Source organism: Physcomitrium patens, chromosome 4, assembly GCF_059467195.1.
Source record: "Physcomitrium patens ecotype Gransden chromosome 4, ASM5946719v1, whole genome shotgun sequence".
Lineage (NCBI taxonomy): Eukaryota > Viridiplantae > Streptophyta > Bryopsida > Funariales > Funariaceae > Physcomitrium > Physcomitrium patens.
In genome coordinates this window covers 12092718-12164806 of record NC_143413.1, presented here as the reverse complement: position 1 = coordinate 12164806, position 72089 = coordinate 12092718, and the positions used below count along the sequence as shown (strand labels likewise).

Below are 72089 nucleotides of genomic sequence, written 5' to 3'. Positions count from 1 at the left end.
GTTTTCAGAAATAGGTGCAGCATAAATAGCAAAAGTTGATCCTTCTTTTGCTGCGTGTATAAATGCTTTTGTACCTATCAGTACGGGTTTTACTATACTAGACTTATAATTTTTTACTTGGTTGGTAGAACTATTAATAACGCTCTAGAAAAAGTCAAGTTTACGCAAATTCCAATCTATTCGAGGGTTATATTTTTCTAGCCAGGATAAACCTAAAATAACTGGATTGGACGGGGATTTAATTATGTTAAAAGCTATGTAGCTATCATGACCGTCTATTGTTACTTTTATAGGATGAGTTTCATGAGAGACATCTCTAGAAGATAAGGGACGACCATCTATGACTTCTACATGTACTGGTTTGGATTTCTGTACAAAGGGTATTTTACGACTTTTAACAAATTGTTCATCTAAAAAACATGCTGAGGCTCCCGAATCTAATAAAGCAGAGGCTTTGTAATTCTTAGGTCTTAAATATAAGTCTATTATAAAACAAGGAGAGGGTTCTGAGGAGAGGATAGGACCATCATTAGGAATTGTACAAGGTTCCAGCTGCACGGTCCCTATTGTAGCTGGACGAATCCGTTTTCCGACATGTTGTCTTCTTTGACCGTCGTACCCCTCATTTTATAGTTGCGTCGTTTCTTTGGACAATGTTGAGCAGTGTGCTTAGGTTCTCTGCAATATAAACATAATCTTTCTTGACGACAACGAATCTTTTCTTGCTCAGTTAGGGGTTTAAAACGTACCGCGTCAATTTGCATGTCTTCTACTTTTGAATGTACGTTTGGCAAAGATGTTGATGTTGCCATTGAGTAATAATGTTGAGGTTCCCATGAATGATTCTCGGATCAAAATTCGAAAAGTTGATTATCACATTTTACCGCAAAATCGATTGCTTGACTCAAAGTTTGACGATCAGATAAGTTGAGCATCAATTTCTTTACTTCGTATTGCAATCCATAAAGAAATTGATTGATGAGTGCAGCATCATCCCACTTGATGTCAATTGCAAGTTGTCGAAATTGTGAAGCATACACTGTTACTGAGCGATTTCCTTGTCACAGAATTTGGATCTTATTTGTTACAACACGAGTTGCATCGTGTTCACCATACATAGATCGAAACTCTGCCAAAAAAGCTTCCAAATTGTCCAATATTAGATTTCGTTGTTCAAGAAAAGACGAAAATCACGATAATGCAGAACCAGAAAGTAGAGTGCCAATAAACCTGACTTGTGATCCTGGAGTTGGATAGCTTTGCAGTTGAAGTTCAATTGCCAATTGTACTTGATTGATGAACCCTCGAAACTTTGATCTCGTACCATCAAATTTCTCGGGTAAGGTAATTCTTGGTTCTCTAGTGCTTACAGGGTGTTGTACAATTGGAGAAGGAACGTGATTTGTTGTAGATGTTGAAGCAGCTCCGATCATCTCTATATTTCCACTTTCTGCTATTCTTGTTCTTTCCTGTGTTGGTGAATTGAGTTGATGCATCGCAAGCATCAACTCCCTAATTTGCTCTTGCATTTGTGCCATTGCACTCTTTATTTCAACAAGCTCTGCGATAATGACACTAAGAAGAAAGATTTGTTTGATACTACTCAAGACAAAAGAAAAGAAAGAATTGATAACAAAGAAGATACTAAGAACAATATCAGTTTAAAAGTGGGTAATCCGCAAACTTCTAATATGCTTATGTCTTGTCAAGAGAAAGGGGTAATCCACTCTCACTCAAGAAAAACAAAGCTCTGATATTGTAAGTGTACACTTGTCAATCTGTCAAGGACAAAGACTCGATGAGGGAAAATATACACAAAAAAGCTATCTCGATATAATAAGTCAAAATATAAACAAGTAGGTATATTAAAAGGAAACTGGAATGGCTATTGCGACAAGACAAGAAACTAAAGACTCTTGAACCTGGACTAGAAGAAAGAAAGGAGTTGACAAGAGTGAAGAAGCCTTCACTCTTGTCTCTATATATACTATCTAACTAGGGGCTACGTGGCGACGTTCTATAGGACCTCCAATATGTGTTGACTTTGTAGGACACATGCCTTGACTTACAAGGCAAGTTTTTCTACGTGTGGGCCACATAGTTAGCTTGATCTTCAAGCTAACAACATGTGTGGCACATGGCCAACTTGTTGACCACGTTTTTAATCCAAAAAGTCAATTAAAGACACCTATGAAGTCAAAGCAGCGTCTAGAAAGTTTCTAAGAAGCTTCTATATTAAATATTATAGAATTAACTTAATTTTATCTATTTTTACTTACTTCTACCTATTTTTATATGTAATTATTAGCTTACATGATTATGGCCGTGACAGATACTTATCTAGATTGTGCCTACCACTTTAGGACATTTTAGAAGGTCCATTGTAGTATGATAAGGTATAAATTGGACTGGCAAGGATCTTTTGGAACAACTGGTCAAGTATGGCTTTGGACCATTTTTTTTTCACTAAAATTTGATTTTGTATTTTTTTTGTTCAGTTTAGTTCTATTTCTATTGTCATATTGTGTGATTTACTATCTAAAAATATACTAGGTATCTAACTATAGAGAGTTTAGTTTAAACCTTTATATGAATCTTGTCTTAGCTTCCAAAAATTCTTTAATTTGCATAAAACTCAAATTATAACAAAATCCCTTCAAACTATATTTTCCCCGCAAAGGATTTTCTCTTCTTAAACTTTAAAAATTCATAACTTTTGATCTAATCATTCAATTTGTCTCTAATTTATAAAGTAGGTAGAATTCATCCTTAAATTTTATCACAAAAGAAAACCAACTATAAATTCACTCCCAATCTTTTGCCATCTAGGAAACCCTTGTAGATGCTCTAAACCCTAATTTACAAGCACCTGAGGACTATTTTCTTAATAGCTCAAGAATCCAATATTCAAATATCATCTAACTTATGTATAAAGTTTATTAACATGAATTTACACATTTCTTGAAATTTTGAGCCAAAACCTTGTCAAATTGCTCAAGTTATAGCTCAAAACACAACTACTAGAAATTTGGGTCACTTACAACTCCTTAGATTTTAAATAATGACTTCAACTTCCAATAACTCCTTTACTTCAACTTAGAATCCAATAAGCAGTATACAAAAAGTGTAGCTGTAATAGTGCTCTCTCCAATCACAGTCACCGATCCTCAATTGCCCTCCGTACACGGGCGTTGTGACAAAAATAGTGACAGTAGCTCCCAAATCAACACCTTAACTTAAAGTACATATATCTCTTTCATATAAACTCTAAATCATATAAGATTTGTACCAAAACCATATCCAAAAATCTAAACTTACTGATTCTATCCTTCAAATCTCAAATGAATCCAATAAACTAATCCTAATCTCTAATATGGCCTTGGGCAGCCTCCCCGAAGCCCATTGGTCATGATTTTTGACCAATAGGAATGGAGATTTTCATCACCCATCTCCATTCATCTATATGGATGCCCTAAACTTTATTTTTATTACCAAAATTCCTCTCCAACTCTTTTTTTTATAAGATTTATTCAATATATGCCTTAAACACCAAATTAAAGAACCAAAATAAGACTTCAAGGGTCATTAATGTCTGATAAAGGTGACTCTAAATATTTAAAGTTACTACCAACAAAATCAATCTCAAAAGCCACTATCAAAAGAAAATAAAGTTATAAAAATTCTAATAGTAATCCTTTTAAACAATCTCTTTTTAAAATAGTAATTTAACCACATTCTACAACCAACTAAAATCTAGTAACATGGCTCTCACCATGTTATTAAGTAAATCATACATTAAATACATAATCACATTATTTTCACATGGTAGCCGAACCACAACATGACACCATTTGCTTAGTTTATCTTTCATATCCTATTCTATTTAATTCCATTCAATTCTATTTTGATTTGTTTTGTCCTATTTTGTGATGAGATTTTATGTTGTTGTAGAATAGAAGGATCTTAGGTTTTTGAGATAGCATGATCATATTTTATTTCTATCAAAGTGAATGTTAGATTATTTACTTTTGGTAGCATTTCAATAGTCATTATTTAGTCCAAGATTAGTTGTTGTAGTCATATTAGGTACTGTGTTGAGGCTACCACAAGCTACTCTTAAAAAATCAAACGGAAGATGAAAAGATATTAGAATAGTGGAGTTTAGTAAAGAAATTATAGTATAGGAGATGTAGTAGAGTAATCTTAGATAGAGGATCAAATACAACATTTTTTAGGTCAGATAATTACTTTGCAAGGGCATATAAAAGCTTCGAGGACAAGCAAGTTGATAACTACTAAGTTGAAATTAAATAAGCCTTGTACATACATTGAAACTTCAAAACAAGGAGATGTATGTCAATGGCTCTTCAATATATGATAATACTTTTAACTATGTGAAGCAAATACCACTGAAGGAATTATATGTGCAGCTAGCTATTTGAAGGATGTGATAGCTATTTGGTGGCAATATCGAATTCAAAATTATAGAGTTTAAGGTGGATTTTGTGATTGGGAGGAATTTGTGACCGAATTTTGGAATCAATTTCAGCCCATCAATGCAGAAAAGATAGCATGCAATCAATTGATAAATCTTATACAAGCTAGGTTAGTACAAGATTATGTCTCTTGATTCAAGTTCCTATATCTCCAAATTTGCAATGTTTTACAAGCAGAGATGATAGATCGATTCCTACGAGGTTTGAAACTTGGAGTCCAATGAGAGGTAGAACTAAAGAATCTACAAACATTCCAAGAAATAATTTGGATAGCAAAGAAAGTTGATACTATAGATTTCAAAAATCATAGAGCATGACCTATAGTACAAAGTCCTATGTTACTATTTAATGTTACAATACAACAACCAACACTAATAGAAATTGATGTCTTACAAGGATCATTGACATTACAAAGAAAAAAAATATTGATACAAAAAAAATTATATTTCTATTGTTAGGAACTAAGCCATTAAATTAGAGGTTGTTCAAAACGACAAAGTACAAGTACTAGCAAGATAAGACTAATTTACACTCTTGAAACTCACCAAGCGGATAATGAGTCAGAGCAAGAAAATAAGACTTCCATGTAAAGGCGCTAAAGGCCAAGACTAGAGGCAATTATTATCTCTCAAAGACAAATGGCATAGCCTTGGATAATTATAAAAAGAATCAATTGGTGCATCTAATGGGACTACTAAGAAGACAACAATGTCAAGTGCTTATAGATTGTCGCTCTACAGAAAACTACATAACAACTAAAATTGTCAATCGGCTTAGAATTAAAATCAAGAAATTTAAGGGACAAAGTATATACTTTGCAGATGATCATGAGAACGTAGTGAGTGAGATGTGTGAAAAAAAAATCTTGAGATTGACAAATACCTATGTCTTAAGAGAGAGATTCAGGTTGACAAATCTAAGATATGATATTATCCTTGATATGCCATGGATAGAGATAGAAAATAAGAAAGTTGATTTGATAACAAGAAAATTTTCTTTTAAAGATAGAGGATGTAAGGTGACTGTTCGCACATCTATATCAAGTAAAGAAAAAAGACAACATACAACCAAAGGCTTATTTGTAGAGATGATCTTTATGAAGAAGCAACTATACCATAAGCAATCGATACATATGGTAATTCCAAATCTCACGAGAGTGGTAGAAAAGGCAAATAAAGAGATAGAGCGGGTAGAGCCACTCATACAAAAATATTAGGATGTTTTATCAATTGACTTACATAATGGCGTATCTCTTGATCGAGGTGCCTCCTTTCAAATAGAACTATTGTATGGAATCAAATGAGCAAGTCAATCAATTTATTGCCTAGCACTAAAAGAATTTAAAGAGCTACGGAGGACATTGGATAAACTCTTAGAGAAAGGTCTCATTCAAGAAAGCACATCACCATGAAGAGCACTTGTACTCTTTGCACCTAAGAAAGATGGTGGATTTTTCTTTTGAATTGACTATCAAGGTCTCAATAAGCAAACTGTTAAAAATGCATATCCACTTCTACACGTGGATGATCTTCTTGACCAATTTTGAGGTGTGACCATCTTTAGTAAATTGGATCTTTGAAGCGGCTATTAACAATCACTTATCTCAAAAAAAGATGTAGAAAAGACAACATTTTGTATGCGCTATGAATATTTTGAATCGTTGGTTTTACTCTTTAGCTTCAGCAATGTTCCAACTTCTTTCATGGGTCACATAAACATATTGTTTCAAGACCTTTTGGAAAAATATGTAGTCATCTTCATTAATGATATTCTTGTATATAGTAAAATCTTTAAAGAATACGAGAAATACCTATGAGAAGTATTATGCCGGTTGTAAGATAGTCGCTTCTATTACAAGTAATTAAAATATAAACTTTGGAAGTCAAAAATCACCTTTTTGAGGCATGTGGTGTCCTCTAAAGATGTGTATATGGAGTAAGATATGGTAAAAGTAGTGGAAGATTGGCCAAATTTCAAGAATGCTTCTAAAATTTATTTGTTTTTAGGCCTTGCAAGATACAATCGCCATTTTGTTCAATGATTTTTTCACATTGTTGCCTCATTAATAAACATATTGGAAAAAAGTGCTCCATTTGAATGGAAATTTGAGCATCAAAACATCTATGATAAGTTGAAGGAAGAATTCATTATTGCTTCAATATTACAACTGTATGATCAAAAATTTTCTTGTACGCTTGATATTGATGCTTTCAACTTTGCTATTGGAGTAGTCCTTCAACAAGACTTTTGTAGGGGCCTTCAACTTGTAGCATATAAATCTCACAAGCTCAAAAGGGCAAAGCACAATTACTTTGTATGTACTTGAGAGCAATTAGCAATTGTATATACAACAAAGGGGTGGCAATACTATCTATTGGAGAAGCTAGTGGTTGTTTGGACTAACCATTGGCCCTTGCTACATCATTTGCATCTAAAAAATATGAAATCATAGCATTATCAATGAAAAGAACAGTTGTAGCTTTTGATATCCAGCTTAAGTACAAGTACGGGCAACAACATATTGTGCCAGATAGTTTATGACAATGTCGTGTTGTAGTTTGGCTACCATGTGAAAATAATATCATTATGTATTTAATGTATAATTTACTTAGTAACATGGAGAGAGCCATGTTACTAGATTTTAGTTGGTTGTAGAGTGTTGTTGAATTACTACTTTAAAAGGAGTACTATTAGAATTTGTATAACTTTATTTTCTTTTGATAGTAGCTTTTGAGATTGATTTTGTTGGTAGTAACTTTAAATATTTAGAATCACCTTTATTAGACATTGGTGATCCTTGAAGTCTTATTTTGGTTCTTTAATTTGATGTTTAGGGCATATATTGAATAAATCTTATAAAGAAAAGAATTGGAGAGGAATTTTGGTAGCAAAAAGAGAATTTAGGGCATCCATATAAATGAATAGAGATGGATGATTGTTGTTCTCATTGCGTTCAAGCTTCAGTAGATCAAAGCAAATGAACTAATAGAGGTGGGTTCGAACACGGGGAAAGACTAGTTATATGAATTAGGTCTGTTAGTGTCACAATTGACTGTATTCTGGCTATCTGAAATCAAGTATCAAACTACAAAATACCAAGGCTTACTACTTCCATCTTAATTCAACCCATAATCTATTCTACAATTATCAATTCAACAATACTTCTCTCAATCACCATTCTTCATAAGCAAATAATAAAGAAAACAAAGAGGTAGCACCAAGCTTAACCCGACTTACGACTCTTAGTCTGGCTCTCGATCTCTCTTTCCTCAATCCATTTATCCTACCAAAAAGATGATCCATCAGCCAGCGGATTCCAAAGGTTATGACCCTTTGAATTCTTAACCATTTATTTTATTAACAACCTACTGTTACCAGCTAAACTGCCTAACTATCAGTCTAATTCTCAAGGTTGTTAATAAGTAACCAGTAACTTACCACAAAGTTTATTTACCTATTCTACATAGCCCCACTCCTAATTGTGCAGCGTCCTCGTAAATATTATTTAGCCTCAACTTATAAAGATGTAGTAGCGTTGGCTTCTTCAGTTAATGGCGTTGGCTTACCACCCTTTGAATTGGTGACCTTCTCCTCTTTACATCTTTGTCGTCTACCTCGGTGTTCGATGGTTTTCTATCCAAACATGTCGTCAGATCTTCATTCAACAAACCCAATTCCTGTACCTGAGACTCACGTTGGGCAATTTGGTTGTCACGCTCCTCTAACATCTTCTGCCATTCTTTTGTTGGTTTAAAAGGTATCTCCAAAGGTATTATTGCTGAAACTGGCGTATTGGCCCATATTAATTTATTGGCTTCCTTCATTAATAGTGCTAATTGAGTTTGTAACATCGCAACCTCTACCTGCAACCGTTCTTGCTGTTCCTTCCAATCGATTGCCATCCTTACTGTCTCAGATATTATGTTCGCCATCTTCTCCTTAACCACAAAAGAAAATACGATGCTTGTCAAGAACCCGCCTCCTACTTCTTACTATGATCCAATCAATTGGGTCGACTCCCCTTTTTGTAACAAAAAATCCATCTCGAGTTTATATATAGTAAAGTTTAAGCCAATTACCATTGATCTGTATCATAAATTTAGTATCCATAAAATCTTCCAATTGTACTTAACCATTTAGAAATCCGTCAATAACTCGATATGGCCCATGCTATTGAATTTGAAAATTTTTTGAAATTTTTTTAAATAGACTATTGTAAAGAAGTACCAAATCATTTGGCATAAAAGCCTTTTATCTAAGCTTATTATCATAATAAGTCTTCCTTCGTTTTTGGATAGTTTCCATTATCATTAATGCATTGGCTCTAGTTTCATCCAATTTTTCCAATTCTTCTAAATGGTGCCATAATGAATCTTGATCTCCCAATCTATTATCTATAGCAATTTGTAAACTTTGGACTTCCAATTCAATAGGTAAGATTGCTTCATGACCATAAACCAATTGAAAAGGGATAGCATTGATAGTAACTTTACATGCAGTACGGTATGTCCATAAAGCTACGAACAACTTAGTGTCCCAATCTGTTCTTGTTCTTGAAACTATTTTTGTTAAGATTTTATATAAAATTCTATTAGTCTTTTTCGTTTGTCCATTGGCTCTAGGGTAATATGGTGTACTCTTTTGATGTTTTATCTCATATTTAGCCGTCAGTGCTTCGATTGTACTATTGATAAAATGAGTTCCTCAATCATTAATCAATTCTTGTGGACAACCGAACCATGTAATAATATTTTCATACAAAAAGGTTGCTACTGTACTTGCACTATCGATTTTCGTAGCTACTACTTCAGCCTATTATATTATGTAATCCGTTGCTACCAGTATATACCATTTTTGTCCATTTTTCGAGGCTGGTGCAATTGATCCCACAAAATCAATTCTCCATTTTTCAAAAGGTGCTTGAGCCAGAATTGGTACCAATGACATTGCTGAAGTTCCAGTAGGTTGACCCATTCTCTGACATGGGTCACAATGACGGATGAATTGGTGGGCATCTACAAACATTGTTGGCCACCAATAACTAGCTTGTAAAGCTTTACGAGCCGTGCTGTCCCTCGCAAAATGTCCATTACAACTATCTAAGTGGCAACCTTCCAATATAGTATGCACTTCAGTCTGATATATATAGCATCGTAAAATTCCATCTTTGCCTTGTTTATATAAAGCTTCACCAATCATCGTATAAGGTGCACATTTTAATATTAAGCGTTGTTTAAGCTTTTCATTGAAATTGAGTGGGAAGGTTTGAAATGTCAAGTATTGAATTATTTCACTATACTCCAGAGTAATTACATCTACCACAAATAGTTCCGCATTGGATAGTGCATCATTAATGGGTTTATTACGCAATATATTGGATAACCGAGATAAATAGTACGCATTGGAATGTGATTTTTCTAGTCTTACTTGAATTGTAAAGTCAAATTTTTGTAAGAATAAAATCTATCGTGCAATATGACCACTCTATTGAGGCTTATTAATCATATATTTTAAAGCATCATGGTCGACATGGAAAACAAATTTATAACTAAGAAAATAATGTTGAAACTTTTGTATGGAATAAATCATTCCCAATGCTTCTCTTTTGGTTGTTGTATAATTTCTTTCAGCTGTTACTAATTGACGACTTGCATAATAAATAGGGTGATCAAAACCCCAATCATCTTTCTGGCTTAGCATAGAACCAATCGCAACATTAGATGCATCGACATAAATTTGGAATGGTTTTGTCCAATAAGGTGCCACCAATATTGGTGGTGAAACCAATTTTTGTTTCAATGTTTCGAATCCAATTGTACATTCCTTTGTCTTAATTGGACTAGTTTCATTGATTGGTGGTTTCTTCAAGAGATTTGTCAAGAAAAGGTATATAACTGTGAATAGATAGATAAATCCCCGATAATAATTGACATAGTCGACAAATGTTTGAACACCCGTAACAGTATTTGGTTGCTTTAATTCTACTATAATCTTTATTTTATCCGGATCTGTAGCAATGCCTACCATCAAAACTATATGACCTAACAGTTTACCAAAAGGTACACTAAATTGATACTTTTTTAAATTAAAAGAAATTCTACATTTAGTACATTAATTCAAATATTGATCTAGATATTTTAAATGCCTGGCTCTCATACTAAATGTACAAAAATCATCTAGAAATATTTCCATTGAAATTTGTAGGTAATCTTGGAATGCTTGCATCATTATCCTTTGAAATGTAGCTGGTGCATTACAAAGCCCAAACGGCATAGCCTTATAGACAAAGGTCCTCCAATCCATAGTAAAAGTAGTTTTTAATTGGTCTTCTTTTGTTATCTTAATTTGATTATTACCGAAGAATCCATCAAGAAATGAATAACATTCATGTCCATCAAGAGCATCTAATATACTTTCCGTGAATGGTAAAGGAAAATAATCCTTCTTAATAGTCGCATTTAATTTTCAAAAATCTTGACAGATGCGACTTTTTCCATTCTTTTTTGGTACCATAATAATTGGTGAAACCCATTCACTGAAAGGAACTGGATAGATAAATCCAACCTCCAAGAGTTTATTTAGTTCTTTGTTTACCATAAGTGAGTATTTTGGATTAAGTTGATGTTGTCTTTTACGTACTAGTATAGCGTTCTCCTCCAATATAATTCGATGCTCACAAACTTCAGTTGGAATTCCTTTCAAATCCACATACGACCATGCGAAAGCAGTTTTATGCATTAAAAAGTAATCCACCTAAATTTCTTTTTTCTTACTTTTTATACCATCATAAATCTGAATGATTTGGAGAGCCTCCCTCGTACCTAAATTAATTAGTTGACATCATGGAATTTTAGGAGTCCCTGGACTAATGTTTTGCTCAATTCTAAAATCTTTCATAAAATCTGACATATGAGAACTTTCCAACTCCAATTCCATAGCACTAACGTGATTAACATCCCATCTATTCATCCAATATGCAATCATATGATCATAATCGTCAATAACATCTAGAGGAACTAAGTACTCTTTCGGTCCCCCGCACTAGTAGTTTATTCTAGTGTACTCGACAACTTGCCTTGTATCAGCATAAATTGAAGCAGGTGCATGAATTTCTTCTTCTATAGACTCATCTTCACAATCCGACATGAATACTGAACTGGCCACTTGAGTTTCTCCACGATATTCGACATGGTACATTTGAAGCACAATTTTATCATTACCTTTTTCAATTATCAATGTACCACAACCCCAATCATTTTGAGCTTTGTCTTGATACAACCACGGTCGCCCCAATAAAATTGGATATGATAATATAGAGCTTTACAATCAAAAAATAATATAATCAATTTTGTAAGTAATTCCCACAATTATTGTATCAATACTTCGTAAAATATCCATAGATTTAACTCGACTGGAGTCAGCCATTCTCAAAACCATTGTAGTAGGCAATAAGTGATCCAAACCGAGTTCCTCCATTGTAGCGGTATTCATAAGATTTACATGAGATTCTCCGTCTACTTGCACTCCCAATAATAATACTCCATCAATTGACACATGAATCGTAGATGCACCCGGATCGGGATTCAAACTTACTTCTTGGATTTCTTTTTTTCCAGATCTAAAACAAATTAATGAGGAATTCAAGATAGTTTGGCACTTAGGTGCTATCGTCAATAGTTGCTTCATGGAGATCATAGGCTATATGGTGCCCAAATCTTTTAAAATATCATATGGTTCTCTATTAGTGATAATTCCCAATGTCCGTTTCTTCTTCCCAGTCCTAGACACCGACACAAATAAATTGGTTTTTTCTATATTAGGAATTGATAAAGCTCCTAGAACTGAATTTGATAGAGCTTATAGAATTAGTTCTTTCAATAGATAAGATTGTTCTCCCAATTAGACTGATATTGGTTCTTTGGAATTCACGCCTCTTAGAGGTTCTTTCAATGGAAAGGACGTTTTCTGAAACTGTATAAAAAATAAAACAGCTCGACACGGAACCGAAGCCTCTGTAATTGGTACCTAATTGGGATGCGCAATCGATTCAGGTCTTATATTGAGTAAAAGGCCCATGTCAGGACTTAGATTGGATGTCCCCGTAATTGGGTCCAATTGGTCCTTCGCTTCAAGATCACCCAAATGTTGAATTGGTCTTTTCTCTTTTTGCTGACTTCTTGTAAGGACAGCTTGGACTACTTCTATCCAATGAATTGCTGAATCTTGAGGATCTTGATTTATCTCTTCTATTTTTCCTTGACTTTGGATCTGCTGATCTCGATTATTGAAATTAAACGGAGCATTACATCGCTGATAAGTATGTCTCAACTGCTTGCAATTCGCACATACTGGCGCATAATCATCAGTGGCTCTGGGATTGGGACATTCACATGCATAATGACCAATATGTCTGCAACAGAAACAACAAAGTAGTCTTCTTATACCTCCATTTGGCATATTGGGTGTCTCCACCAATATATACCTACTAGGCTTATTCCATGTAGGGTTAGAAAATGATCCTGGTTGTCCCGTTGGTACGAAAGGTACTTGATTCGATGACGTCGGTGGAGCATATTGCTAATACCTCTGCTGCTCCTTCCCATAGTTCTGAGGGTTTGATGCAAACCTCTGATTAAAATTGGAACTTTGAAAATTATTGAATGTTTGATTTTGTCAATTAGATCGATTTCCATTCCATCCATATGTATTTTTTGTTTGAACTTGATTGACTTTCCACTGAGTCAGTGGGATCATGATCTAATTACTGAATTATTGTTGCCTTTGTAAATACTAGCAGTTTTGGGTAGGGTGCTTTCCTTCGCAAAATATATATTGAACACCTGTTTATCTGAATAATAGACATTCCGTATCAAAATGACCTTGTCCCTTATAATTATTACACTATACATTAGGTCTCGTATTAGAAGGCTTATGTCCTTTTTTCTTATCTTTAGCCAAATTCACGGCCAATTGTTCTATTTTCTTTATTAGATTTAATAACAAGGCTTCATTTGGATCTTTAAGAGTCGCATTTGTGAACAACTCCGGTTGTTGATAGGTTGGCGATGTAAAATAAGGTGTCATCATTATTGGCACTATTGTTGGGAGTGGTGTAGCATTAATTGGTTGTTGCAACATAAAATTCTTCACATTGGAGGCACCCATTTGTGGATAATTATCCATCGATACATTTCTCGGTTGTATTTGTTGGCTTCCTGAACTTGGAATCATCGTGGCCCCCATTGTTAACAATTGGTCATAATGACATTCTTTCCACACCTTTGCTCATGCCAACGATGCCTCTACCGTAGCTGGTCGAGCCTCTTTTACAAACATTTTCAATTCTAGTGGATGCAAACCGTTAATTAATATTGACAATATAAACGCATGTGGCATTTGATTATTTGACCATTTACAAAGTATATCTATGATCCGGCCATAATAAGGCTCTACGGATTCCCTCGCAAACATCTTGCTATTCAAAAAACTTTCTCAAAGCCAATCTTCAAATCCAATTGGTCAAAAATGGATTAGGAAGGCATTCCTCAAAGCCTTTCAATTGAGAAATCTATCCACTCGTTGTTGATTATACCATTCAAAAGCTATATCTTTTAAAATTGCTGGCAATCATCTCAACCAAATGTCTTTAATTCTACCATTATTAGCCACATACGCTGTCAAGAATTGAGATATATGGTGATCGAGATCAGACCCTGACTAACCACTAAAAGTAGGTAATGGTGCCACACTTGTAGTTTGATCTCATACTGCTTCCATTTGTACTACAATTGGTACTTCTGGCACTCCCGCGGCCATTGGTGTTATCACTAGTCTTCTTACTATTTGAATCTGAATTTTTCTTCCTTTGGTTTTTTTAAGACCTGCAATTCCTTTTTGTCGTTTCCGTAGGAGATTTCTTATGCATAATCGCTCCTCTCTTTCTTTTGCTTGTCAATTATATCTTTGATAATCCTCCCTCCCTTCTCGTAATTATTACTCATAATCTTTCATTCTTCTTTACAAAATCAATACTGCCTTGAATTATAACTCACATATTTGTAATCCTAAAACTGGTTCTTCTCACGTTCTTATTCAACATATAATTTTATCTTCCATATAATCAATTTCTAATATTTCATATTGTTATCATTTTCCCAGCAATGGCACGAAAATGTTGTTCTCGTTGCGTTCAAGCTTCAGTAGACCAAAGCAATTGAACTAATAGAGGTAGGTTCGAACATAGGGAAAGACTAATTATATGAATTGGGTCTGTTAGTGTCACAATTGACTATATTCTGGCTATCTAAAATCAAGTATCAAACTACAAAACATCGAGGCTTACTACTTCCATCTTAATTCAACCCATAATCCATTCTACGATTATCAATTCAACAATACTTCTCTCAATCACTATTCTTCGTAAGCAAATAATAAAGAAAACAAAGAGGTAGCGCCAAGCTTACCGCGGCTTATGACTCTCAGTCTGGCTCTCGGCTTACAACTCTCAATCAGGTTCTCGATCTCTCTTTCCTCAACCTATTTATCATACCAAAAAGATGATTCGTCGGCCAGCGGATTCCAAAGATCATGACCCTTTGAATTCTTAACCATTTATTCTACTAACAACCAATTGTTACTAGCTAGACTGCCTAACCATCAGTCTAATTCTCAAGGTTTTCAATAACCAACTAGTAACTTACCACAAAGTTTATTTACCTATTCTACAATGATAAAAAAATTTATTCCTATTGATCAAAAATCATGACCAATGGGCTTTAAGGAGGCTACTTGAGGCCATATTAGAGATTAGGATTAGTTTTTTTGAAGGGATTTGAGCTTTGGTGGTAGAATTAATAAATTTAGATTTTTGGCTATGGTTTTGGTGAAAATCTTGAGTCATTTGGAGTTTATATGAAAAAAATATGGATGCTCAAAGTTAGGGTATTGATTTTGTATCTACTGTCACTCTTTTGGATATAACGTACATGTACAGAAAGCAATAGAGGATCGGTCATCAAGGTTGGAGAGAGCACTTTTTTGGCTATACTTAATGCATACTGCTTGATGAATTTTGAGCTAAAATGAAGGAGTTATTGGAATTTGAAGTCAATATTTGGAATCTAAAGAGTTGTAAGTGACCCAAATTGCTAGTAGTTGTGTTTTGAGCTATATCTTGTGCAATTTGACAAGATTTTGGCTAAGAATTTTTTAAAATGTGTATTTTTATATAACCAAATTTTATACATAAGTTTTGTGATATTTGAGTTTTGGATTTGTGAGATATAAAGAAAATAGTACTTAGGTGCTTGTGAATAAGGTTTTTAAAGCACCTGCTAGGATTTTTAAGATGCCAAACGATTAATAGTGAATTTATACTTGAATTTTTGTGAGATGAAGGTTAAGGATAAATTATATAATATCCGTGAATTTAGAAAAATTAGAACAGTTGAATCAAGAGATATGAATTTCTAAAATTTGAGAAGAAGAAATCCTTTGCGGGAATATTATATTTTGAAGGAATTTTATTATAACTTGAGCATTTTATACAAAGTAATGGAGTATTTTCGAAGCCAAGACTTTATATATATCTTGAAAATAGATATATGGAGCTATGGTTGAATTTTTGTATAAAGATAAGCTTTTGAGAGGAGATTGTGGATTTCCTTTGAAGTTATTAAAAACCTAATCTACTAGCAAATGGTTGGCTATGATTTGGTATAGCCAAGAATGATAGAAAATTTTTAGGTATTTTAGAAAGCCTTATGTATAAATTTTCTTAAATTTAAAAGGATTTATTAGTACAATATCTTTTTGATATTGTAGTATTTATTTGATTCTACTTTTAAGGTTAAATAACTTATTGGAACTTGGCCAATAAGTTGAAACTAAGTTTTCTACAGCTAGGTATTTAATATATTCCTACATAGAAAACCATGCAATATAATAACAAAGATTGGACTTGAAAGACGAATCAAAGAACAAGGTAGAAGTCACTACCATTAGTAGTATCATTTCCAATCTGGCTAAAGAGGTAGAATGAAAAGAAGCTATGCAATGAGATGCTTATCTTAAGATAGTTAGTGATTGGCTAAAGGTCGGCAATATATAATATGAGGATTTTACTCTTAATAATGGCTTATTCTATTTTAAGAAGTAAATTTGTATACTTGACAATGCTAAATTCCAAACATGCATACTTTTGGAGGGACATGACATCCCAATATCTGGACATGTAGGATGAGAGAATACCTTAGAACGGATCTCAAAGACGTGATTTTGGATTGGTTTGGATCATAATATTTGAGCCTTTTTATGCTCCTTCGAGTCATGTCAATGTAACAAAGTATGCATCACAGTGACTCTTAGACTATTGCAGCCAATTCCATTACCTACAGCATGTTGGAAGCAGATGACTATAGATCTTATTACATGTTTGCCATAGACGCCTCATAATCATATCATGGGAACTGTCTTTATGAATCGACTCTCAAAGCAACTTCACTTGGTCGCAATGCAGTCAAATATTAATACTTCAATATTTGAACGAGTCTTCTTTGATATTGTCTTTTATTACTATAAATTACCTCGGGTCATCATTTCAAATCAGGATCCACGCTTCACGGGAAGTTTTTGGAAAGTCTTATTCAAGCTACTAGGCATACAACTTGCCTTGTCTATAGCCTTCTATCTCCAAAGAGATGAGCAAATTGAATGTACAAATCAGACCTTGGAGGATATGCTATAGGTATTTGTGGAGATTCATCATAAGGATTGAGATGAATACTTGACGTCCTTAGAATTTACTTATAATGATAGTATTCAAGCAAGTTAAGATCATTCACCATTCTTTTTGAATAACAATCAGCATCCAATTATCCCAACAACTCTTCATCATTCCATCGACACTAACAACCTGACAACGGAGTAATTTATACAACAGCTTACAACGGCCTTATAAGAGACACAACATCGCTTCTTTACAACACAAAATCAACAGAAGCAATATATAATTAACTATTGATACCACAAGAATTTTTAAGAAAGTAATCAAGTGTTATTCTCAAATGTCAACTTACTACTTACTACATCAACCTAAATTTGTAAACTAGCATCTCAATGGCTTGGACCTTTTTGCATTTCTATAATGATTTTTGATGTCACATACTACTTCGAGCTTTTGCCATATATTTGGATCCATCATGTCTTCTAGATTTTATAACTAAACAAATTTTATATTGAGCCAAAACGCTTTCCAAATAGACATCAACCTCTACCACTATTAGTTGAAGTTGGTAACTAATAACAATATGAAGTAGATTGCATTTTGGAGCATTGCTACCTTTGTCATGGTAGTGGATGTCCACAACTTCAGTACAAAGTTCTTTAAAAAGATTATCCCATTGAAAATCCAACATGGAAACATACACAAAACCCCAGTCATTACCAAGAGACAATTCGGAGATATCATCAGGAGCAAAACGAGGATGTTCTACATTAGTGGAAGAAGATTAACTGTAATAAGGTATAGATAAGATAATTATATAGATAATTAGAACCATTGAAGTTTTTAGAATTGGAGTTAGGATAGTAGACTAGATAAGACCCACCGTGGAACATTCTAAAAAGGATTTAGAATCGTTATTTAGGTAGGATCCAACATGTAACCTTCTAAAAAGGAATTTAAGATAGTTATCAAAATAGAGCCCACTACCAAGGAACATTCTAGAAGATCCAAGGTAGTAGGATAAGATATAAATAGGACTGGCCAGGGCCTTTTAGATAGTTGGTCTGGTATGACTTCGGACCTTTTTTTTTAGTAAAATTTGATTTTATATTTTTCTATTTAATTCAGTTCATTTCTATTCTATTCTATTTCCATTTGCTCAATTTGTCTTTTATGTCATATTTTATTTAGATCCATTCAGTTCTGTTCTAATCTGTTTTGTTCTATTTTATAATGAGGTTTTATGTAATTGCATAATAGAAGAATCTTAGATTTTTGAGATAGTCTGATCTTGTTTCATTCCATCTAACTTCTATACAATGCATATGTAATACAAATATCATATTAGATGTACATCATACAAAATATAATACAATAAAATATTATATGTGTTTTATCATATATTATTATAGATACAATATTATGTAGGCCTATCAATGAAGTATTAGACATGCAGATTTTGACATCAAGTATAAGAAAGACTTCTACTGTTGCAATGAAGCTATTGTAATAGGAGTCCAACTTAGACATCTGAATTTTCTTTCTACTTATTTTTTTTGTTGTGCAACTGAAGAGCTTTGCATTAGGCAAACCTTTATATTATTCTATATTGGGTGCATGGTAGTAGTAGTTGATACGACAACTTTTTTTTTTCTTCTTTTTCTTTTTTTTTCATTAGACTTGCTACCATGACAATTTGTTGTAGATTTACGTACCAAAGAGTGATTCTTTATCTTTTGTTAGTAGCTCGGCTATAAAGGAATGAATTTGGTAGATAGAAATTAGGTAGTTGTGCTGACTCTACACTATTATTGTATGAAGTGACAACAATCCTAGTCTTTCGATTTAATCCCTCAATAACTATAGGATGGTGGTTTATTTTAGCATTGAGTAATTGATTGTGTAAAAATGTGATTGATGTTGGTTGATGTTTGATGGTTGTATCAGCTTTGCATAAGATGGTAGTCGTAGCATTTTAGATGACATTGATATTGGCAATCTAGCATCTCTCTTTGAAGCACTAAACTTTCACTCATATTTGTTGATTATTTATAAATCAACTTTTAGAGATTACTTAGACTATTAGAATTTAAGAATAACTCTAGCTTCAATCATATACAAGTCTAGATTTTTTTAGTTGTAGTTGTATATGATAATTATTGCTAGTGAAAGAACTAAATGAGGTTGGATATGCTATTATATAGTAACACAAGTATATGGTGAAAGAAAAAAGAAAAGATTATATAATAGAGGAGATTAAATAAAAATATTTTAATAAATTATCTTAAAAATATAAATAATAGATAAAGAAGTAGTAAAAATTAATAAATGCTAATGCTTCTTTTTTGAAGAAGAGACTTCTACTTACTTTGTAGAAGCATATGTAAGCCAAATCAAAAATAATGAGATAATTACTTCATAAATACATATTTAAGAAAGAATTAAGAATAGGTTTTAGAAAAAATCACATCAAATTATAAAGAAATTATGCCCATAGAGGACTAGTTGCAAACCAAGGTCGAAATCAGACCCCAAGGCACATAACTCTACATCTATGGCAACTCTAAGGTTCTTTGGTTGATCAAACAAGGAGAATTGAGAGAAAACTAAAGAAAAGATTTTTAAAAGTTAATTTCATGTAATTTAAAGGTATATTGAGTTTTTGAGGGCTTTTCAAAGTGATAAATATATTTAGTAGATTTGGATTTTGAGAATAAAAAGAAATTCACAAATTTGAAGGTCATATGAGTGTTATAGCATATTTATAAGTAAAAATTTATGAGTATGTTACCATACTTCTTTTGAATGTGTGTAAAAAATTTCATATCAATCGAGTTATTAGATCAAAGGTTATGTGAGTATTTGTAGATTATAGTCTAAGATAATTGAAATTTAGGATTAGAAAAAGTATTTGTGATTTTATAACATTTGCTAGTTTAATTAAAGAAAAAATTAGTAAAAGCCATTTAGTCTTAGAAATCTACATATCAATCAAATGTTGAAATAATTGAATAATTCAACAAATACAAATTACTATTAGAAGATCAACATTCAAGTTGGAAAAATAGGGCAGCCAACATCTAAGCGATTTTGGGAGCTTTGCTTTCAATTGGTGAGTTTGATTCTTCTCAAATTTTGTATGCTTGTTAATTATATGTTGATTGAAATCTAAATGAATTTATAGTCAAGATCAATAGTTCAATTAATATTTATTAAAGTTTTAAAATAGCTATTTTAATTGATTAATATTTATTTAGTATTTTCTTAGAATTATTTAAGATTTGGTTAGAATTTCATTAGAATTTAATTAAGATTTAGTTAGGATTTTATTGGAATTTATTTAAGATTGTTAGAATTTTATTAAGATTTAATTAAAACTACATCAAGATTTAGTTAGGATTTATCAATAATTTATTTAATATTTATTTAATATTTCTATTTTATTATTTTGAAAAAATCATTATTATTTTTTAAACATTTTTACTTTTAGTATTTTTTAAAGATTATTATTTTTTCTTTGAGGATTTTATTTTTGTATTTTTTTAGGATTTCTTTATTATTTTGCTTTGAAATTAATTTATGACTTCTTTATGTTTCTTTTATGATTTCTTTTTTAAAAAAAATTAGATTGGTTAAAATTTGATTAAGGTTATTAAGGATTACTTAGAGTTTATTTAAGCTTCTATTAGACTTGGTAGAATCTTGTTGTTGCATTTTCTATTTATCTTGCACAATTAGGTACTTGGTGCATTCTCAAGCAAGAACTCATATTATACAACAATACTAATTATAATGTACATGTTGGAAAGTGGATCTTGAAAGGTTGAAAAACTTGGCTTTGCAAAATGTTGGACTTGAATCATGACAGGGCTCACACATACTTTCCAAGGAATTTTATAAGTACATTGATTTGCACATCAAGGTTAAGAAATTTATTGCATCACATAGAAAGATTCAATAGAAGGTGGATGCATGTATGCGTCAAAACCAGTGATCAAAACATGAGCTCCCCTCTTATGTAATATCCAAAATTTATTACTCCTTTTAAAAGGATTTGAGGTTGCTTTCAAGAAGTAGATACATTAATACAACATGTTGTATTGTATACAGCTTAGTTGGTAGATGGGTCATTTAAAATTATTATAGACTTATCATTACATAATCAAGTAAGTATGATTTTTAAGTTGCAAAGCTTTGAGGCGTTCTTTATAATTTTTATCAAGCATAAAACCTTAGTTTTACTTGTAGAATAGTATCCATGTTCTTAGTACATTTTGGAGTACCAAAATAGCATTGAAAGGTTCCTATGGTATGTGAGGTATTAGCATATTTCAACAAAGCTGAATTTGGCCATTGGACAACAAGTTTGCAGAAAATCATGTCATCCATGTTTTGAGGCTCAAGACAAAGCTGTAGTAATAGTCTGTTTTTTTTTCTTCCATCAACAAGGTGAACAAGCAAGGTAGTGCATTTTGCTGAAGCAAACCAAATCAATAAGGATTTCAAAGAGTAAGCACATGTCCAAGAGTAGTCATTAGTTCTTTTTCAGCAAACTATCACTTTTATATGAAATTTTTTTCCAGATCATATTTTTTATAAATTGAATAGATTTAATATTTGATAAACAATCCACATTAAATTAAAAAATTAATTGGATTAACAAGAATATTGGATGAAGTTAGATCAATTTAGATGAATTTTAAGATTGGATGAAATAATATGGATGGATGTTAGTTAAATTGATGAATTTTTATTTATGGATGAAAAGTCATTCTTAGATGAAAACTCACTTGCAAATGAAAATTTTTTAAGGATGCAATTTTAATCTTGGATGATTTTTACTATTAGAAAATATAATAAAATAATATAATATAATACAAAAAAATTCATTCCAAAGTGTGTGGATTTTGAAGTATTTTATATTGGTTGTATTATTGTTATGGATGTGTTAGTGATAAATTGAATTAGTTTTGATAATCTAAGGTCTTTTAGTAAGAATCAAAAGGATACTTCTATGTAATCAATTTATAAGTTAATTAATAGTAGTAAAGTAGAATAAATCATGTATTAGAGTAGATTCATTTAACTTGCAATTGGGAGATTATAAGAATTATCGAATACTAGTTAAACAATAATCAAGAAATATTAGAATTATTAAACAATTGAATTATTGTGAACTGGAAAAGACTTACAACTATTGGAGATTTATTTTAGTTCATCCTTTGAATTAGCCATAAGGTCAAGGGCTAAGAGACAATGCCAAAGAAATAATGAATCTATTAATGAATATCTACATGATAAATAAGAGTATAAAGTATATGCTATGAAATATCTTTGAGGTAGGTGAGATGCCAAAAAAATATTAGGTTGATAAAATACTTATATATCTTTGTAGTAGATGAAATGTCAAATCATATATTAGATATATCCTTTAATAAATGTAAAAGTAAAGGGACGAAAATTGTCCATTAGAACATCAACAACCACTTATAAGTAAAGAATGTTGGAAGTAAAAGTTATTTTTTTTTACACTTCTCTTTGTGTGTAACCTTATTGATGTTGAGTATTAAAATTTCTAATTTCTCTTTCGTCAAATTAAAGAATAATATTTTTAATTCAAATAGTGATAAACTTCCAAATATTGAAGCAAATTTTGTAATTATAAAATCATATGGACAAAAATAATCATATTATATTACAAAGTAAATAAACACATGAATCAAATTAGATAATGCACACTAAAATTTGAAAGAAAAAAAAAAGAAGAAAAAAAAAATCAATCTTTTTTAATATATTTTATTTTATATTATAAATGATATTTCTAACAAATATATCTATTGTATAAATGAAAATACAATATTAAATGGCATGAAAAATCAAACCTTATATATATATATATATATATATATATATATATGAATTAATGCTATAAAATTTTGTCATGTATTATATATATTTTTTAATTTAATAAATTTTAAATTCTTATTTCATATGCATTTTAAAGTGTATATATGTTTTTTCTTGTTGCACACATGAATGTAATTCTTTTAACTTTAAAAGAAAATATTCTACACTAATAAAAACATATATAGTATCCTTTTATACTTTTGTAAGTTAACCAAAATTCAGTATTTTTTAGCCCCTAATATAATGATCCAATCATTTTAAAGATATGTTTTTAGTGCATTTTTAAATTTTTGTGATCACACAACTTTAAGTATTGTATATTTAGATTCTATAATAAAAAAATAAAAATATGTGTTTACAAAGATTAAAATATTTTATAAACAAAAAAAATAAAATATGTGTAATTAAGAGAGATATCAAATTAAATAATTGTGCAGATGTACAAAAACTGTTCTCTTTATAAAATAAAATATGTTGAGGTTTTTGTTGTCTTTCCTTTGACATGCTTAGTTCTATTGCTTGAGTTTGTCAAGCCACATTCTAACAAGAAATGGTGTTGCAAATAAATATCTTTATAATACAGTTTGTCTTCACGAGTAGGTCTCAACCAAATATTTGACAAAGAAGTACTTCAAACGGATTTAAATATATTAACAACACTGCTTCCAGATTGTTTTCAACAAAGAATTGAAGCATAACTTTGTGGGTTTACATTCTCCGACATTTATTGATTTCAATCCTTCCTTCCAAGAATCGAAACTGTCCTCATGCAACTCTCCTTGAACTCATTGCATAATCCAGATGAAGCATGCTAGCAAAATATTTCCGAGTTGTTTGACGGTTCACAATAAACTCGCACCTGTTTGATGATTTGGTTGAAGTGGGTTTGCATAGTAACTTCAACTACAAGGACAGCCAGTTGAAATTTCATGACCTGGTTGATGGTTTCTGGGTTGTGCAAATTAGGGTTTCGGCAGTAGAATTGCGGAGTCACACTTGTGACACGCAGAGGGATTCCACCATCAGCAGATGTTTGCGAAGAAGCTCGGTGTTGTGTGAGCCATCGATAAGAAGAAGACAAGACCCATGGAATGAAGTCTCCGTCGTCATTGTGGATGGCCCCATTCCACCAGCGCAATGGATCTCTTGGATGTAAATGAGTGGAGGGAACAGTGCTTTAGTGATCTGGCTGCTCTTTTTCCGTCGTCGACGGGACGGGTGCCGGTGTCGTGAGTTCCGCTAATCGCAATTCGCCACTAGATCCCTTTCAGAGGCTGCATGGAAGCGGTTGGCTGCCTGGCTGGAGGATGGCCATCCCTCTGTTGCCCCTCACGTTATCAACCTGCTTACGTGCAGCAGGCTGTTGATGTGTACTGCCATCTTGGCCAGTTCCGAAGTTTTTCTGTGTTCCTGGGCTCAGGATTGATTCCCAACGATTCCGCTATTAAGAATTTTGCGAGACCCCATGTCCTTTGTAAGTGTGACCTCTGGTTGCGACCAGTTGCTCTAGAGATTTTTCTGTGCCACTCGAGTCTTATTGAATTCGACAAATTGGATTTTTCTTGTAGGTCGGAGCACGTACGTTATTGTTATGATAATGAACTGCGCACTACTTACTTGGTGTAAGCATATATGGTTGCTGTTCTGAGTATGTTTGTTTCCAGTACTTAGAATGACCTTGGAAAGTGACGTTTGAAAAGGGTCTATACAATTCTAGGTGTTGGTTGTAATTGGGTTTTAGTCAAGAGCCCTGCGCCTCATTTTCTGGACTCCTTGGAAACGCTACAGACTGCGTGTTTGAGAATACTGCTAGGGGTCTTCTTTCATTACTGTCTTTAGAGCCATTACATATTTAGGGTTTAGTGTTCGGAGATTACAGAATTGAGGTTGCTTTTCTACAGGAATTTGCGTTAATAATGATACAAAGCGCTTCAATTTCATCTCATTTGCCTTTTTCTTTTTAGGTGAAGTTGTAGTTTAGTTTAGTGCTCCAAAAAACATTCACGGGGTCCTGATAAATATATTCATTTGGCTGCAGAGCTCTTCCATATAGAGATTATTGTCGCATCACTTTCTGTGTTTGTAACATCAGCGATACAAATTGGGAGGTGTCGAAATTGAGGCGTGTGACCTTTGTGCCCATGATTTTAGGTTCAGCAGCTCCTTGGAATGCACAAGGGGTTATTTACAGGTGTATACTATGCTTATTGGGTACTGAATGACCTTAGTGTGTACAATTAGTGTTACCTTTTTGGTATGTTTATCAAAAGACAACAGGATTTTCTATCTTTTACGTGACCGCCATGAAAGTCAGGATAGCGTGGGTTAAGTTTTTAAGAGCTGACAAATCAAGCATCTGCATTAAGTGGATTTACTAGCCTTATCATGATCAGTTTGTGACTCGGGATGTTTCAGACCATGTATTCTTCTAGCACCCTTGCAAGTTGTCGCAGTTCTCTTTGTCGTGATTCGTTTTGTGATCTAAGAAGGTTAGGAAAAGAGTCTTTACCATGTTCTAGTTTGGCGCAGTCTGGGTCCGACTTAGATTTCTTGTCGAAATCTTCGATTTCAAAAGTACAACAGTGGCGTCCTCGATGCACGCAAAGCTTCAAGAATGGAGTTGATTACGTCGTGCAGGCGTCAATACGAGGGGACAGCCATCATTTGCCTGACAGAGGAGGTGTTAATTCTTGTAGTCAGTTAGGCGGTGGATGTTGCGTGAAAAATAAGAATGCTAAGAAGTCAAAGCGTGTTGTTATTTCTAGGGTTGGCAGTGTTGTGAGAAACTTGAAACAGGACGATGATATCAAGAGAGAAGGAAATTACAGCAATCTACTGTCATGCGAGGATGCACGCAGTGAGGAAGTGAATGGAGACTCTTTGGCTTATGATGGTCAATCCAGTGTATCTGCTGTAAATGCAGATTCTGATCCATCTTCTCATCCTTGTCTCAAAGATCGTGACATTAAGGAATATGCGGATACTCTAAATGCTAAAGATGAGAGCATTAAAGGTATTTATATTCAGGACATGCCAGTTGCTGGCCGTAGCGATAATAAAACCAGCTTGGATTCTTGTCTAGATTCCGAGGATCGGGGTTGGAGGGATGCTGTAGTACAAGGGATTGGGCATCTCAATGGCGCACTGCAATCACCGCCTGAAGTTGGGAAGGGTGATGAAGCTCCTTTGGAGGTTAGCTTGCAGCTTTCTCCTTGTGATGTACTTTTTTCATAATTTTAGTTTTTTTATGATATTATTCATGGTGAATTGTATAGTATTATATGATATAGTCCAGGTGAATCATATTATATTATTCTCATTTTTTGGTTGTCAAGCTTGGCACCGAAATATCTGGTTCGCTTTTCCAGACAGTTCTCGCCTCTTGATGGTAGCCTTTAAGTGTATCGCAATAACGAATTTTAAATTTCTAGAATTATCTTAAATTGGTGTATTTGAATACTAAGGTGGTCTCTGCTGTATAGTCTGACAGAACTACGAGACGGGAAATGGATAAGAAGGATGACTTTGTAGATGATGATGTTGTAAACATAACACGGATCCCCGTCCCAAGGCAGACCTACATTGCTGTATCCAAAGTGGAGCTAGTCTCTAGTCTCGTAACTTTGTTTCCCTCATCCAAAGATGTCTCGATGCTTCTCGAAATTTTTGCATGCTTGGAGTCCGTCATCCATGCGGAGCATAAGAGCGTACTTGAAGAGCTCCGCATGGACTATCGGCTTGCTCATTCAGACGTTGCCGACAAGAAGCCTTCGACGTCAGAACTAGATTCAAGTAACGTTGATAGGCAGGGAACACATTTCTTAGAGTGGGACCCCAAGGAATGGTGGAGAAGGATATCAGAGAAAGTCACGGGTTCACAGAAGAATATAAGTGAAGTCGATGGCGTACTTGGAGCAGTTGACAGCTCTAATGAGAACGGTCGGCCAACGTCAGAGAGCAGTGACAGCCTCGTACAAGAAGTTATCGAAACTCAGCGAGAGAAAGCAACAGTTAGATTTCAGCGCCACTTTATGCGGGTGCTTCGGAGTGCACAGTTTAAAGGCCTATCTGTGAACGATCTGAAACTTACTGCAGCTCTTAACTCGGACTATCTCCTCACTTTACCTATCGACGTTGATTGGAATTCCGCTTCATCTGCGGATGCTCTCCTTTTCCGCAGAGGTTATGCCACAGAGCGTCAACAGGGTTTTCTTTTTGGTGCGAAATTAGATTATATCCAGTCAGTTATTCTCTCCAATATCTTCAATGGCTTGACAGGTGTGTTATTTTTCCATCTTACCCATCTATGAACCATCAATGGATGTCTGTACGAATATCACTAATTTACAGCATGCTTACTCGTCTGAAGACTAGCATTTACAAACATCAAATTTTTCGTGAACTTATTTGCATTGAGCCGAGTCTCCTGCTTGTGTACCAACAAGCATAACGTTTATTATGGCTTTCTATTCTATCACATATATGGAATGCTAAAAATGAATAATTTTTGCCTAATTTTTATGCAGTCCCTGTTCAACCATTTCTGACGATTTTGAACTCTTATACCTTAGGTCCGTTATTTATAGCTGGCCGTTGGTGCATAGAGAAATGGGAATCGCTAGAAAAGGATGAAGAAGGACGGGCGTTAACAGAGCGTATCGAGCGATGGCTAGAAGAGCCACTCCAACGAGCAGCCAACTTCAAAGCAACCCGTAGTTCAAGTGACGATGAAAGCTCAGATTCAGATGTTGAGGAAGGGCTTGAAATATGGAAAGCTGCAAGACAAGCTGTTCCTCGCTACGAGGCAGTGCTCTCATCAGCTGGATCAAGGGGTCTCTTACTTCGGCGTATTCTTGTTCGGATGGGCATTCTACCCCCTGCCAGTCCAAGAATTCCAGATGCACTTTATCAGTTGGACCAATCTACACTGGAGCCATATATGAGGCCCAAGATGCTAGCAAGGGTTTCAATGCGGGACATATGGCGTCCAGCATCGAAAGAAGTATGTGGGAACAACCCTTGGAAACAAATTCGAGCTGCATTCTCAGTCTTTTTCTCCCGTTCCACACTGCAAGAACCGGCTTATCAAGAGTTGGTACTTCTTTACAATAAGTCGAAGAGCGAGCAAGAGGATGATGATGGGTGGCCTAGCCTGCAACTTCACACCTACAGAAAGATCCCAGTTCCGGATCTCAAGGTTGTATTTCCTAACAAGAAGCTCTCTTTCCGGTTGATTGACACTGTCAGGCTGGATTTGGCCTCGATTGCTGGACTCGTGGCATTTCTTGTGAGTCATAAGTTTGACGACCTTTTAAGCTCCCCGTCAGCCTTTATACTGGACCTGATTGCAAGTGTATCCTTGATCATATATGTCACTCGAGTTACTCTGGGATACAAGCAAACGGCAGACCGATATCAACTACTCGTAAACAAAGCACTGTACGAGAAGACATTAGCTAGCGGTTTTGGTGTTGTGCACTTTCTACTAGACGCCTCTGAGGACCAATTGTTCAAGGGTGCAATCCTTGTTTATACCCTGCTGCTTCTTGAGGGGAGATCGCAAAGTATGTCCAACCGGGAAATCGCCAAACTATGTGAACGATATTTGTACAATAACTTTAAGGAGCAAGTGGAAATGCCTATGCACGAAATCATGGGCATCCTCGTCCGCCTGGGTCTCGTTGAAGAAGACTCTACCGACTCTTGCACTTACGTCTCAGCGCTTCCAGATGGCAAGGCCGTTGCTGCGTTAAAACAGCAGTGGCTTTCCCTTATATCAAAGCAGTCAATTTGGAGTGTACGCTAACGAATCTGGTGCTCATCTCTTAGTCGGCTGTAATATCATCCCATCGGTAACCTTCTAATGTTACAGTGTAATAGACCATCACCAATGTGCCGCTTATTCTTTTGTCATATCATGTTTACATGTCTCACCCTTTTTTAGTTTAGTGACCATTGTAGATATTGAACTAGAAAGCTGTTCATGCCTGGAGACTAACGCTGAAAATTATGTTCACAATCTGTTTTTTACAGTTCCTGTTATTCTTGGCAATGCCGCTCTCCTGCATGTGGTGGTTTCTGCAGATTTTATGCACCCGGATGGCGCTAGCTGGTGAGATAAAAGATATTTCTGTTGAATGCAACACCTTTGATGGAGTCCTTCCGTTTCAGTCCTCAACCAACCCTTTGGTTTACTTGAACGTTTTCTTTAGTGCTAGGATCTTTCACTTAATTTTAAACCCCTTACGAGATGCTCACATTTGTGCATAGACCCTAACTTTCCAATGACGTAGAAATCTTTTTAGAAGGAAGTGCATTGATGGCCTCTTGATGTACAAGAGCTTTCCTTTTGATGTCACAAACAAAGATGACGTTGGTAAGTGGTTGAAGAAGATGAAGTTGAGTCTGATTGCATGCATGTAAACAAAGAAAATGTCTTCATGAAAATTGTTTCTCAACACTCAATCTGAAAGTAATGAAGAACCATTTTAAAACCCTCGCTAAATTACAAAGCAGAATGATTACATGTCAAAATAGAGAACAATCGTTTAATTTTGGTTTAATTTAATTTAGCTCATCAAATAGATTATATCTTTGTTCTAGCATCACGTACAAGAGATAAACTTTATGATTAGGACCATAGCCTATTTGTGCCGACCTATAATTCATTGATAACTAAAAGGTTATTGTGGATGTAATAAAATTTTGAATCTAATCATGCAATATAGTGTAAAATGGCTATTAAAGTAATGTCCTCAAACTAAAATCTAAACAAATAAATCCACTATTCAAGGAATAACACCAACATCTCTTCAATCTACACTCAAAAGTTGCTTACATTTTAAATAACACATTAACATTATATCATAAATAATTGCAATGAAAACTCTATACTTGTAAAAAACTTATACAATAGTGGGTTTCAAATTCGGCCTTCCTAAGTTATATTTTACTCATGATGCATGCTCAAAGTATCTTGTAATAATTTGAAATATCACTTGATTCTTCACCAAATCACCCACGTTGTAAGGTGGATCATTTTGAAATTAATATATCAAAAGAGGGGTGGGTCAAATGTGAAAAACCATGTTGTTTGCCTTAGCTCTCTCCTCTTGGACTCCATACCAGGGAGGTAATCAAGTATGAACTAAAAATATAATGTGTTGAATCCCAATTATTAATTTCGCAAAAGCGCCATGTTTAAAACCCTCTAATAGTATGTTGATGACTTGGTAACACCTACACAACCTCTGCCAAAAACTATGTACCTCCACTATTGCACTACACACATACAAATAATAAATAAAACTTAAATTAAAGTAAATGTACAAATAAAATACATTCAACTTGGTATATGAAAATTGATTGCAACATTCAGCACAAAAGAATTCCTTCTGCCGTTAATCCATTCAATTATCTTCAGCAATTGAATTAATGCAATACATGGTGGCTTGACAGTATCAGTATCATCGATGAAATAGAACAATCTTAAAATGAACATATCACCGACATATCTTTACTCAAATACACCAATTGGACTCATGCATAATTAGCATTAATACAAACAACAAAAACGTCAAAAATTTAAAGAGTTCACAACACTAACTCTAAAACAAGCTAGAATTGGATATTCATTTGTTCATTTATGGATTTACAAATTTAAAGTATCTCCATTCAAACGTCAGCAGCTATGTTCAACTTTTTCACATTCACAACTCCCAGCTGCAGTAGACTCGAAAAGTAACATCTCCACAGTCATCAGGGAAGTAAAGCAAAGAAGCCCTTTCACTACTAATAAAAGTAAAAAATCATGCTAGATCACCTCGAAAAATACTTAACTAAAATCACTAACATATGTGGCAATAAACAAAATCCATCCACAGGCCAACGAGCCTGCAACAAAGAATGCACGAATATGGCGAAACAATGAGCGTACTTCAAAAAACAAACGATGAGATGCCCCCGAAAAGCAATCATCCATCGAGCATCCAACATCTGAAAACCTTCATCCACAAAACCAAGTTACAATTACATCGCAGATGCGGGTGCCAATCGTGAGCCCTAATTGAATTTGTGGGTGGTCAGGTCAGCGGCGGCCGCCGTGGCCTTCGCTGGCCAGGGGGTGATCCCTCACTCCAAGGATTTATACTGCCATCCCTATTGTTTACAGTGTGTGTTCTCTTCTTCCTCTTTGATCGGGAGCTGTGCAGGTTGAGTCCCCATGAGGAGTTGTAGATTTGGGTCGTTTCTCAGACTGGTCACGTGCCTTAAACAAGTTTTTAGGTTTGTCGCTGTACAGCAATTGCGCTTCTGTGGAGCCGACCTCGATAACGTCGTGCTTAGGGTCGTTCTGTGATGGCTAACCCTATCGACCTTCGATAAGCCTTGGTTGGAGTCATGGTGGGATAGTTCCCATTGCGTGGTTGTGTATGGATGTGGTTTTAGGGTTTTTGAGGAGTTCCTCTGCTAGGATGAGGAATAACATATATGTCTGGACTTCTAAGTGCAGCAAAGGCTGTCTGTGCCGAAACAATGTTCATTATCTCTGAGCCTGGTTTTGTAGGTTTGTGTTTCTGGATCGTCACGCGAATGAACTGGCCGCACTCTTTACCAGCGCCCAAGCGGGATGGACTCGTACTCTCTTGGAGAGTTAGATTTCTGAAGACACTTCTGGCGTTAAATAAGAATGCTAGATCGTAGCAGAGGTGGATCTTACCAACCTGAGGCTTCCTGTAACCTCGGAGTCAAATGTTCCTACTCACAGTTCGTTGACAAGTCTATACGTTCAGGATTATTCGAGTAGAGTGCGTTGATTATCAGTGCTACAGGCTTTGTGACGATGAAAAGCAGACGGGCGGACTGAAATGATGCCATGTTGATTGTCTGTCATCGACCGATTTCGGTTTCTGAAAGCTACACAAGAAGTCCGAGCGGAGCGGGGTTCTGAAACGTGCCTGTGATGATTGTAAACTTATTCTACACTCCGAAAGCGTACGTGTGGAAGCAAAATACACCTCTGACAATCTGATGCACCGTCTCATGCTCCTCAATTGTCTAGATTATCGGTTAACGTCAGTGAATAATGACGAGAACACCTTTGCTTCATCACTTTGGCTGATGTTTCATGATGTTAAACAAGCTGCGTTCTTTCTGAATTCATGTGATTTATGTAGAGGTCTGGTTATCTGGGACGCCGCCTTCGTGTGATGATATACAAACGCAAATATCTTAGGACACCTTCTTACATGGCCTAGCCGTGGATGAGAGTGAATGTTATCTGACGAACGTGGTCTTAGCACAGTATGGGAGTGTCTTTCTAAGGATGAGCATACAAATACTTTCGTTCTACTTATTTGCTTTACGCAATGAGGAAATCTACTTGGAGACCTGAACTGAAGAAAGGTATCCATGTAACTTTGTCACATGCATGTATCCTGGATCCTTACCACTCAATTTATGACACGAGTTCAGTGTTGTCTATCGCCAAATATCGCATGGTGATATACAAACCCAGATATTTTAGGACACCCTCTTAGACGGCATCGCCGTGGATGAGAGTGAATGTTATCTGACGATTTTGGTTGCAGAGGAATGGGGCATCGTTCTAATGATGATCAAACAAATACTTTCGTTCTACCTATTTGCTATATGCAATGAGGAAAAACATTTGGAGACCTGAACTGAAGAATGATGCCGTACCCCCAAACTCCACAAGAGCGAACAGTCTCATGATAGGCTGTGACAGAAGCTGTGTTTGAAACACCTGGAAGACGTCGCTTGAAATGCAGCATATTGAGCCTTCCAAAGCATTTGGCGTCCGCCACTGGAGAAGATATGAGACGCCCAAAGATGAGGCAGTACACTGGAACGGATCCCCGCAAGGCATTCGGCTAAAATTTCACTAATGAGGATTTGGATTTGTATCTGAGGCAATCGAACATAATACGTCAACTGCGGTGTGCGGTGTGCGTTGTCGTAACCGGTGACATCCTCAGAGAAGTTAACAACAGAAGAGAAGGACAAAGCTACAAATTGAAAACCATTCGATCTACACGCATCATCATGCATGCTCAGAGTAAATTCCCACAAGGGTCTTAGCCATTTGAGACCCAAAGTCGACGCTGAACAAGGCAATTCGATTACAGTGCCAAAGAGTTGGCACTGGTTTCGTGACGCAATGTTCTCCAGCCAAGCACCGACAACGCAAATATCAGAGTGGCGAAGAGTAACGGCACGTAAATGATGAGCTAAAGTGATCAACATCGTTACCCCACATTCTGCAGATATAAACATTGAGTACACCCTCGACATGTGTTGAGGATTTTAATAGCTCATACGCACTTTGAAATAAGTAAATCTGTAACACACACTTGCGATGGCAACTCTAAAACACTTATCAGTAGGGCATTGAGAATTTGGAATTTTTGGGAAATACCCTAATACCTCTGGAGTGAGCCTGGCAACAGTAAGCTTGGAGAATATTTCAATTTTACGTCGCATCGAATGTAGTCTGCACGGTTGGGGATGTGCCTCAATGATTGTGGTTCTAAACGATTGTACGACTCGTGTATACCTGTTGCTTTCACAAAGTTTAAGGGGATGCAGACGACTCGTCACTCGTTTTGACGAAAGTTTAAGGAGGTCTACTCTACTCGAGTCCAAGTTAGGCGTGGCGCGTGACCCACGAGTGAAGTAGACAGAGGCCTTCGTCACAGCGTGCGGCTCATTCTTCGAGTTGCCCGGCCGGTTAGAAGTGGATCTTACTAGGCATAAGTTCAAGCGGACAGTGAATGTCAAGTTATTTACAATTCGTTTTCAAGTTGACAACTTTTGGTACTACTGAAGTATGCCAATGCATGGACAGAGTGTAACGTATCGATAGAGTATAGCGTGCTTCTTGATGCTGGGGAAAAGCAGTACTTTTGGTTGTATGAACTTCAACAATACTTTCGTCACTCATTTTGATGGTATGCATGTTTTGACATTTATAATCAACCGTGACATTGTGTTTGTCATTATCACTGACATGTTCTTCTATGTTGATGACAAAGAATCCACTTTGACTTGTGATTACGCTCTTAGTATCTTCAAGCTCTTCCAAGATGGAATTGTCAGTAGCAATCTCCAGTGAAAGTGAGACCGAAATTGAAAAGTGGAGAATGTGAAGATAAAATATTTCTGTTCGTTCCGTTTTGTGACCAACTACGTCTTCTGTGAATGGCATCTTGTCCTGTGAAAGTTATCAAAATTGTATTGCACCTGAGCTGCTTCATCCTCAAAGTTGTTTGTGTGACGAGCATACAGATGGCCTTCGAGTTGTGCACAAGATGGAAGTTTTTGCTTGCTCCCTTTCGCTCAAAGCAGGGCATCTTGTATTATGTCTTACGAGTTTGATTGAGTATCAAGCGAAGATGTAGAACCTCCACCTTCTCGCTATTTTATTCTTCAATTGCAAGACAATTAACATCATCATTGTTGATGATTTGATGCTCTCCGACGTTGTTGCTGCAAAGTACAAGATACAACTTGTTGTTATTACATGGATGGCGAGCAGATGATGACAGGGCAACTCTTTGACGTTGCGATGAGGATGGTCGATGGATTTGTTGATTGTGGTGTGTTCTCCATCAACTTGACGTTGTTACTAGACAAGCTCCTAGAGTTGTATGATGAGCAATTTGTGAGAACCTTGACGGGCCTCTTGTCTTACCTTTGCTGCTAGTTCAATCGCATCGGGATGATGGGTTGCACATATCTTCAGTTAATGGACACGCACAGATTGTCCATGAAGAAACTCTCCATCTCTCCACGACAAGGGTGCAACGTCATCTGCGAGTATCTTGGCTAGAAGAAGCCATCATATCTTCCTCCTGCTTGCTGGGTGGTACTTCTCACATTTCACGATGTTGGAAAAGTGATCACTACTGTCGTGATGCACTTGCAAGGACTCAGCACTGTCCTCAATTAAAGGAAGCGCATCTTGAAGGCTTGGTTGAGTTGCTCGTATTGCTTTGTAAAGTGCAAGGTCTGTACACTGTCGGAAGTCTTGCGAGATTGACAGGGCCCTCAAAAAATGTAGTCACTAAGCAAGTAGAAGCGATCAAAAGACAATGCTTTCATGAATAAATCTGCCAACTGAGCCGTGGCATTGACATATTGGATGTTGATATCATCTAATTATTTATCCTCACGTTTGAAATGATAAACTACGTCGATGTGCTTTGTTTGATGGTGGAATTTAGGGTTGTGAATAAGCCAAATTGCACTTTAATTATCGAAGAGGATGCATGTAGCTTGACTCTGTTTGTAATGCAAGTTTGTAATGAGCTAGTAGTGCCAAATGATATCATTCGTAGTAGATTCTGCTGCCACATATTCGGATTCGTTAGGAGAGATAAAAACACAATTCTACTTTCTACCAAACCAGTAAACAAGTGTTGCATTGAGCATGAACAGCATATCTATGCGACACTTCCAATCTGTGACATCTGCAACATAGTCCGCATGTCCATATCCTTCGAGCAACATCGTCTTGGTTGTGCTGTTGAAATAAAATGTGAGGTGAAAAGTGCCCGCGAGATAGTGAAAAATTTGCGCTATAACTTGGTAGTGATGGCGTTGTGGACTTGCTTAGAACTGTGCGACAATACTGACCGTATAGCTAATATCAGGACGGCTGAGGGTCTGTGCGTTTAAGAGACACCTCACAGTAGTGGAGTAGAAAAATTGTGGTCGAAGGGACTCCTTGTCACCATCGTGCTTAGTGTTGGGGTCGCTAGGTACACTCACTGGAGTACACTCATTGAAATCAAAGCGGCTCAATATCCATTGGAGGTAAATCGCTTGATGGATGAAAATGTGTCCGTTGGCTTGAAGGCGAAGAATATGAAGCTCAACGTAGGGGTCAGCATTTAAGCGAGTAATACCAAAGTGTTGTTCCATGTGGTGCACGAGGTCCTCCAATTGGACTATTAAAGAGCAAGTGGGCCGAGCCGTTGTCTATGAAGAGAGTCACGATGAGCTGCGGCTCTGACATTGAAATGTAGATGTAAGGATCTACTTTTATTGCTTCATAATCGAATTTCATGAGAAATTTGTGAAATGTCTGATTTCAGATCTGCTTAGACTATTTTATGCCACATAGGCTCTTGAGTAGGAGACATACCTTTTGAGGATTGTTTTGGCTTATGATTTTAAATCTATGCAATTGTTGCATGTATATCTCTGTGTCATGTAAACCATGCAAGAACATTATTTGTATATCAAATTGAATGATTAGCATGCATTGCTGAATAATGACTGCAAGTACCACATTGATTGACTGAGACTTTATCACAAGGCTCAACATTTGGTGGTAGTCAATCCAAACTATTGTGTGTATTCCTTAGCAATAAGTAGTGTCTTGAACTTTGCAACAAACTCATCAAAGTGTGTCTTAATTCTATAAATCTACTTGCAATGTATTGGTTTTTGATTTGGAGATAGAAAAAGAGGCCACCAAGTTTCATTTTTCAAAAGTATTTTTTGTTTTGTCTCTATGACTTTCCTTCATTTGGCCACTTTGGAACTTACAAGTGTTTCTTCATAAGTACTAAGATCATTTGGAATGAATTAGATTGAGGCAAGATTGGGAACTACATAGTCTCACAAATATATTAATATAGTGTGAATGTGAAAAAGGTGTGTTGACAAGAGTGTTGGAACAACATGTGATGGACTGTTTTTGGTAGTTGAGCTTCAAGCTGGTGAATATGTTGGAGACTATCATAGACATATATATTTATTTCAAAAATTATCTATATGATTAGGTTGAAGTAGGTAAAAGTAGATTAATTTCATAATATCATGTAGAAAAGCTTCTTGAAAGCTTCATAGATGCAGTTTTGATTTTATACATGTTTGTAGTTAATTGATAGGTTAAAAACTTCGTCAACAAGTTAACCACATGTTACACGTATTGATAGCTTGTAGAATAAACTAATTATGTGGCATACCTATAGAAAACTTGCTTTATAAGTTAAGATATATCTTGCAAAGTTAACACATATTGGAGGTCCTATAGAACATCACAACCTAATTCTTTGTTAGATAATATGTATAGAGATAAGAGTGAAGCCTTTTTCATTCTTATTAACATCTTTTTAGTTCTTAGTCTTGTTTCAAGACTTTCTATTCTTCTTGTCTTTGACAATAGCCATTCTAATTTAATATTTTATTATCTTTGAGTGATCATCTAGTCTTTTTGAGTGACACAAGAGTATCTTGATTTTTTAGTTCTTTAAAATTCATGTCCTTGATAGAGATTTGCTAATTGAATCATTTATACTTTATTCCTCAAAAATTTATAATTTATCTATTATTAAATTCTTAATCACTTTAAAAACTTCAAGCATTGCAGCTTCATTTAATCTAATGATAGGAGATAAATCTTGCTTATCTAACTATAATTCAATCAAAGATTATTTAATTAAGAAAAACTGTAAGAATTCTAAGGAGGTGCTTTGTTGACGAAGTGATAGCTTGTCGAAGATTATATTGCAGCTTATTATCATCTTTTATTGTTGCAAATTCCAAAACCAATATGCTTTAGTAGTAGTGCAGTATCTAACAAAAATGGTCTTTACTTTAGATTTAATTTGCTCCTTGTTTCTTTCAAAATGTATATGTATGGAATGCATCTAAAAATACATAAGTGCAACACAATTGATACTTGTCTAGCATAGAATTTGTATAGAGTTTTTTAGCTCCTAATATGAAAAGATATTTGATTTAGGAGGTAAGCAGAGGTTTGGATTGTTTTTTCTTAAAAGTTTAGAGTCAAATTTTTTGTATGTAGCATTTTTTGCATATACTCTATTAATAAGAAAAATTTCCTTTCAGCACTACTTTTTATTCTAAAGTGTTAGAACTTATAAAGTTGTGTTGGATGCTCAAATCAACTAAAAATTATATAAATTCTTGGTTAAAATATTCACCTCTTTGATTGCTACAAAGCTTCTGGATTTAATTTCCTGTTTGTTAGGATATAGGTGCATAGAGATCTTTAAATTTTTAAAATTCATCCAACTTCTTAAGAAATCATCTTTAAAGAAGACAAAATAATAGGCTGTATCTAGTAAAACCTTGCTCATTAGTCTCTATATATTACTATGAAAAAATTCACTTGATTTCTTAGCCTTCAATAAAGATTGCTACTTTAGAAATGACTTCTTAGCATTTTTTTCTATTGCACAATTCTTACATAGAATGTCCAATATTGCATGTTTTTGCAAGTTTAATCTGTGGAAAATATTATATATGTATATATGCACAATCATGATATTATGCACATATCCAAATCTTTCATGCTACAAGATTAGCCTTTCTATTTGTGCTTCAATTTGTTCTTCTTTTTTGGATTCTATCAATACTTCTTGTATTTTTTCTTGATTTTTATTTTCAAGTAAATCAATAAAATCCTTTATACAAGTTTTTGCTTAAGTAAATGATAGCCATTAGTGTCTTAAGGATGTCATGTTTTGATAGTAAGAAAGAGATGTAGTAATCACTTTCATGCTTGTAGAAGTTATAACCGTTTTGAGAGACACTTGTGTGTTGACTTATCATGTTGTAGATTCCATCATACTTGTTGAAGATTTTATCACATGTGTTGGATTTGAATTTCTCTCATCACATCTGCTATGTGTATCTTGTATTATAGCCATATAGATTTGGTCGGCTTGACATTCAACCTTGATTTTAAACTTGTATATTTTTTTAATCCAAATTCCTATTAAAATATATTTTTTGTTTCTTAAAACTTATAAGGTAGCATGTATAGTAAATGTATGTAGTAATGAATCTTTTGTTTGCTGCTTGCCATACAAAGAAAATATTCATATATAATTCTAAGATATAAAAGATAAGGTGGATGTGATGTGGTTTCTATATATTGTCAAGTTTACATTATATGTTAATGTGGCTCATGTCTTGCATCTAAATTCATCTATAGTTAGCAATCGTCATTGGCCATTGCCTTTGAAATATAAAATTTAACAAGATAAACTAGTTTAAATGATCTATTATATAAGCTATTATGCCTTTGATTATATACAAAACATCAAAGTTGTTGGCAAGCTCATTAACATGTACCATAAATACCATGCTATCATCTTCATTAAATTCTTAAATAATGGCAATGTTTGCATTAGACTTCTTTATGCTATAATTTTTTATCTTTTAAAATGATCTATCTTTACTATTTTTAAGTCATTTTCACTCTCAATACCTCCTCTTTCTTCATTTTAGCACTTGATTTTCTTCATAAACTCATCAATTCTAACAAATTGTCTCTTTCTTTCTTCAATAGAAAAGGTCTTTAATTTGGATTTGAAACTTGATCTTGGCTTTGGTTGGTGAATTAAATTTTTTCTACATCTTTGTTTATGCCTTCTTAAATCTTATTTTGTCTTTTTTCTTTTAGCAAATGAAATACAAAAGATTTTATTATTTATTTGTTTTTTGGACATTATCTTATGTTGAGAAGAGATGATAGAAGTGTTGTCGTAGAATACTTAGGATTTTCTAGATCATGCCTTGATCCAAATAGATCCTCCCAAATTTTGGAATTAGTGTACAAGTTGCTCAATAGAACAGATGTGGTCAACTTCTTCAATATCCAACTTTATCTGCATGTCAAAGAACTATTGTTGTAATAATTGCATATTTTAAGTTGAATTTGTTTATGAATTATACATAGCCATCACGTTATTTAACTAGAAGCGTGACAATTTATTAATTAATGCATGATTTTTTTTTTATCAATAGTAAAAATTAAAAAAATTAATATATTGTATCTTTATTAGCTTATTCTTCTTTATTAATGAAGGATTGTTACAAGGTCATTCCATTCACTATTTTCAACAATTTCTTTATACAAAATAAGATATTCATTTAAAATTTCCAAACTATAAAGTTGTCCCTTTTGAATTTTTCAATATGCATAACATCAATGCTAGCTATGTCATATTTAAGAAAGGACTCCAAAATAAGGGATGGTAGGCTAGCGGTAGACTAGTTGTAAGCAAATCTACTTAAGATTATTTTTTGGGCTAGAGCAAGTTTTGTGTTGCAAACTTCTTCCATTCTATTAAATGTTTGTTAGCTTATTTGACTTTGAGGGTCATTTTTCAACATTTCTAATCTTCTTGTCTTTGATAATAGCCATTTTAATTTAATATTATACCATCTTAGAATGATTATTTAATCTTTTTTGAATAGCATAAGAATAAATTGATCTTTTATTCTTTAAGATTTATGTCTTTGATAATTTGACAACATTGCTAATTCATTGTTCTTGTTTTGATTTACAAGTAAGTGGATTACTCTATTTATACTATTGTATTTTGAAGATTATGGAATATCTACCTTTAAATTAATTTTGATTTTTTTAATATTGATTTTTTCTTTGAAGAGAGTAGACTATTTGGCTTTATAGAAATTTTCATTTGATATTAGATATTGTTGATTATCCTCTTTTAATTTGATTTTATTTATTTTTTATTTATCTGTAAAAGAAAAAATTATAGATGCTATAATAAGCACAAATAAAAATAGATTTATAACTATTATAGAACTTCAGGAGCTTATTTATATTTTTAGGGTAAAAATCTTACGTAATTTCAACATAAACCATAGAAGTACAATTCCTATGCCCATGGAAGAAATTAATGATAAAGTTCAAAGTCTACGCAAAAAAATTATGAAATTGAGAAAAATAAGTAGATCAAGTTAATAACTGAATCCATGAAGTCTTACTATTACAAATATATAGAAAGCAATAATAAGTATTTTGGAGAAGTGTAATAGAATAAGACCAAAATTTTAAAGATTTTTATAAAAAATGAAGCTCTATTTAAATTTGTATTTTTTTAATATCTTAATGGATTTTTATAAATTGAATTTATATATAAATTTTTATTTGGAAGTATTCTTTTTTGATTTGTATTTATGATGGAAAAAGATTCATAACTATTTTATGATTTGAATTCATTCTTAAATATTTTTATAATAATATTTAGAAAAAATTATCAAAAAAAGATAGTTGAGCCTAAGCTAGTATCTTTACAACAAGGATTACGTTTAGCTACCATATATGCTAATGAATTTCAAAACCTTGCTTCTAGTATGGATTGGAATGATAAAGCTCTTATCAATCAATTTTAATATAAATTAAAGAATAATATCAAGGATTTATTGTTGATAATGATAAGAGCAAATTCATTGGAATAATTTATTGCTTAAGCCATTGTATGCAATAATTGACTTTTTAAAAATTACCAAAAATAAAGATTTGGTTGTAGAGGTATAAATCAAGTCATAAAAATATCTTCTAAGTTTTTAGAAACTTATTCCTGTAGAGTAAAGCCTATGCAAATTGATACTATATATTTCAAACTTCTTAATAAGTAAGAAAAGATTTGACAATATTAAAAAGATTTATAGCTAAAGAAGTATAATCCTTAAATAGATTGAATTTCTTATAATCTTGATTTTTTCCATAGTTTAATCCAAGATTCTAGTAGTCAAGTAGAAATATATAAGTCCAATACAACCAAACTCTTATTCATAGATGCAAGAGCTTTTATGCATGCTATAATAGAAATGACGCTTTTTGCTATATACACCATAACAATTTTTGACGGAAAAAAGATAAGAAGTGGTATTTAAATTAAGTACCAAGATTATTAAGACTTTTTTTAGAAAAAAAATACAAATATTTTTTTAGAGCATTGTCTATATGATTGTTCAATTCATTTTTAAGAAAGAATTCAACTACCATTTGGACCAATCTTAAAACATGACAAAATTCTCTTTAAGATTTAAAATCCTTTCTATCTGCAACAAAAAAAATCTCATCATAATGTAAGAGAATAAAATAGAACAAACTAAAAAAATACAAATCAAACTTTACTGAGAAAAAAGAATTGAAGCCATACTTAACCAAATACTCAAATAGCCTTGGCTAATTCTATTTATACTTTATCCAATCATTCTATTTTTTTTTAGAATGTCACTACTAGTAGATTCCATCAAAATAACCACTCTTTGTAGAAGATTTTGGAGGTGGATCCCATGTAGATAATTGCCTTAAATCCTTTTAGAATATTTGATGGTAGATCTCACGTGGACCACCAACCTATAATGACTTAAAAAAATATTTTAATGTTGACATATTTTGGAAAGAATGGTGTATTAAAGATGAATTAAAGTGAATAATGACACATAGTTTGTATAGCAAATAAAGTACTCCTTTACACCTACTAAATAAGCTCAGATTGAAAAGAATCTATTAGATAATTGTGAAGCTATGACCAATCTAATTTGGAGTAGTTTTGAAACAATTTTTTGAGTGTGGTGTCTAATTTTTGGATTCTATCAATTACTCAACATTCTATTACCATCAAATTTACTATGATAATATTATTATTAATCTAATGATATTATTAATATTTACTAGCAGCTATAAAATCACTATCCTTAATCACAATTCTTTGCATGGATATATTCCAAATTATCACATTCTAGGACCTTCTAGAATCTTCTATTAATTTTTAGAACCTTCTAGATATTTATCGAATCTTCTATAATCTTTTAGAAAGTTCCATAGACTTTCAAATACTTTTTTAGACTTCTAAAAATATCCATAGAAAATACCATAGACTTCTATAACCTTGATTATAGTATAAATAGGAGTCTTTGGAACCACTTTTGCTATCAATCTCATTCTTTGTCTTTAATCTTGATATATTTCTTTATTAGATTCTTAAGTCCTTATCAATTCTTTAAACAACTATGAAACCTATTTTTTGCTCTTTCTAAGACAACATCACTTCTATTCTTCTTCAATCTCAAAAATCTTATAGCAAAATTGCTTCTGAATTTAGCTACAATAAAACTATTATTTTTAGGCTAATAAAAAATATTATTATTGATAAAAAATCTTAAATTAGATAGATCAATGAAATTCACTATAATAGGTGAAAGGACAATTATTTACTAAATCAATATTGAAAAGATTGAAAATATTATTGAAATTATTAAAAAATTTAAGAATATTATTAGTAATCATATATCAATTTAAACCATTCAAAATGTTTTCAAGAAATGGAATATGAAAGTGGCAGTGAAGAAAAAAAAGCCACTACAATCTACTTGCTATTGGGACCAACGCTTGAATTTTGCTCTAAAATACAAAGAATGGACTGTGGAGGATTGAAAGAGGATTATTTGGTCAGATGAGACAAAAATCAACAGATTTGGATCAAATGGTAGAAAGTATATATAAAAAAAGAAAAAAAATTGGTGCTTGCTTGACAAGAAGATCTAATAAATAATTAAGCATGGAAATGGAAATATAATAGTATGAGATGGAATGGCATTAAGAGGATGTCAGAAGTTGAGGGAAAGATAGATGCCAAGAAATTTGTGGAAATTCTTGAAAAATATTTGCTCCTTAGTATTAAAAAATTTGGCATTTATGAGAAAGATGTGATTTTTCAATAAGATAATGACTCCAAGCATAACTTAAAGTTATCACATTCAAAAAAATATTTATATAATTTTATCACTATAGCTCTAATTTTAGAAACTTCTATAAATTTTTTAAAAATAGTTCAAACTATCTATCTTTGTATATTAATAATATAAATGCCATGTTATAATTAATTCTCTTCTACTAATGCAAAACATCCTTGTTTTGCTTCCAATGATATCTCCATATTGTCTCTTGATAATATGTGAGTTTCTATACAAGTATTCACATTGCGTCGTAGATGAGATAAACTTTTTAGAAGACTTTGTCCTATAGTTGTAGACATCTATTGTCATGTTGAAGGTAGTGATGTTCTACAATGCTGTCTACTTCATATTCTTGTTCGTCATCAATCTCAATAAGAATAGTGATGGTGGTTGGTATCAATCTGAGAAGCACTTTAGTTTAATATGAACCTCTTAAGTTTCAAAACATGGAAGATTAGATGGATCCAAATATGTGGCAAAAGCTTGAAGTAATATGTAATATTAGAAATCACTATAAAAATGCAGAAAGGTCGAAGCTACTAAGGTGTCAACTTACGAACTTAGATTGATATAGCATATAAAAAGTTGGCATTAAAGAGTAAGACCTGATTATCTTTCCAAAAGGTCTTGTATTATTAGTGGTTATTTGCATTTCGCTATGTTGATTTTATATGATAAAAAGGTGGTGTCATACCTCCTACAAGGCTTTTGTAAGTCATTGTATAAACTCCTCTATTGTCAAATTATTGGTATCAATAAGTTAATAGTGAGTTTTTAGCATAATTGACATGCTTTTTTTTTTCTATCTGTTTGAAAATGGAAGACCATGGACATGTCAAGTTGTGTATCCAATAGGTTGAATAAAGACTGCCAAAAATTCCTCGTGAAGTATAAATCTTGATATAAGATAATGACATGACATAAACTATAGTGATGAAAGACTATGTTGAAGAAGATCTATATAAATATTGAAGTATCAATATCAAAGTACTTTGTAGCCAAATAAAGTTGCTTTGAAAGTTGGTCCATAAAGACAACAACTGTAATGTGATTCTGAGGCATCTGCAATAAATACATCTTGAGATTCATGGTCACTTGTTCTCATTGTATTGTACGTAATGAAATTGGCTACAGTAGCTTAGGAGATGCTACATTACGTAAAGTATATTAAGACAGTCAAAGACATGGTTTTTGACAGGTTTACAACAACATTGAATTAGTTGTAATAGCCAAAGAGAAATGACTATCTCATAGTCAATGCAATACTTTCTATAGATGTAGCTTATAAATTGTAAGGATTTTATTATAGACTAAGATATCATCAATGAAGACAATTATCCAAAAGTTTCCAAAATAGTTTATTTATATGTCTTATGAAGGAGGATAGAACATTGATAAGGCCAAAGGGTAAAATAAGCCATTCAAAATGATTGTAGCATGTATAAAAGGTCATTTTTTTATATCTTTTTTTACAATAGGTATCTATTGATAGCCACTACAAAGGTCCAATTTTCTAAAGATGATTACACTTTGAAGTTGGTCAAGAAGATGATCTATACATGGAAGTGGATATATATTCTTGATAGTCTACTTATTGAAGCCTCAATAATCAATGCAAAGCTAAAATCTACCATAATTTTTGGATATAAAGAACATAAGATCTTTCCATAGTGACGTACTTTTTCAAATGAGGCTCTTCTCTAAGAATTCATTTAATATCTTTTATAGCTCTTCAACTTTATTTGGAGTTAGGTGATAAATTGGTTGACTTATTGATTTGATATTGAGTAATAGATCTATTTGGAAGGAGGCACCTTAATCAGATGGCATGCCAATTAGATAAGTTGATTGAAAAGACATTTTGATATTCACGTATGAGTTATTTTATTTTTTTTGCTCTTTTGGCAAACTCTTTATTGAAACATAGAAAGCAAACTCCACACAAGCAAGTTAGGACCAGCAAGGTTGCACTTCACAAATAGAATGTGGTATGAGATGATTCTTCCCATGCCAACCCTTTTCTTATATACTAGTACCAAGGTACCATGTGTTACAACCCATATGGGATATCTCTTAGGACCAGCCCTCTCCTTGTATTCTAAGGCACTATAGACCAGCAACTAACCTTGTAGGATATCCCTCATTACTCATATACTCTATTGACCATTAGCAACAACTCAATGAGTTCTTTCCTTCAACACTCCCACTTTCCTATTGGTCAATTAGCTATCAATCCTAATGCCTTACTCAATATGTTGTGTCTCTCTTTCACCAAGGCTTTTGTTAGCAAATCAGCCAACATGTCTTTGGTTTCACAATACATCATATCAATAACTCCCATCTCTATCTTCTCTCTTATAAAGTGGTGTTGAATATCAATGTGCTTGGTTCTTGCATGATGCTTTGGATTCTTTGCAAAAGCCAAACATCCTTGATTGTCACATCTCAATGGAGTGGCTTCCAATTGCACAAGTCCAATGTCTTCCAACAACAACCTCAACCAAATTGCCTCCATTGCTCCATGACTTGCTGCCATATACTCCGCCTCCATTGTGGACCTTGCAATGGTTGGTTGTCTCTTACAATTCCAAGATATGGCTCCCATTCCAACAAAGAATACATAGCCCGTTGTTGATCTTCTATCATTTGTATCTCCAGCCCAATCCGCATCACAATATCCATGTAATGCAATGTTATTTCCTCCAAGACATAGTTTATGGTTCAAAGAGCCTTTCAAGTACCTCATGATTCTTTTGATGGTTGCCCAATGCATAGGACCTGGTTTTGCCATGTGTTGACTTACAACACTTACTGCAAATGCAAGATCCATCCTTGTACCCACCATTGCATACATGAGTGAGCCTACTGCTGCCTTGTATGGTATGCCTTGCATTTGATGCTCCACTTCAGCATATTCCTCATCCGTGAGCTTCATCAACTTCAAGTTGGCTTCCAAAGGAGTTCCAATGGGCTTGCAATCTTGCATATTGAATCGTTTCAATACTTCTTCAATGTACTTGCTTTGACTCAATGTGATGGTCTTTGATACTCTATTCCTTGTAAATTCCACACCCAAACAATAATGAAGCTCTCCCAAATCACTCATTTCAAACTCTTTCTCCAATTTCTTCTTCAACCAATCTAATTTTACCATGGTGTTGCTTAAGATGATTAAATCATCTACATAGAGGATCACAACCAGTAAGAAGTCCTTGGCTTGCAACACATACAAAGAATGGTCAGCTTCACTTCTTATAAAACCTTCCTTCACAAAGAATGAGTCAATGCGTTGATACCATGCTCTTGGTGATTGCTTGAGTCCATACAATGACTTCTTCAACTTGCATACAAGGTTGGGTTTGCCTTGATCAATAAATCCTTGAGGTTGCTCCATGTAGATGTCTTCTTCCAATTCTCCATTCAAGAAGGCTGTCTTGACGTCCATTTGATGCATCTCCAAGTCTATTGATGCTCCAATTGCTACTATAGTTCTAATGGTAGTGAATTTGGCCACTGGAGCAAATGTCTCATTAAAATCTACTCCAGCAACTTGTGAGTAGCCTTTGGCAACCAATCTTGCTTTGTACCTCACAACATTGCCTATAGCATCTCTCTTGGTTCTAAACACCCACTTACATCCAATTGCTGAACGATTTGGTGGAAGTGGAGTCAACTCCCATGTCTTGTTGTCTATAAGAGATTTGTACTCTTCTTGCATAGCAATCTCCCACTTCATTGCATCACCACACCTCATTGCATCACACAAAGTCAATGGATCATCAAGAAGAACAACATTGGCCTGATCTTCACTTACTTGTGGAAAGATGTGGTTCTTCCACCATTCACCTTGAGGTCTTCTTTCACGTGTTGGATATCTTCTTTCATGCAAAGAAGATGAGCCTTCATGTACCTCTTGCTGCCTTCTATGGCTCATACACTTCCTTCTCTCATTCATTGGTTGATATTCTTCATCTTCATTCTCTTCATTGTCCTTGTTGTATCTTGCTGGAATTGAAGTCTTTATAGAGTTGGGCTCTTCTTCAATGATATCTTCATTTCCATCTTCACTTTGAGAATGCTCTTCTTGATCTTCTTCTTTGTTTGCTGAAATTGAAGATGTGTCCACAAACACACCACTACTCCCACTTGGACACATCTCCCACTTTTCACTTGCACTCTTATACTCCAAGAACTCTACATCACGACTTTTGATGATCTTTTTGGTGTCTAAACACATGAGCCTATATGCCTTGGTGCCTTCACAATATCCAAGGAATGCACATCTTGTGCCCTTTGCATCAAGTTTGCTTCTCATACTATCTGGAACTTTAGCATATGCAATGCATCCAAAAATCCTCATATGAGATAAACAAGGTTTCTTACCAGTCCAAGCTTCTTCGGGAGTCATTCCTTCAAGTGCACTTGTGGGACACCTATTTCTTGTATATACGGCATTTACCACAACTTCCGCCCAATACTCATATCCAAGCTTTTGAGCATGAATCATACTCCTTGCCATCTCCACAATGGTGCGATTTGCTCTTTCAGCAACTCCATTTTGTTGTGGGGTATAGGGAGTGGAGGTTTGTCTTGCAATACCTTCATGCTTCAATAACTCATCAAAGTCTTTGGACAAATACTCACCTCCATTGTCCGATCTGAGCACCTTAATCTTGTGCTCACATTGCTTCTCCACAAGTGCTTTCCACTCCTTAAACTTAGCAAAACACTCACTTTTGGCCTTGATGATATAAATCCATACCTTCCTTGAAAAGTCATCAATAAATGTGACAAAATATCTTGCTCCACTCATAGATGGTGTTTTCATGGGTCCACAAACATCAGAATGCACAAGCTCCAGCAATTGATTTGCTCTTGTTGCAATTCCACTAGGAAATGGTGTCCTATGTTGTTTGCCTTGAATGCAACCTTCACAAGATAGATTCATAGTAGAATGGCCAAGGTCTAAACCACTTACCATGGATTGAAGCTCCTTCATGCTTTTGGCATTCAAATGTCCAAGTCTTTGATGCCAAATGCCCACCTTATCTTCATTTGATGGAAATTCAGCAAAAGCAGCAACCTCTACTCCATTGATGCGCTTGCAATTGATAATATAGAGATTGCCATCTCTAATCCCTTTTGCTACTTCTTTGCCTTCCATGGTTCTCACAAAACATCCATTCATATTGAATTGCACTTTGCACCCATGACTTACAAGTTTACTCACCGAAAGGAGGTTCTTCTTCATCTTTGGCACATGCAACACATCCTTGAGTGTGATCCTCTTGCTTATGCCCTTGACCACTACTTCCACTACAATGGTGCCCATTCCAATGGCTTGTACCATACCATTATCACCTAACCAAACCTTAGTTGCTGGAATTGGTTGATAAGTGTTAAATGAACACTTGTATGGAGTCATGTGTTTGGTACATCCAGAATCCACGATCCATTTGCTCATATCAAGCATGGAAGAAGTTTGTTTTGCCATGAATGCAAAGTCATCACCTCCATGGTCATGAAAAGCATTATTGGCATTCTCTCTTTCTCCTCTCTTTGCCTTGAAACAATTCCTAGCAAAATGCCCTGGTTTTCCACAAATATAACAAGTTTTGGGAAGATTACGTTGAATGGAAGTACTTGCCTTACTTGGTCTCGTGAATAGTGCTGATTGCTCTCCAATAGACTCCTTTTGCTTTCTTTTGGTCACTTCATGGGCTAGTCTTGCCGTGACATAGTCCAAAGTAAGATCTTTTCTTGAAATTGACTCCAATGCCACAATGAGGGAGGAATAGGAGTCCGGAAGGCTTGAGAGCAATGTCATCACAACATCTTCTTCAGGTAAAGGCTTGTCAATAACAGCAAGTTGGTTTGCAAGTGCTTTTACCTTATTTACATGAGCCATGAGATCTTCACATTCTTCCATCTTCACGGTGAAGAATTTTTGCCTTGACCATAGTACATTGGAGAGATTTCTACTCTCATAGACGTTGCAAAGAGTCTTCCATGCCTCTGCTGCCCCTTTGCAAGAAATGACATGAGCAAAGTTGCTCTCATCTAAATTGGTGGCAATTATGCCAAAAGCCTTCTTTTCTCGTCTTTTGAACTCCTTATGCTCCTTGATGCTTGCCTCTACCCCAGGTGCCTCTTCCTCCTCACATACAATCTCCCAAAGATCCAATGACGCCAAAAGTAGCTCCATTTTGGCCTTCCAGTGGTGAAAGTTGTCACCTTTGAACTTTTCAACCATTCTCAAGCTATCACCCTCAAAAGATGCCATCTCAAGCTACACGTAGGTCCAAAAAAACTCTTGATTTGGAGTTGTAATGGAGAAGATATCACTACTCAAAGATCGCTGAACCACAAACCCAGAATTCGCTGTTTTGCAACTTTTTGTAAATTATGAGTCCAAATCACGTCTAAATGGTGGGGAATGAATTGTAAAGTAATTCTATGGCTCTCATAAGTCTCCCTCACGTCACTCCACTCAAAATGACTCACTATCTCATGAAACTTTCAAACACTAGTGTTACTTCAGCAAAGACACTATCAAGGTCTTGCACAAAACTCATATACTCACAAATCCAGGAGCAATGACTTCAACAACACACTAGCAACACTCTACCATAAGATCCCAACCACCAAAGTAAGCAACAAAGAAAATAATGCAAGAACAACTTACTTGGTAAGAGAGTGTGGGCCCATAACCTATTGAAACATAGAAAGCAAACTCCACACAAGCAAGTTAGGACCAGCAAGGTTGCACTTCACAAATAGAATGTGGTATGAGATGATTCTTCCCATGCCAACCCTTTTCTTATATACTAGTACCAAGGTACCATGTGTTACAACCCATATGGGATATCTCTTAGGACCAGCCCTCTCCTTGTATTCTAAGGCACTATAGACCAGCAACTAACCTTGTAGGATATCCCTCATTACTCATATACTCTATTGACCATTAGCAACAACTCAATGAGTTCTTTCCTTCAACACTCTTCCACCATTAAAGCAAGATTTGAAACCACTACATATATTAATTATTTATATTATATTCTTTTTATTATAAAGGTCATTCCTATAAGTAAGCCTTTAGCCACAAATTATTTTGTTACTTTACTCAATGCAGAGGTATAAGGAGTCACCTTACATCTATCGTCTTTAAAAGTAATCATCCTTGTTAGCCAATCAATTTTTTTATTTTCCACTTCAACCCATGGCATACCAAGGATAACGTCATAACTAAGCTTTGTTATCCTGAACTTCTCTTTCAAGGCATAGATGTCATTCAATGTCAAGGTTTCTTCTTCACATGTATCGTTCAATATATTCTCTTAGTCATTTGCTAAGTATATACTCTTTCTTTTAATTACCTTGGTTTTAATTCTAAGTCAATTGATAATATCAATAGAAATGTAAATTTTTGTAGAGTCGCAATTTAGAAGCACTTAACATAGTTGTCTTCTAAGTCAATGTATTAGACACACTAGTTGATTCTTTTGATAGTTGTTTGAGGCTATGTTTGTCTTTGAGAGACAATAGCTATTCCCATTATTGGCCCTCAATGCCTTTACTAGGAAGCTCTGTTTCCATGCTCTACTTCTTTATTAACTTGATGAGCCTCGAAATTGTGAACCCCTTTTGATTTATTGTGCCTAAATTTTGACATTTTAGACAATCTCTAATGTGATGGCTTACATCTTGATAGTAAAAATATAATTCCTACTGCATCAATATTTGTTGTTTCTATGACGTGAATGATCTTTTCAGAGCATCAATCTCTATAAGTATTGGTTGTTGTACCATAGTACTAGATAGTAGCATAAGACTTTGCACTATAGGTCATGTTCCACAATTTTTGATCTATGATAGTAGCTTTAAAAATTAACATAATACTTTAATAAAGTTTTTTAAATAATAGTTTGGATCATATGTAGTAATATTTTTTCATAATAATGTAACCTAGTTATTACAAGAACTAGATGGAATATGATTAAAAATACCAATTACAAAAAAATAAGTAAAAATATTTAAACAAAGACATACAAAAATAAATATAAAAGACTTTGTTAGAGATATAAATATTCCAAGATAAGAAGATAATTTCGACACAAAGAACAAAAATAATAAAGAAGATTTGGATGAGAAAATGAAGAATATGAAATGTGAATTAAACAAGATTTGAATTAATTGGCACATATCAAAAGATTCACAAGTTTAGAGAATATGGATGTTGTATAGTAATATAGCTATATGGTAGAAAATAAAAATATGGATGCTATTATAGAAGTGTCTAATAGATAGATATAATAAAAAAAATAAAAATAATAGGAAGATAATAAAATCTTTAATCTTAATACTATATTTTTATAGAAGAGATTTATTTTATTTTATAGAGGCATAAATAAATAATATAAAAATAAATGAGATAATTAATTAATTAATTAATATAGGCATCTTCAAGAAAGAATTAAAAATAAATTTAAGTAAAAATTATCTCAAATTACTAAGAATTGATATCCAAAGAATATCAATTATGAACTAGGATCAAAATCAAACCTTAGGACACAAAACCATGCACCTATGGCAGTTCTATGATTCTTTGATTGATTGGAAAGTAAACAAAAGAGAGATTCTTTGGACATTGGTTTTAAGTTATTTAAATGCATAATGACTTTGTAGAGGCTTTACAAAGTTAGGATTTTTTTGGAGTGACTTTAAAGTTTGAAAAATTCAAAAAGCTTGTATTTTAGATAATTGTATAAAATTTATATATGATCTATAGATGATTTTTTTTTGATTGAGTGTTTATTAATAATCATAATCTATGTTGCAACCTTGAGCTTAATCTAATAGTTTATTCAAAGTCTATTGAAACTAAAACATATTGAAGTCTTAAAATTTGGAGTTCAGAAGATTGGTGAAGATTTCTAAAATATCCTTCAATCTATTAATTGGATTGAAATAAAAAAAATCATATATGCATTTAACTTGATTTTTAATAATTTTACAAAGTTTAAGATCTATTAAAAGATTAAATTAAGAGGTTTTGGCTCTAGAATATCAACATCAAGGTTCAAAAAAGAGGCCAATCAATATTCAAATGGATTTTAGGAATTATGTTCTATTTGGTATGTTCAATCTTCTTTAATGTTTTTTACTTAATAGAAACTTAATTATTAGAAAATTTGATTTTTTTTAATCAAAATAAATAATTTAATCATTAATTATTGAGTTATTAATTTGTTGCAAGATTGATTAAAAATTTGTTTAAGATTTAGAATTTATTTGAGATTTGATTAGAGTTGGTTTAAGATTTAGATTTTGATTAGAATTGGTTTGGGATTTAGGATTTGATTAGGATTGATTTAAGATTTAAAAATTGAATAGGATTTATTTAAAATTTAAATAAGATTTAATTTAGATTTATAATTTGATTAAGATTTAATTAAGATTTAGTCTAGAATTTGATTAGGATTTATTAGAATTTTATGAAGATTTAATTAAGATTTATCTAGAATTTTATTAAGATATGATTAATATTTATCTAGGATTCATTTAGGATCTATTTAAGATTTTTTTAATATTTAAAAGGTTTTATTTTTTTTTTAGTATTTCTTTAGGATATTTATTTCTTTATTTTTTTAAAATTTCTTTATTATCTTTCTTTGAGATTAATTTATGACTTCTTTATATTTCTTTTGTAAATTTTTTAAATTATTTTTTGGATTAGTTAGAATTTGATTGAATTTGTTAATGATTATTTAGAGTTTATTTAAGATTCTACTAGACTTGGTAGGATTTTGTTGTTGCATTTGTATTTACCTTCTATAGTTAGGTGCTTGGTGCATTTTCAAGTAAGAATACATTTAATAAAACAATGTGTTTCATATTACCACCTTAGAAAAGACTTTCAATACTTAGTGATATTATTAGAAATAGGAACCCCCTCCTTCTCTCAATGATATTCTTAAATATTATATTTGAAGGGAGTTACAAAGGCCTCAACAATGATGAAATAATAGAATAGTCTTTTTATCTTGATATCGAATACTATTAATGGCTAAGATGATCTATCAACCATTTTCTAAGTGAATAAAGAATAGAATATGTAGCAATTATAATTTGCCTCATTTTGGACTTCTTCAACAAATGATTGGCACTCTTCATGAAACTTGTTTCTAGAAAAGAGAATAATGTCACAAACATATATATTTATATAGATAAGAAGTATTCGATACAAAGTAAATATATGTTGATTTGATATTATCTTGTCAAAAAACTCTTTAAAAGCATCTTAGATATGTATTTGACTATAAATGTGTTTATAGTTGATTGATAGGTTAAAAACTAGACCAACAAGTTAGCTATGTGTCGTACATGTCAGTAGCTTATATCAACTACTTGTTGGAGTCATCTAAATTTTTTATAAGTGTATAAGATCTTATATCAATTTTCATCTATGACATCTATAAAAATCAAGGATCAATTGTTTACAACAAGATAATATAAAACAAAGAAAAAAAATTAAAAGAATAAAAACTTAAAACTTTTTTAGAAGATGTAGAATCAACAACTGTCACGGCCATAATCATGTAAGCTAATAATTACATATAGAAATAGGTAGAAGTAAGTAAAAGTAGATAAAAGTAAGTTAATTCTATAATATTTAATATAGAAGCTTCCTAGAAACTTCCTAGATGCTGCTTTGACTTCATAGGTGTCTTTAATTGACTTTTTGGATTAAAAACGTGGTCAACAAGTTGGCCATGTGCCACACATGTTGTTAGCTTGAAGATCAAGCTAACTATGTGGCCCACACGTAGAAAAACTTGCCTTGTAAGTCAAGGCATGTGTCCTACAAAGTCAACACATATTGGAGGTCCTATAGAACGTCGCCACGTAGCCCCTAGTTAGATAGTATATATAGAGACAAGAGTAAAGGCTTCTTCACTCTTGTCAACTCCTTTTTTGCTTCTAGTCTAGTTTCAAGGGTCTCTAGTTTTCTTGTCTTTTGACAATAGCCATTCTAGTTTCTCTTTTCAATATACATACTTATTATTCATATTTTGTTACTTTTCTTTGAGTGAAGGCTTACTTATCTGAACTGTTTTTTCATCGAGTTCTTGTCCTTGACAGATTGACAAGAGTGTACTTACAATATCAGAGCTTTGTTTTTCTTGAGTAAGAGTGGATTACCCCTTTCTCTTGACAAGGCATAAGCGTATTAGAAGTTTGCGGATTATCCACTTCTAAACTGATATTGTTCTTAGTATCTTCTTTGTTATCAAGTCTTTCTTTTCTTTTGTCTTGAGCAGTATCAAACAAATCTTTCTTCTTAGTGTCATTATCGCAGAGCTTGTTGAAATAAAGAGTGCAATGGCACAAATGCAAGAGCAAATTAGGGAGTTGATGCTTGCGATGCATCAACTCAATTCACCAACACAGGAAAGAACAAGAATAGCAGAAAGTAGAGATATAGAGATGATCAGAGCTGCTTCAACATCTACAACAAATCACGTTCCTTCTCCAATTGTACAACACCCTATAAGCACTAGAGAACCAAGAATTGCCTTACCTGAGAAATTTGATGGTACGAGATCAAAGTTTCGAGGGTTCATCAATCGAGTACAATTGGCAATTGAACTTCAACCGCAAAGCTATCCAACTCCAGGATCACAACTCAGGTTTATTGGCACTCTACTTTTTGGTTCTGCATTATCGTGGTTTTCGTCTTTTCTTGAACAACGAAATCCAATATTGGACAATTTGGAAGCTTTTTTGGCAGAGTTTCGATCTATGTATGGTAAACACGATGCAACTCGTGTTGTAACAAATAAGATCCAAATTCTGCGACAAGAAAATCGCTCAGTAACAGTGTATGCTTCACAATTTCGACAACTTGCAATTGACATCAAGTGGGATGATGCTGCACTCATCAGTCAATTTTTTTATGGATTGCAATACGAAGTAAAGAAATTGATGCTCAACTTACCTAATCCTCAAACTTTGAGTCAAGCAATCGATTTTGTAGTAAAATGTAATAATCAACTTTTCGAATTTTGATCTGAGAATCATTCACGGAAACCTCAACGTTATTACTCAATGGCAACATCAACATCTTTGCCAAACGTACATTTGGAAGTAAAAGACATGCAAATTGACGCGGTACGTTTTAAACCCCTAACTGAGCAAGAAAAGATTCGTCATCGTCAAAAAAGATTATGTTTATATTGCGGAGAACCTAAGCACACTGCTCAACATTGTCCAAAGAAACGACGCAACTATAAAATGAGGGGTACGACGGTCAAAGAAGACAACATGTCGGAAAACGGATTCGTCCAGCTACAATAGGGACCGTGCAGCTGGAACCTTGTACAATTCCTAATGAAGGTCCTATCCTCTCCTCAGAACCCTCTCCTTGTTTTATAATAGACTTATATTTAAGACCTAAGAATTACAAAGCCTCTGCTTTATTAGATTCGGGAGCCTCAGCATGTTTTTTAGATGAACAATTTGTTAAAAGTCGTAAAATACCCTTTGTACAGAAATCCAAACCAGTACATGTAGAAGTCATAGATGGTCGTCCCTTATCTTCTAGAGATGTCTCTCATGAAACTCATCCTATAAAAGTAACAATAGACGGTCATGATAGCTACATAGCTTTTAACATAATTAAATCCCCGTCCAATCCAGTTATTTTAGGTTTATCCTGGCTAGAAAAATATAACCCTCGAATAGATTGGAATTTGCGTAAACTTGACTTTTTCTAGAGCGTTATTAATAGTTCTACCAACCAAGTAAAAAATTATAAGTCTAGTATAGTAAAACCCGTACTGATAGGTACAAAAGCATTTATACACGCAGCAAAAGAAGGATCAACTTTTGCTATTTATGCTGCACCTATTTCTGAAAACATAAAGACTTCAAGTGGCATTCCAAGTCAATATCAGGAGTATCAAGACGTTTTTGAGAAAAAGAATGCAGATATTCTTCCTGAGCATCGCCCATATGAATGTTCAATCGACCTCAAGGAAGGAACTCAGCCACCATTTGGACCAATTTACAGTTTATCGCAAGATGAGATGGCTGAACTCAAGACATATATTGACGAGAATTTAGCGAAGAATTTCATATGCCATTCAAAATCTCCAACAGGAGCTCCAATTCTATTCGTAAAGAAAAAAGATGGATCTTTACGAATGTGTGTTGATTATCGAGGACTCAACAAGATCACAATCAAGAACAGGTATCCATTACCTTTGATATCAGGACTCCTTGACCAGTTGAATCAAGCTAAGATCTATACAAAAATAGATCTAAGAGGAGCATATAATCTAGTACGGATCAAAGAAGGAGATGAATGGAAGACTGCGTTTCGAACCAGGTATGGACATTTCGAATATAATGTCATGCCCTTTGGACTCACGAATGCACCAGCTGCTTTTCAACATCTCATGAATGATGTATTTCGTGAATTCTTAGACAATTTTGTCGTCTGCTATCTAGACGATATCCTGATCTATTCTAAGAACGTCGAAGAACATGAAATACATGTTCGTCAAGTATTACAAAAACTTAGAGATGCAGGATTGTACGCCAAGATGGAAAAGTGTGTATTTCACACTACTCAAGTTGACTTTTTAGGATACATCATTTCAAATGATGGTCTCATGATGGATTCTAAGAAAGTCCAAACAATCATGGATTGGAAGATTCCAAGGACAGTAAGAGATGTCCAATGTTTCTTGGGATTTGCCAATTACTATCGGATCTTCATCAAAGATTTCTCACGAGTTGCAGCTCCACTTACACGCTTGATTAGTAAAGATAAATTCCAATGGAATCAAGAAGCGGAAGCAGCATTTGAAGCCTTAAAGACCTCATTTGTCTCTGCACTAGTCTTATATCGTGTTGACTTTTTCAAGGCATTTTTTATGGAAACAGATGCATCAGATTTTGCCTTGGGTGCAATTTTATCACAAATGGGATCAGATGACAAACTTCATCCGATAGCTTTTCATTCAAGAAAATTCTCAGCAGTCGAGATTAATTATGAGATCCACGATAAAGAACTTCTTGCGATCGTGGATTCCTTTCAAGAATGGCATCATTATCTAGAAGGCGCTTCTAGTCCAGTCACTGTGTATACAGATCACAAGTACCTCGAGTATTTCATGTCAGCACGCATATTGAATCGTCGTCAAGCTCATTGGAGTATGTCTTTGTCAAGATTCGAGTTCATTATCACTTATCGACCAGGAAAACAACAAGGTTTGTCCGATGCCCTATCTAGACGTTCTTATTTTGCACCAAAAGAAGGAGATGCAGCTTTTGAGCAACAAAGAACGGTCCTCTTGAAACCGAAGCAATTTCATCTCCGAGCAATGAAATCAACATTGACTGTTGATTCAACTTTTCTCAAGCAAATCCAGTCCAGTATGTCTTCAGACCCTCTTGTTCATGATATCGAGAATAATTCTTCCAAGTCTCATGATCCTTCTAAGTTCGAGTTCAAGAATAATCTATTATATTTTGAAGGACGCCTATATGTTCCAGAAAGAGAAGCACGTTTACGTGTTCTTCAAGCACGTCATGACTTTCCAGCAGCAGGGCACTTTGGATATAATAAGACTTTGGAACTCATATCAAGAGATTTTTGGTGGCCACAAATGTGGAAGTCAGTCAAAGACTTTGTACAATCATGTGCTATTTGTTTAAGATCAAAAATTCCTCGTCATCGACCTTACAGACTTCTTCAGCCATTACCTATACCAAAACAACCATGGTCTTCTGTTTCTATGGATTTCATCACAGATCTTCCAAGCTCAAGATCTTATGATTCTATATTTGTGATAGTAGATCGTTTCACCAAGATGGCACATTTTGTGCCATGTACAAAATCTATCACAGGTGAAGAAACAACTAAGCTTTTCATTGATAATATCTATCACTATTATGGATTACCTAAAGATATCATATCGGATAGGGGAACTCAATTTTTGTCAAGATTTTGGAGGACCCTTTTCAAGATTTTAAAAGTGGACATAAAGGTATCTTCGGCTTTCCATCTTCAAACTGATGGACAAACAGAGCACGTAAACCAAGTCTTGGAGCAATATTTAAGGTGTACTATCAACTACCAACAAGATGATTGGACAACCCTTCTGCCATTGGCAGAGTTTGCTTATAATAATACGATACATTCTTCCACGCAACAAACACCTTTCTTTGCCAATTATGGCTATCATCCACGACTTGATACTTTTGATTTTTTAAAAGTTGATAATCCTGCAGCAGAAGATATGGCAAATCGGTTGTCAGAGTTACATGCAATAATGAAGACGCAATTGAAGGAAGCTCAAGAATGACAAAAGATAAACGCAGATCTATATCGTAAGGAGCAACCACAACTCAACGTGGGTGATAAGGTATGGCTACTTCGTCGCAATATCAAGACTACTCGACCTTGTGAGAAGTTGGACTATCGTAGGCTTGGCCCCTTTCCTGTTTCTGAACAGATCAACCCAGTTGCATATCGGTTACATCTACCGGAGTCAATGAAGATCCATCCTGTATTCCACGTGTCTCTTCTTGAATCATATAAGACAGTGGATATACAAGGAAGAAGACAAATGCCACCGCCTCCTATAGAAGTAGATAATAATATAGAATTTGAGGTGGAAGAGATATTAGACTCAAGGCGGCGCCGAAATAAGCTGAAATATCTTGTTCATTGGCGCGGATATGATATTAGTGAACGCACATGGGAGCCATCTAGGAATCTAGGAAATGCATCAGGTAAAGTCAAAGTTTTTCATCAACGACATCCATCAAAACCAAGATGAAAATCTCTCTTATAAAAGAGACAAGATTGAGGCAAGATAACATTCAATTTCTTATCCTTATTTATAACTTCTTTGCATTTGTGACGCTAATTAGATGGAGAGCCAACAACCAGCGGATTCAACTCAAGAACCTTCGTTTGCTGACCTGTCAGACGAGACATTACGATTGTCACAACCTTCAAGACGACGCAATCGAGATGAAGATCTTCAAAAACGACATGTTCTTCCTCGAATAGATGGTGAGATACAACGCGTTTGGTATCACGATTTGGGAAGGGACTCTCGATGTTTGGTAATTTTGCTAGAGGTAGGAACAACTCCTGATGGTGTTCCGAATATTCTATTCGAAGGAAGTTACGAAGGCCTCAACAATGATCAAATAACTGGGTGGTCTTCCCGCCCTGGTATGGGACACTACCGATGGTTGAGAGGCCCTATCAATCATCTTCGAAGAGAACAGAGATCAGAGTATGTGGCGAATACAATTCGTCGCATCATAGATTTCCTCAACATATGATGACCGCTCCTCGTGGAACTCGTCTCTAGAAGGGGGGGTAATGTCACGGCCATAATCATGTAAGCTAATAATTACATATAGAAATAGGTAGAAGTAAGTAAAAGTAGATAAAAGTAAGTTAATTCTATAATATTTAATATAGAAGCTTCTTAGAAACTTCCTAGATGCTGCTTTGACTTCATAGGTGTCTTTAATTGACTTTTTGGATTAAAAACGTGGTCAACAAGTTGGCCATGTGCCACACATGTTGTTAGCTTGAAGATCAAGCTAACTATGTGGCCTACACGTAGAAAAACTTGCCTTGTAAGTCAAGGCATGTATCCTACAAAGTCAACACATATTAAAGGTCCTATAGAACGTCGCCACGTAGCCCCTAGTTAGATAGTATATATAGAGACAAGAGTGAAGGCTTCTTCACTCTTGTCAACTCCTTTCTTGCTTCTAGTCTAGTTTCAAGGGTCTCTAGTTTTCTTGTCTTTTGGCAATAGCCATTCTAGTTTCTCTTTTCAATATACATACTTATTATTCATATTTTGTTACTTTTCTTTGAGTGAAGGCTTACTTATCTGAACTGTTTTTTCATTGAGTTCTTGTCGTTGACAACAACCAATAGATTCAACACAATAATTGTAATTTGCAAAATAGCCAAATGAAATATCTACATTATATAAATCTTTTAGATGTCAAAATCAAAGTGTAGATCCTTAAGAGCTATATGTGCTTTTTCAAATAGATAATAAGATATAATTTATATAACATCCAAACTTGACACGTTATAATCCACTTTTTTAATGATAGATGAATATATTATCTTTTTTGAATTTTTTCACTATTCATATCTTAAATATTAATATTTATTTATTTATTTATATAATAATAATTAAATATTTTTTATTATTTAAAAATAATTATTGATTTTTTAGCTTAAATTATTATAATAATTTTCACTAATTCTTATAAAATATAATTCCAAACTAATATATTTTATATCACATTTTCAATCCAAAATAATAATTATTTATAGAATCTTCACCCCAATGAGTAAAAAAAAATAACAAAACTAAAAAAACTACAAAAATAAAAGCACTAACTTCATTCTTGAAAACCAGCTTTTATATCTTATACAATTTATACATCTATTTATATACATTTATAGCTATTAAATACAATCATCTTGTCATTATTGTTATATATTAAAATTATGTATATGTCTATATATATATATATATATATATTGTTAAATATGATATCATTGCAAAGTGAAGAGAAAAGGTGCAATTGTAGCATTGTCCAAAATAAGAACTAAGAAGTAGAAAAGAGGCCAAGTTGGCATTTGGTGAAGGAAGAGTAGATTTAGAAGGGGTGTAGGGTATAAGATGGGATGTAATTTATGCAAGTTGTACTCATCAAAAAAGGGCCCAACTTGAGTAGATGTAATATGGAACCTATAGTGGATTTTTTTAAATTATTAATACTAACTTTAAAGGCATATATGAGCATTGTGCAGTAAATTTAAGAACAAAATCTTCAATAGGTAAGTAAGAAAGAAATAGCACTAATTTAATGGAAAGAGTCAAAACATAAAAGATTGACAAATTTGGAGGAGAGAAGGATTTTAGGAAAAGCTCACTATATTTTAGTGGCAAAAAAAAAAAAAAAAAAAAAAAAAAAAAAAACTTGCATGGCTACTAAATAAGAAGTTGTGATAGAAGAGTGGACTTGCAAGGTTGTCGAAAGAGACATTTTGGCAAAAAAAATGCACAAAAGAGGTATTTGAAGAAGAAGCCATGGTGCATTGAAAGGCAAAGATGAAGGCACAACATCAAGTTCTACAAGTAGAAGTACTTGCATTATAGGTTACAAGAAGGTCGCAAAGATCGTCTTGATAATTCAATCTCAACACTCAAGGATGGAATGTGGAGGGGGATTATTAAGACCAATTGTGCTTGTTGGTGCTAAGACTCTAACATGGAGTGTGGAAGGAGGTTGTTGAGACCAGTTGTGGTTGTTAGTGCTAAGACTCTAGCATAGAGTATAGAAGGGAGTTGTTGAGACCAATTGTGGTTGTTGGTAGTAAGATTCTAGCATGGTGTGTAGAAGGCAACAAAATTTAGGGACTCTTATTTAGCATACAAAGTTACTAAATTTTAATCCGAAATTGAATAAAAGTGAGCCATATATTGATCTGCAACATATGCCCTCACTATTACTACGCATTAATCCAATAAATAGCTTGCAATCGAGCACTTCATTGCAACTTCTAGTATATATAACAAAGCCGATTTGTATTTCACGACACCTTCAAACATACAACTTGTAAGTCATGAACAACCTTTATTTTCTATTTGGGAGCATGTTACAAAATTTTATTATCCTTATACAATCTATGCTGCAATTGCAATAATTATCCATCTACCCCAACCTCATAAGTTTGCAACACATTCCAATAATGTACTTGTAGCCTACGTAACTTCATGGCAAAGAGAGATTTTAAGAAAGCCATTGAAGTAGAGCTGGAAGATAGAGGACGTGTGAAACAAGATTTGGAGATGAGCAAAAACAAGAAAGAATGGTAGCAAAAATCTTACTCAAAAATGGTGGATTACTTAACATTGGATGTTTACATTCTAATTCCCTCATCTACATATTAACATTTGTATATAATATAGAATTAGATGAAGCTTGATAGCATAATTAAGTACCATACTTTTCAATTTTGTAAAAAGAAGGTTCTTGATTTTGTAACCTAATGTTGGTCAGAACTACATTGGCCTATATGTTGGGCTTAGATTAAGGAAAATCTTCAAGTAAAACATTTATATATATTTTGTTTATGAACCAAATTGTGAATAAACACTTACAATCCTCTTGATTTCTACTTCACTACATTTCTATTTCACAGCATGGAACTCAAAAACATATTTTTACACTAACTGCATATATGCTGAAATGCTTTAGATATTGAAAATGGATCGGCTACCTTAACTTAACTGGCATTATTAACTTTTGTGAAAAAACACTTAACACAAGCAAGCACACGACCAAAGCAACACTGGAGATAATCGTGAGCCCTAATTGAATTTGTGGATGGTCAGGTCAGCGGCGGCCGCCGTGGCCTTCGCTGGCCAGGGGGTGATCCTTCACTCCAAGGATTTATACTGCCATCCCTATCGTTTACAGTGTGTGTTCTCTTCTTCCTCTTTGATCGGGAGCTGTGCAGGTTGAGTCCCCATGAGGAGTTGTAGATTTGGGTCGTTTCTCAGACTGGTCACGTGCCTTAAACAAGTTTTTAGGTTTGTCGCTGTACAGCAATTGCGCTTCTGTGGAGCCGACCTCGATAACGTCGTGCTTAGGGTCGTTCTGTGATGGCTAACCCTATCGACCTTCGATAAGCCTTGGTTGGAGTCATGGTGGGATAGTTCCCATTGCGTGGTTGTGTATGGATGTGGTTTTAGGGTTTTTGAGGAGTTCCTCTGCTAGGATGAGGAATAACATATATGTCTGGACTTCTAAGTGCAGCAAAGGCTGTCTGTGCCGAAACAATGTTCATTATCTCTGAGCCTGGTTTTGTAGGTTTGTGTTTCTGGATCGTCACGCGAATGAACTGGCCGCACTCTTTACCAGCGCCCAAGCGGGATGGACTCGTACTCTCTTGGAGAGTTAGATTTCTGAAGACACTTCTGGCGTTAAATAAGAATGCTAGATCGTAGCAGAGGTGGATCTTACCAACCTGAGGCTTCCTGTAACCTCGGAGTCAAATGTTCCTACTCACAGTTCGTTGACAAGTCTATACGTTCAGGATTATTCGAGTAGAGTGCGTTGATTATCAGTGCTACAGGCTTTGTGACGATGAAAAGCAGACGGGCGGACTGAAATGATGCCATGTTGATTGTCTGTCATCGACCGATTTCGGTTTCTGAAAGCTACACAAGAAGTCCGAGCGGAGCGGGGTTCTGAAACGTGCCTGTGATGATTGTAAACTTATTCTACACTCCGAAAGCGTACGTGTGGAAGCAAAATACACCTCTGACAATCTGATGCACCGTCTCATGCTCCTCAATTGTCTAGATTATCGGTTAACGTCAGTGAATAATGACGAGAACACCTTTGCTTCATCACTTTGGCTGATGTTTCATGATGTTAAACAAGCTGCGTTCTTTCTGAATTCATGTGATTTATGTAGAGGTCTGGTTATCTGGGACGCCGCCTTCGTGTGATGATATACAAACGCAAATATCTTAGGACACCTTCTTACATGGCCTAGCCGTGGATGAGAGTGAATGTTATCTGACGAACGTGGTCTTAGCACAGTATGGGAGTGTCTTTCTAAGGATGAGCATACAAATACTTTCGTTCTACTTATTTGCTTTACGCAATGAGGAAATCTACTTGGAGACCTGAACTGAAGAAAGGTATCCATGTAACTTTGTCACATGCATGTATCCTGGATCCTTACCACTCAATTTATGACACGAGTTCAGTGTTGTCTATCGCCAAATATCGCATGGTGATATACAAACCCAGATATTTTAGGACACCCTCTTAGACGGCATCGCCGTGGATGAGAGTGAATGTTATCTGACGATTTTGGTTGCAGAGGAATGGGGCATCGTTCTAATGATGATCAAACAAATACTTTCGTTCTACCTATTTGCTATATGCAATGAGGAAAAACATTTGGAGACCTGAACTGAAGAATGATGCCGTACCCCCAAACTCCACAAGAGCGAACAGTCTCATGATAGGCTGTGACAGAAGCTGTGTTTGAAACACCTGGAAGACGTCGCTTGAAATGCAGCATATTGAGCCTTCCAAAGCATTTGGCGTCCGCCACTGGAGAAGATATGAGACGCCCAAAGATGAGGCAGTACACTGGAACGGATCCCCGCAAGGCATTCGGCTAAAATTTCACTAATGAGGATTTGGATTTGTATCTGAGGCAATCGAACATAATACGTCAACTGCGGTGTGCGGTGTGCGTTGTCGTAACCGGTGACATCCTCAGAGAAGTTAACAACAGAAGAGAAGGACAAAGCTACAAATTGAAAACCATTCGATCTACACGCATCATCATGCATGCTCAGAGTAAATTCCCACAAGGGTCTTAGCCATTTGAGACCCAAAGTCGACGCTGAACAAGGCAATTCGATTACAGTGCCAAAGAGTTGGCACTGGTTTCGTGACGCAATGTTCTCCAGCCAAGCACCGACAACGCAAATATCAGAGTGGCGAAGAGTAACGGCACGTAAATGATGAGCTAAAGTGACCAACATCGTGTCTCTATATTCGGCTTAAACGAACATGCTGAGGACCATTAGACCATGTTAATGATCTGAGAGCCTGCATCTTTTTAGGAGGTGGGATTCTGCGCTGACACAACAAGTCAAGGGTTGATAATGTTGAACTATGCCGCAATTGCGAACTGGTGGACAAGTTCATTTAGTGAAAAAATTATTTAAAGGATCCTTCATCCAGGATTAGCTTTTGCAAGTTTTCATTATCTGTTGCACAAAATCTTAATTCAGATTCCAATATCAAAGTTGCTTGATCAGGAAATAAAAATATCCAGTCATATTTCATCTATATGTAGGAAATTAATCCTATAATTAACTCAAACCAGTATAAGTAAGAAAATACGAGACTGGAATACGGGAGTTGTAAATGATCAGTGTTGGTTATGAGCAAGCGATATTCGAGTAGGGTACGTAAACATTCATTATCAAATCACTTATCAACATTCATTCGTTTAGATTTCTAAAATCGCCCAGGATTCTTTTTCTCATGCTTCTCTTTTGCAATGTCCCTTTGGCCTTACTAATCAATAATCATGGCACTTTTCTAAGTTAGGAATATTTCGTATATGTGGTAACGTATATTTTTTTTGTAACATCATCAATTTTCACAACTTTCCACACTTAATTTACAAGAAAGTGTGTGATCCAACGACCCTAAAAATACTTATTATTTATATAAGAATTTAAACTGAATCTTTGAAATATAACTTTATGATCATCTACTCTGTTTGGAGCATGCTGTATGTTATTTGAAACCTCGCAGGCGATATTATTCGTCAATGTCGTCGATGCGAGAGTGTTGCTGTGGCGTTTATTTTACGAGCAGTGCCCGTTCTTGTTGCCTTCGTCAACGATCGTCCAACGACGATATGCCTCGTTGCGTCTTCGTTCGTCACGCTGGCTGCGTGGACCAGCTTGAGCATTGCAGACCTCTTGATTGCTCATTGCTGCTGCAGGAGCGATTTCAGAACGCGTCGCTCTGTGAACTCCCCAGATCTGCTGGTGCTGCGTAGTCGATACCGCGCAGAGCAAGGTGTTTTTGTTGTTGTTGTTGGACTGTTGGCCAGTGTCGTTGCCAAACTTGGGGGCAATTGGCGACTATTACTCTTGTAAAATGGATGTAAGTAGAATTTGTGTTTCACCATGCGTGCTTTTCCGAAGTGTTCTTGTCTCTATAATTCGTATCTACGTTTTCATTTTTCTCGTGGTTGCGTCATGGCCTAGGAGTGGAGCTCTTTGGAGTAGATTAGGGCTTGATTTGGCAATTTGCTGTCTGAGTGAACCTGATCACGTGTCTCCATTGTCTTGTGAGAACTTTCCTTCGGTTAGGGTTCGTCACCGTGTGCCTAGATGATCGTACAGTAGCTGGATACAGATGGTTAGCATTGGACACTCTGAATGTGGAGACATTCTGAGTGCTTTCCCTCATTTCCTTTAATCGTTTTACTTCGTGATGCATTCTAATTGGAGCCGATGCAGCTATTGTACATTTCTAATTTTTTGAGGTTTGTGACAATGATGTGATCAAGATCTAGGTTGTACAAATGTAGCTACGATGCGAGCAATTCAGTTATTTCTCGAGATGTTAAGTGTGAAGATTGAGAGCTTTATTTCACTTTATTTATGTACTTTTAAAGTCGTTCATACGTGGGCCTCAACTACTAATGTATGGCTGTATAATGAGATCCTCAAGCTTAGGAAGGGACACCTGATATTTTTGTGGTTTGTAGGCTTCTACTCCTCTGGTGAAGAATGTGTTACTTCTTGATGGTGAGGGGAAGCGCGTGGCAGTCAAATACTTTTCAGATGACTGGCCTAGCTTGTCTGCTAAATTGGCTTTTGAAAAATCTATTTTCACCAAGACGCATCGAACAAGTGCTCGCTCCGAAGGTAGTTGCTAAACAAATCTGCCGTGGGCTATTCTCGTGAATGTATGATGTTATTATCCGGGGCACGGCGTTTTAGTGGCTTACGTAATTCTGTCAAATGGGATTATTAGAGCTACATTTCTTACCAAGATCTTCCTATTCCTAGTACTTCAGCTGGAGTACGAGCTGAAATTATATTCGTCTGATGCTTCAATTCTGTTTTACAGCTGAGATCGGGCTGTTCGATGGTTACATTGTCATATACAAATTCATCTCTGATCTCCATTTCTATGTGACCGGAGGTGAAGATGAGAATGAACTTATTTTGGCAACTGTTTTGCAAGGATTTTTCGATGCAGTCGCACTACTTCTCAGGTGACCTCCTTGGTTGCGAGATTCGTTTATTAGTCTTTTGATTCGTATTTCTTTTGTTTCATGTCTTTTCCGAGGATGAAATGTTTATAGCTTCTCTTTTGGTGTAGTCATTGCTTGTTGCCCTTATGGCGGATCTTCACCGTATTGGCTTTGACAACTGCGTCCTATCAGATATGTGATGACCATCAGCCGCATACAGGGAATCTGGGACTCATGTTAATATTGTGCTGCAGGAACAACGTCGAAAAGAAAAATATTCTGGAGAATTTGGATCTTGTTCTTCTTTGCCTCGATGAAATTGTGGATGGCGGGTATGTCTCTTGATTTTGCACCTGAACTCAGACAAGTGAATTTTGATATTCTATTCGAACTTGTTGAAGCTTTTCAATTCCCTATAATAAGGTGATTTGTATGTTACAGGAGCTATGGGGATTGAGTTTAGATTTTTGCTGATGCACTGTATTGGATATGAGAACGTTGGTGCCAGATGAATACCTCGTTTGAGCGTGTTAGTGGATTTTAGAGTGAAGCCTGGTGAAATGTATGCAATTTTTGGCTAGAATATGTATGTGTATGCTGGCTTCCGAAGTTAATTGACAACAGCCCTGGATTGATCTCGTCTATGCAGAATCATATTGGAGACAGATGCCAATGTTATCGCTAGCAGAGTGGCGATGCGGGGTGCTAATGATGATGTACCCCTTTCAGAGCAGGTACCTGACTTCCTTTCCGTATTACACCAGATTTTGTAGTATGTCTGGCCCATTTTATTCCTCTCTGAATTTGGCGTAACCATATCTAGTAATGTCAACACATTTTCAGTATGATAACGACCATATTACCTGAAAATATGTTCGCAAAAGAAGACACTGTAATTTTCCATGGTCTAACTTGAAGCCCAATATAAATTTACACAAAAAAAATTAGTATTGCTACGATATTTCTTTTTCGTTCAATAAGTCATGGCGTTGTAGGGTTTAATTCATTCACATGCTATTCTTGGAGACAACTTTACAAATATGTTGACCTGCAAATATTCCACTAGCGACTTGGTCGTACTTCCAAGCGAGTACATAATCAGATTGATTCCCTGTCTGTGAAATGTTCTTCACCTTCTATTGTGTGCCTTTTTTTTCTTCGTTTTGTGCAGACAATTTCTCAGGCACTCGCAACAGCGAAGGAGCACTTTGCAAGATCGCTGCTTAAGTAGGACATTGAAACTCGATCTGCTCATGGTGAAATTGAAGACATGAACGTTTTCATATCTTCCAACAAAAATCAAGAATGTCTATCCCAATGACATCGAGCCCCCCCTGCAGTATATGAACACCTCTTTACATCTATATATTCATGCAGAGTCCTTGCAGAGATAGATGTGAAATTGCAGTGATTTATTTGCACTCCTGGTGCTGTGTTGGCTAGGATAAATTCCTGAAATTAACATCAAGAATGCGCTGCTGTAAAAGCTTGTCTTGTGTTCACTGCAGATTGGTGAGTATATTTTTTTAACGATACATGCATTTCTTTTTCATACATATAGCGCTTGGACATCAGCTCACATCTCTTTTTAAAACCTTTGTTCATTTATTTAGCTCATCAGAATTTCCCGTTTGGCATTCATATACTTCCTCGATCCTGGTGTGGTGAAACCTTTTCAGTCGGCTAAGATGTTCTAGTGTCCGAGTCAAACTAACTCACAACCTCAACAGTACCACTTCAATAACACAGAATCGAAGCGAAGAAACTGTAATCTTAAGGAATGTTGAATATGAACGGATAGCTTTCGTCTTGCTAGACGAATTCATCAGAAATATATTGGCCAGATTCCTCTCACAACTTTCCTTCGCGAAATGCTATTGTTCTTTGCACTTAACGAAGGACCATGACATGCACGAAAAGCAGAGATTAAAACGGCATCCATCAACAAGAATTTACGAACGAACTTGTCTTCCACGCTGAAAAAAAACTTTGCCAGGAGGGATCGGCAGATCAAAAATCAGTTTAACAGCATGTGTGCGACAGTCACCTCACAAATCTACAGTTTCTGATTACAGAACATTAAATTAGCAAGAGACAAAAAATTACCATAACCTAGACCATGAAGTGATGCATAGCCTCAGGAACTATGAGCTAGTCGTGGTTCCAACACTCCATCACATGCAATACTTCCATTGCCAACTACAATGGATGGCACTGCCATGTACGATAGAGAAGTGGAGAGAAAAGACAGGAAAAGATTATTGAGAGGGTAACACCGCTTAGCATAATCTGAAAGCCACTTCCTATCCAAATAAAACCGCCTAAACAGTCCAACTGGAATGATTCATGACACAGTAACCTAGGGCCTATGCAAATACACGGAAAGGCTGCATTCGGCATCTGCATCAGTTAGAATGTTCATCAAATGTAAATATATATGGAACAGCAGCATGTATTAAGTCATCTAGAAACTAAATTATAACTTCTCCCTTTGGAAAGGAAAAGTTACATAGAGAGGATGAAAGATTTGCGAACTAGACCTTCAGAAAAGGATTTCGACACTTGAACTACTACATGAAAAGTGAAACACAACTTGTGCGCAAAAATATGTAACTCAAGGAGGAGATCTAGAACCAGAAACTCATGTGAAACGCCAACGACAAAACTAGTGGTAGAAATTCATACATAATTGGAATGAATGCTTAAAAAGGCAGTTACCATGTAACTGTAAATAGAAACCGCAGGATTTGGCTACATCAACTACATCCGCTAAAAGTGCGCAACTGGTGTCACTCGACCTGTGCAGTACTCATCTAAAGTTTCAGTTGGTGAATGTCAGGTGTACCGACACCATTATCTGAACTGACTTTTTTTTCTTGCGCTCCGACGGCTGAACCCTGCTCAGACAATACCTCAATTCTAAGAAAACCTAAAATTGTTATTCGAGAGACACTAGCATTTAAAAATCAACAGAACGAAAAATTTCCAAGTTGACACATAAGGGTGTTTCTCTTTGTTCGGAATGTGTTTTGGTCATGTGCGTCCGAGAGATATTTTCGTCTGACCTACATATGAGTGACATTCTTTAATTAACATCTATTTTTGTAAACTTGTAGAATTCTCGAAAGTATCATCCTCTTATAAAATTATATAAGCATCATTTTGTAACTATGAATTATTATTTTTAGATATAAATAATGAGATTGTGTCAAATTTAACATTTTGAAACGTACCTTCGTACGCATTCAAGACGCAGCTGGGTTCGGACAACAGGGTAGACAATCAACCCCAGTTTCGTACTCAAGAAATGATTCTAATTATAGGAAGACGTGCAACTCCTGCATTAAAGGAACTGCTTAGAGATGGTTATCCATCATGTTTCATTCTTGCTCTGGTTTTAACTGCATCTCTTAGCGTTTATGAATATCAAACATCAGTTTAAAAAACCAACTCGTGAATGAAAAAAAATACCTTAGCAGGAGGATTCTTTGCTTTAGCGTCCTTCTTAGCATCCTTCTTGTCCTTCGACTGTTCGGTAAATGGAAGGAACTCAGTGTTGAGCATAAATGGTTGCAATACTTCGGGAACCCTCACACCGTCTGGAGTTTGGTAATTTTCCAAAATACAGCAAAGGGTTCTCTCAGTTGCGGTAAGAGTAGAGTTAAGCAAATGACAATAGTTCTTGACTTGGTCGTTCATCTGCATATAAAAACAATCAAACAGAAATCATTTATGTATGAATAAAAGATGCTGGTGAAAGGCAGAAAATATTAACCTAGCACAAGTCAAGACCTTCCCAAATTGTGCCCTTAGCGTATGATAAAACATTCAACTTGATGTCCTTTTATATCCTCACATACGAAAGTGAATCATTTTCCTTCAGTTCACACGACTTACAATGCTTTCATAATTAAGAGCATGGGATCAACTCATATCTCTATGATCAGTGCTACAAATATTAACAAGCAAGACTTCACCCGAATAAACAATTAGATTAATTGGCGTGAAAAAGGAGAAAACCTTCTTTTGACCATAACGAATTTCAAGATTCCTTGATTGGTAATCTGTGCAATTAGAGCATGATACAAGCTCACGGTATGTCTTGGAGGCCGGAAACCACGCTTCCAAGTCGTACTTCTTGGCAGCACTATCATTAAGTGCTCCCGAAACAATTGACACCACCCGATAGGGAAGGCCCAACTACATGACACGAGACGGTTGATCAGTCTAAACACCAACATGTAGGAGTGTCTCTGTAGTAAGAATTCAGTGACCAGAAATTTGGGAAGGGCAGAGCTTGACAGCTTGAAAGTGAGGCAAGAAAACTTAAACACGACCACTAAAACTTGAAAATGCAGCTATACATGATCAAATATTGACTGATACTGAAGAAAAGTATCAGCAAAAACTTGATAATCCCATAACGATGTATACATAACTGGAAACCTGAACTTCAACGAGAATCGCCAACTTGGTCGATAAGATATCCACTACAGCCAACTGCTAAAGTCCTCAGCTA

At 34.8% G+C, this 72089-nt stretch overlaps 3 protein-coding genes, 1 long non-coding RNA gene and 4 other non-coding genes across 12 annotated transcripts in view; 7 read left to right on the top strand and 1 right to left on the bottom strand.

Moving 5' to 3' along the window:
* Nucleotides 1-24272: 24272 nt before the first annotated feature.
* Nucleotides 24273-24915, top strand: LOC149989401 (uncharacterized). Its single transcript, XR_016502631.1, has 2 exons — nt 24273-24601; nt 24696-24915. It is a non-coding gene; the product is annotated as an uncharacterized LOC149989401 (long non-coding RNA).
* LOC112281575 (uncharacterized) lies at nt 24616-29525 on the top strand. Its single transcript, XM_073533582.2, has 5 exons — nt 24616-24749; nt 25166-25318; nt 25893-26319; nt 26610-27405; nt 27699-29525. Exons 2-5 carry the CDS (start codon nt 25269-25271, stop codon nt 28931-28933), a joined length of 2508 nt encoding a protein of 835 aa, XP_073389683.1. The 5' UTR covers nt 24616-24749; nt 25166-25268; the 3' UTR covers nt 28934-29525.
* A 2914-nt stretch (nt 29526-32439) lies between these two features.
* LOC112281964 (small nucleolar RNA Z159/U59) lies at nt 32440-32529 on the top strand. Its single transcript, XR_002969726.1, has one exon. It is a non-coding gene; the product is annotated as a small nucleolar RNA Z159/U59 (small nucleolar RNA).
* Nucleotides 32530-32727: 198 nt separating this feature from the next.
* LOC112281968 (small nucleolar RNA Z159/U59) lies at nt 32728-32817 on the top strand. The gene has a single exon (XR_002969730.1). It is a non-coding gene; the product is annotated as a small nucleolar RNA Z159/U59 (small nucleolar RNA).
* A 31559-nt stretch (nt 32818-64376) lies between these two features.
* On the top strand, nt 64377-64466 carry LOC112281969 (small nucleolar RNA Z159/U59). Its single transcript, XR_002969731.1, has one exon. It is a non-coding gene; the product is annotated as a small nucleolar RNA Z159/U59 (small nucleolar RNA).
* A 198-nt stretch (nt 64467-64664) lies between these two features.
* Nucleotides 64665-64754, top strand: LOC112281967 (small nucleolar RNA Z159/U59). The gene has a single exon (XR_002969729.1). It is a non-coding gene; the product is annotated as a small nucleolar RNA Z159/U59 (small nucleolar RNA).
* A 1550-nt stretch (nt 64755-66304) lies between these two features.
* On the top strand, nt 66305-69056 carry LOC112281217 (coatomer subunit zeta-2). Its single transcript, XM_024517485.3, has 6 exons — nt 66305-66468; nt 67079-67238; nt 67444-67591; nt 67825-67902; nt 68220-68304; nt 68742-69056. Exons 1-6 carry the CDS (start codon nt 66463-66465, stop codon nt 68799-68801), a joined length of 537 nt encoding a protein of 178 aa, XP_024373253.1. The 5' UTR covers nt 66305-66462; the 3' UTR covers nt 68802-69056.
* Nucleotides 69057-70216: 1160 nt separating this feature from the next.
* Nucleotides 70217-72089, bottom strand: part of LOC112281216 (serine--tRNA ligase) — a 3750-nt gene continuing 1877 nt past the window's right edge. The window contains exons 6-9 of one of the 5 annotated variants that reach the window (XR_016502630.1): nt 71591-71770; nt 71042-71269; nt 70804-70922; nt 70217-70467 (exon numbers count right to left, since the gene is read on the bottom strand). Coding sequence is in view for 1 of the 5 variants with exons in the window: in XM_024517482.3 (XP_024373250.1) it covers nt 70384-70467; nt 71042-71269; nt 71591-71770 (492 nt within the window). In the remaining 4 variants the exon portion in view is untranslated. Of the gene's footprint in view, nt 70636-70803; nt 70923-71041; nt 71270-71590; nt 71771-72089 lie in introns of all 5 variants that reach the window. The other 4 variants (XR_002969550.3, XR_002969551.3, XR_002969549.3 and 1 more) reach the window with 4 other exon arrangements.

What these genes read in the sequence shown, in the direction of transcription:
- LOC112281217 (XM_024517485.3), top strand. An exon ending in AACAAGTGCTCGCTCCGAAG is followed by an intron (nt 67,239 to 67,443) that starts GTAGTTGCTAAA and finishes TCTGTTTTACAG; the next exon opens with CTGAGATCGGGCTGTTCGAT. An exon ending in GATGAAATTGTGGATGGCGG is followed by an intron (nt 67,903 to 68,219) that starts GTATGTCTCTTG and finishes TCGTCTATGCAG; the next exon opens with AATCATATTGGAGACAGATG.
- LOC112281575 (XM_073533582.2), top strand. Translation starts at nt 25,269, where the DNA reads ATGATTTTAGGTTCAGCAGCTCCTTGGAATGCACAAGGGGTTATTTAC. An exon ending in GCACAAGGGGTTATTTACAG is followed by an intron (nt 25,319 to 25,892) that starts GTGTATACTATG and finishes TGTTATTTCTAG; the next exon opens with GGTTGGCAGTGTTGTGAGAA. An exon ending in GTGATGAAGCTCCTTTGGAG is followed by an intron (nt 26,320 to 26,609) that starts GTTAGCTTGCAG and finishes TCTGCTGTATAG; the next exon opens with TCTGACAGAACTACGAGACG.